The sequence below is a fragment of the Acipenser ruthenus genome, chromosome 21 (genome assembly GCF_902713425.1).
Source record: "Acipenser ruthenus chromosome 21, fAciRut3.2 maternal haplotype, whole genome shotgun sequence".
In the NCBI taxonomy this organism is placed as follows: domain Eukaryota; kingdom Metazoa; phylum Chordata; class Actinopteri; order Acipenseriformes; family Acipenseridae; genus Acipenser; species Acipenser ruthenus.
In genome coordinates, this window is record NC_081209.1 from 19,521,344 (window position 1) to 19,593,122 (window position 71,779).

General features: G+C 38.3%; 5 protein-coding genes across 8 annotated transcripts; 3 read left to right on the forward strand and 2 right to left on the reverse strand.

Moving 5' to 3' along the window:
* Nucleotides 1–7,025: 7,025 nt before the first annotated feature.
* Nucleotides 7,026–14,881, forward strand: LOC117429353 (superkiller complex protein 8). Its single transcript, XM_034901704.2, has 11 exons — nt 7,026–7,186; nt 8,010–8,069; nt 8,516–8,543; nt 8,755–8,860; nt 9,323–9,495; nt 10,058–10,206; nt 10,437–10,530; nt 11,402–11,495; nt 12,112–12,204; nt 12,902–12,980; nt 14,431–14,881. The coding sequence occupies exons 2-11, from the start codon at nt 8,058–8,060 to the stop codon at nt 14,518–14,520; spliced, it is 918 nt and encodes a 305-aa protein (XP_034757595.1). The 5' UTR covers nt 7,026–7,186; nt 8,010–8,057; the 3' UTR covers nt 14,521–14,881.
* A 769-nt stretch (nt 14,882–15,650) lies between these two features.
* LOC117964254 (solute carrier family 25 member 44-like) lies at nt 15,651–21,416 on the reverse strand. Of its 4 annotated transcripts, none has more exons than XM_034907180.2 (4): nt 21,184–21,344; nt 19,464–20,136; nt 18,314–18,441; nt 15,651–17,504 (listed from the first exon to the last, which is right to left on the reverse strand). In XM_034907180.2, the coding sequence occupies exons 2-4, from the start codon at nt 20,092–20,094 to the stop codon at nt 17,313–17,315; spliced, it is 951 nt and encodes a 316-aa protein (XP_034763071.2). In that variant the 5' UTR covers nt 20,095–20,136; nt 21,184–21,344; the 3' UTR covers nt 15,651–17,312. The 4 variants fall into 4 exon arrangements, 3 of the variants coding, with proteins under 3 accessions (XP_034763071.2, XP_058850910.1, XP_034763072.1); XM_058994927.1 differs by lacking the exon at nt 21,184–21,344 and adding an exon at nt 21,057–21,157; XR_009308029.1 differs by having other exon boundaries at nt 17,371–17,504; nt 18,314–18,436; nt 21,184–21,415.
* Nucleotides 21,417–21,682: 266 nt separating this feature from the next.
* On the forward strand, nt 21,683–38,538 carry LOC117428368 (iron-responsive element-binding protein 2-like). The gene is made up of 22 exons (XM_034047261.3): nt 21,683–21,840; nt 24,397–24,492; nt 24,605–24,770; nt 25,800–25,937; nt 26,274–26,495; nt 26,674–26,743; nt 27,282–27,465; nt 27,816–27,955; nt 28,043–28,214; nt 28,433–28,533; nt 29,232–29,348; nt 30,108–30,267; nt 30,577–30,712; nt 31,110–31,194; nt 33,364–33,520; nt 33,969–34,093; nt 34,185–34,289; nt 34,903–35,045; nt 35,148–35,295; nt 35,769–35,891; nt 36,206–36,391; nt 36,778–38,538. Exons 1-22 carry the CDS (start codon nt 21,816–21,818, stop codon nt 36,901–36,903), a joined length of 2,925 nt encoding a protein of 974 aa, XP_033903152.3. The 5' UTR covers nt 21,683–21,815; the 3' UTR covers nt 36,904–38,538.
* Nucleotides 38,539–40,276: 1,738 nt separating this feature from the next.
* LOC117427670 (proteasome subunit alpha type-4) lies at nt 40,277–48,374 on the forward strand. The gene is made up of 9 exons (XM_034045859.3): nt 40,277–40,419; nt 41,774–41,797; nt 42,411–42,453; nt 42,824–42,986; nt 44,438–44,515; nt 45,265–45,353; nt 45,624–45,754; nt 46,996–47,119; nt 47,968–48,374. Exons 2-9 carry the CDS (start codon nt 41,795–41,797, stop codon nt 48,120–48,122), a joined length of 786 nt encoding a protein of 261 aa, XP_033901750.1. The 5' UTR covers nt 40,277–40,419; nt 41,774–41,794; the 3' UTR covers nt 48,123–48,374.
* Nucleotides 48,375–53,756: 5,382 nt separating this feature from the next.
* Nucleotides 53,757–58,161, reverse strand: LOC117429758 (ornithine decarboxylase antizyme 2-like). The gene is given in 6 exon segments (XM_034049592.3): nt 53,757–55,851; nt 56,629–56,714; nt 57,460–57,632; nt 57,847–57,927; nt 57,929–57,998; nt 58,094–58,161. Coding segments are annotated over 6 exon segments (609 nt in total). The 3' UTR covers nt 53,757–55,720.
* Nucleotides 58,162–71,779: the final 13,618 nt, after the last annotated feature.

A 71,779-nucleotide genomic window follows, 5' to 3' on the forward strand; every position in this document is an offset into this window, starting at 1 on the left:
AATATGTGTTACAGTTAAAGCGATCGCTTAGAATTAGTTGGTCGATTGGCACATGATAATCTCAAAGCGGCACCGCAGAAGCAGCAGCAAAGCTACTATAAAAATGCAAGAATCAAGAACTTTCGGCCTGGAGACAAAGTGTTGTTGTTGCTTCCTTCATCGGAATCTAAGTTGTTTGCTAAATAGCAGGGTCCATTTGAGGTTATTCGAGCGATTGGAAAAGTCAATTATGAGATCCGACAGCCTGGGTGTCGGAAAGAAAATCAAATTTATCATGTTAATCTCCTCAAACTGTGGAAAGAACGGGAGGTCCATTTTATATCTCCCGCACAGGAGGGAGAGGACTTTGGACCCTCAATTGAGCCAGTGTCAGCAATTGAGGTCCCGATGGGGGAACAATTAACTCCTGATCAGCGCAAAGAGGTAAGCAATCTAATTAATATGTTCACTGATGTGTTTTCTAAGGTGCCTGGAAGAACGCATTTGATTGAACGTGCTATTATCACTCCGCCAGGTCTAAGAGTCAGACAGAGACCGTATCGCATTCCAGAGAGTCGGAGAGATTCTGTTCGGAGAGAGGTGGAGTGTATGTTGAAACTTGGGGTAATTGAACCTTCCCGAAGCGAGTGGTGTAGCCCAATTGTACCAATAGACAAGCCAGATGGGTCACTACGGTTATGTATAGACTTTAGGAGGGTGAATGCTATATCTAAGTTTGATGCATATCCCATGCCTCGAGTAGATGAACTCTTAGACAAGCTGGGGCGAGCCCGGTTTATTTCAACCTTGGATCTGACAAAAGGGTACTGGCAGATTCCATTAACTAAAGCCTCTCATGAGAAAACAGCATTTTCAACCCCAGAAGGTCTTTTTCAATTTTGGACTATGCCGTTCGGACTTCATGGAGCTCCTGCTACCTTCCAGAGACTGATGGACAGGGTAATACAACCTCATCAAGAGTATGCAGCTGCGTATATCGACGATGTAGTCATTTATAGTTCTTCCTGGAGAGAACATTTGAATAGATTAGAAGCCATCTTACAGTCTCTGAGGAGGGCGGGGCTCACGGCGAACATGGCAAGTGCGCTATTGGAAAAGAAGAAACTAAATATTTAGGTTTCATAATGGGTAAGGGTAGAGTGAAACCGCTGGTTTCAAAAGTCCAGGCTCTGTTGGATTCACCGGTACCTACCACGAAAACCCAGGTGAGATCATTGTTAGGGTTGGCCGGTTATTACCGCCGCTTTATTCCACACTTTTCCACTATAGCCGCCCCTCTCACTGATCTCACTAAAAAGAACGCTCCAAATAAAATTAAGTGGATTGCAGAGTGTCAGACGGCCTTTGACTCTATTAAAACTAATTTGAGTCAGGCCCCAGCATTAGTAAGCCCGGATTTCAGCCGAGAGTTCATCCTTCAGACAGATGCATCGCAGACTGGTCTGGGGGCGGGAGGGAGGGAAGAAGGGAAAAAGGAGGGGTTAGAGGTTTCCGAGTGTTCCTTCGGCTCCACTCTGAGGGGTGGGATATGTGATGAGTCAAAGAGGTTTCGGTCAGTAATTCAGCCTCCCGACAGTTGAAGGCATCAAACCAACTCGGGACTTCCCTTACCAAGATCTCGTGACCATGACGAAAGTCATCTTTATGAGGGGCGGCACCTTGGTGAGGGGCGGAAGTACGAGTATGTAAATTCCAGCCACTGGAGTCAAGTGAGGTTCAAGGACACTTGTTAGTTTGGAATTGGTGTTCCACTGACTACCGGGGCGGGGCTTTGCATACTAAAGGGAACGTGCTACTGTGTCCGGGGTTGGTCCCACAAAGTATAGGCGGAGGAAAGGCTGGAGGGAGAGAAGCAGTGCCGGGTTCTCTTTGTTTTTATTATCACGGACGGAAGCTTTACTAACGTTGTTCTTTTTGTTCTGATCCCTTTTTTTGTTCAGCATATCAAGAAGACGACTAAGAAGCTTCCGTTCCTTTCGTTTTGTTTCTCCAGCACTCCCTCCCTCACATCCTTCTTTTGTTTGTTTATTTTTGCGTGTAAATATTAATAAAGTAAAATTTTTATTTTACACGTAAATTACTGTCTGGAAATTCCATTATTACTCACACGCCTCACAGGCACGCAAATTGATTTTAAAACACTGGTTAGTGCTCCTTTAAGTACAATTTCAGGGTACAATATTTACAGCCAGCATTTAAAAGGTCCATGTAAAATATAGCATAATGTTGTCCATTGTACATATGTTGTAAAGAAAGTCACAGCAGAAAGCAGCATACTGGAGTTCTGGTAGGCAGGCTTGATCCGTCTTATCCTGAGGCAAGAGTCAGAATAGTGACCTTAACTCTAGGCCAAGGTGAGTCCATTACCTACAGAACACCCAATGCCTTCTCACTTGGCTAATTTAATGGAACAATATATGATTAGGTTTGTATGTTTTTCTTCCATTTTGTTTGTGGTTTACTCAACAGACCAACCAGCAGCCCCTGAGGGGGTGCCCAAACCTTGACCTTATCCGTTCCAGTAACAACATCTACAAATAAAGATGCCAATATTCACCCTTCCCCTCCCCTGCCAGCTCCGTTCTCATTTATCAAAGCTGACCTTGTGGGTTTTGGAAGGCGAGGGAAGGTTACAGGGCTGGTGACCCCTTCCTTGTGCATGGAGTGACTCAGACTGGCTTCTACAGCACTGCTGCTGTCTTTAGAACTGAGAGCTCCTGTGGCAGTCTTGCATGACTTTCCATTAGCGTGCATCAGGGGTCTTTTGGAGTCTGTGAAATTAGGTCTAAAAAACTGTCTATGCATTGAGAAATATTGTAATAGGGTGCCTCAGTATTGAAGAGAAATGTTAATATGAGGCCAACACAAGTTCTGCTTATACCATTTTTAAATGCCTGTAGTTGTAGGTATAACGGTGCAATTTAAAGTGTGTATGTACCAGGTAAATTTAGCAAAAATATCGAAATACTAAAAGAAACTCAATGCCAAACGTCTTGAAGTCTTTCTCAATGTAATTCAAGACTTCTATTCAAAACATTTGTAATGAATTGGCATCCCAGCCCACTGAATTGAATGGAAAGGGCTGGATGCGAATCTCATGCCAACTGGTTCAAACACTGCAGTCAAGAGGAAAGTACAGGTCTTGTTCTGCTATCAGTATTATTAAATCATCAACTGGAGACCCATTACATGTGTGTGTTTGAATTTATTACATTTATTTGAGTTGATTAGATATGGAAATCACTTTTAAACCTCTAATATTGCATGCCTAAAACCACAAAATGTAATTCTAATGACCAGCTTCAGCTGACGCAAACTGTAATTATTCTGTTCTGATTTCCCCTATGTGACCTGCTGTAACTAATGCCATTTACTCTGCAACAATGTCCAATACGTGCAAAAACAGCATGTTACTCTTAATGGGACCAAGAGATCATTCACACTTTATCAAGCGGGGGTGGAGTCCACATCACCCCGTGAATCAAAACTCATTTCTACATTGAGAGACTTCTAGTTGAACCATTTGTCACTGAATGTATTACATTTCTTTCAGTAGTACATTTGGAATAATAATTATTCTATACAAAATAGTGTGTCGCCTTTCAGGTTGCTGCTCATGGTTCTGGACATACAACTACCATGTGTCAGAAATGGTTACACGTGTGGGGTAATTTCTTACTACTGACTTTATTGTATTTTATAACTGCTCTTATCTGTAATGTGAGATTTTGTAATGTGAGATTTTGTAACAACTGTAAATCCTGGATTAGGGCATCTGCTAATAATAATAATAATAATAATAATAATAATAATAATAATAATAATAATAATAATAATAATAATAATCTAGACTCTACCTAACACCTGCACGTTTACGTGCTGGTTTATTGACAGATTTCTGAATGCTTGTCATCTGTACAGTCTGCTGGTGTCAGTTGTCATTATAGTATAAATCTGTGTGTGAAGGATTAGATAGGAGGCCACACTGTAATATTCAGGGCACTCTATCCCATTGTTACACTGGTGCATAATCTCCATCTCAAGAGCACTCTGATCCCCACATCCTATTCCCTAATTCACGTAGGAATGTGCCTCTTTCTCTTTCCAGGTTTCTTACTGGATGACATGTATCATTGGCAACACTTTCTGTGCTTTGGGGAAAGAACCAACATCATTTAATCACAGCTGTAAATGTCAAACACAGATCACAGTCCACTGCCTGAAAGATTACAGAAATGTCACTTCTTTGGGGTCGTCTTCCACAGCCAGTAGTGTAAGACTGTGTTTATGTAAAGCCTCGATTGGCCCCAGCATGGATAACCTCCTTTGTATGAAGGCTGCAAGGCCATTTGCTAACCGTGTTATTGTTTTGGAAAGCTCCTCTTTTCTTTTGTTACACATCATAGTCTTATTAATACAAACTAGGTTGGCTTTCACCATTGATCCTAGGCTTACTTTGTGTTTAAAGTACTTAAGGGCTTGGTACCCTCTTACTATGGAAGGACTTGCTTGTATTTTACTGTAATGAATCTGCTCTTAGAGGATGATGAGTTAATAATAGTGACACCAGCATAAGACACATACTTACCTCTTGATGACAGAGCACGCTCTTAGTTGTATGGTAAGATCTTTGTCTTTGGACTATTGGCAGCCAGGGAGATACTGATTTAACAAGGCAGAGGTTTTAATTGTTCTGGATGGATACTTGACCATCAGGGAAGTTAAGAGAAGAAATCTGCAGGTAAATCTGTTCTCCAGAGTGACCCAAAGAGTCAGTCCTTGTGAAACTTCAGTCTTGGACATGAAAGTACTTACCAATCAAAGTCTGTCAGATCTACCCATTGTGACTGAAACTATCTTCTAACACAGAGATGCAGCTTCTATATATTCCGAAACACATCTTGAAGTCTCACATAATAAACCGTGCGAGGGGCAAGTCAAATACAACAAATAAAGTATTTAAGTCAGGAAAACAAATGTGAAAATACTCTTTTAAAGAACCTTATGGCAATTGCTATTACGAGGAGAGGTGGAGGGTAGGTGAACATTTCAGAGGACATCCATGAAAATGGGATTAGAAATAGAAGCAGATCCTCCACAAGCAACACATTTATTATTACTCAAGGCTGAGGTTATAGGGTCAGCTCCCTAGACCTTTTTTAGATTTCTCTTAACCAAGATGTGCCCTTCCACCTTCCAAATATCTTCAATAACAATACAATGATTCTGCTGGGTACACGAGTACTGTATATGGGGAGGTTACAGTCTTCTGAGTAGATACACTCTAAGAAAAGGGTCAAAATGCACTATATAAGTGTATCTGTGTGTGTGTATATATACAATAAATATATTTCAAAAATATATATTTAAAACATATAGTGAAATATTAAAAAATGTTTAAATTAAATGTCCATAAAACAAGAGAATACTTCAAAGCATGCTTCCATACATTTTTATAACATTTTTATTTATATTATGATATTTTCTAACATAGCGTAACATTGCTGTTACACATCCATTCTACCGAGAATTAAGCAAATCCAACAGAGTTAAATCAACCAATTTTTATTCACCCAACCCATACAGCTGCAAAGCATAACACAGGTCAGGGAATTCAACACACAGTTGGGAAAGACAGGGGGACACACCAAACGGTAACACATCACACTTAACCCAGACAGGACAGGACAGTGGTACACACAAGGGGAACAGAACAGTCCATCTGTCCTTCAGAGTCGCTAGAAAGTCCACTCGTTCTGTCCCAGCATGCCCCGCTCCGGACATATGCTAATTAGGTCCCCGATTCCTTGTACTGTGAGGTAATGTAATTTATAAAGTTGTTTTGTGTCAAGACAATAATGACTTGTGTGTGGTAATATGTGTTGTAAAGGATAAATACTAATTAATAATAAATCAAAACTGCAATATACGAGTGTTCCTTTGCTTTCCTATGTTAGTCAAATACAATGTCTGGTAAGGAATTAAATTTAGACCCGAGATAATATTTTAGGCGTTGTTAAAATGCACTAAAGAAAATGTGTATGTTACAGAAACAGTGTGGGCAGGCCACGGCATGCAAAGTAGCCTTTTTTTCTAGAATGTATTGCAATACATTTTGATGAAATCCAAAATGTATTTTAGTATTCTGCCATCTATAAAATGTATCTTGTGTTCTTGTATGGAATGTACTGCAATATATTTTGAATGTTTTCTGAAATGTATGAGAATATATTTAAAGATATATTACACTATACAGCATATATCTGGGAAAGAGATGACAATATCTTACCATGTATTTTAAATATATTTCTATTGCTTTGACATGTACTGCAATATATTATTTTCCCGTATGGGAAACACATGCTTTGATATTTAGAGTTAATTCATTTAAAAAGTCTGTTTTTTGTCACTACTCTGATTTCGGATTAAATCGTTCAGGAGCAGGCGATAGGTTGTGCTTTAAATTAATAGACCCTTTGTGACGTTTCTTTATCAAATCTACCGTTTCCTTTTTTTTCTGGAATTCTAGTGACAGTGATCAGCAGAGGTTACACTTCTTGTCTTATTGGCCTATAACAAGCACTAATTGTAGCACAAGAGCAGCTACAATGGAATATACCAATCGGTCATTTGTTTTTTGGATTTTAATTTAACTTAAACATGGCCAACAAATTGGTTTCTGACTGCAAGACTGCAACGGTGCAGCTGAGTTAGAAACCATTATTTGGGGCATATTGCAATAAATAAATAAATAAATAAATAAAGTTTTGCATTTGTCAGGAATACATTCGCCAATATTTTGCAATTGTGGTATGCATATATATGTGGTAATCTATGACTAAGGGGTGTTTCTGTACATGTTATGTTGCACATTAAGACCAAGGGATTACAATAGATGGAATATCTGTGACAATATCCCAGGCTTTCCACAATCATAGGCGCCTGTATATACAGGTACTTTATTTCCCTACAGTCTATTCATAGTATATTTCTAGCTGTTCTCGACTGGCTGCCTTCCTGAAGTCAAACCGATTCCATCTCAACTTACCCGGAAACGGTTACGGGAGGACTGCTTATCCCACAATTCTTTGCGCAGAGTAGTCATGGCTGCGTGCTGTTGCTGAACAAAACATTGTGGATTTTCATCGGTTAATAAAAATAATTAAATAAAAGACACCCCGGAAAGGTGAGAGCTTTTATGATTTTTCTTTAGAAGACCATGCATTACTAAATACATTGACCAAGTACGTTTCTATAGTTGTGCAATAGTTTGTAACAACTGTCCATTTTGTGTTAACTAATAAAGTTAACTAAGTAATTGAGGGGCTTATCGTTTTCCTTTAAACGTGTTGATGAATATGAACGGCGTGCATTTAATTTCGTCCACACAGACAAGTATATACCGGTACAGTTATGTGTTGAGGTTTTGTTTATCTGCTCGAGCTACTTGCTTCCTTGTCATGTTAAAATGGTGTGTGTTCGGTTTCTCTTCTCTTCTGCAGTCTTGCATGTTTGCACGTCGAAGACTTTAAATTTAATATTTTACTTCACCGTTGTTCGTGCTTGTTTGCATAGTGAAAACGTATTGCCTAGTCTGAGTTTCCTGGTGATAAATTATATACATCATGTTGGTAGCGCAGCTCGTGTTCAGGTGTCACTTTTTATATTTAATTAAAATTAACAATAGATATATTTTATAACAGATGCATTAAACGTTAGCATATCCTTGATTGTATTGAAATGCTATAAAAAATAGTTAAGTTTTATACTGCTCTATGATCTTGTCTAAAGCTTTCCAGAGACATTTCAGAACAGTTTATTTAACCTCTTGTGCGTGCCAAGCTTGGATGCTGGGGAGGTGTGTAACGCCTAAACCTTTCACCAATGAGAAACCCTGATTTTACCGTTTACAGTGCAGAGCTGAAAACGGCGCTTCTTTAAAGAAAGACCCAGCACTGGAATGTAATCTCATTGATATTAAACTGATTGATCTTTTCTCTTAATTCCAGGCAACAGTAAATTCTGAACCATTCATAATTTTGCAAAAAGAATAGAAAATGAGCACACAGGTAAGTTTTTTTTTTTTTTTACCATTAAATCATTTTATTTTAACTCTTTATTTGAGTGACTGGTGCCTGTTCAAAGGGGTAATGCCAGGTGAGTGGCTATAGCACTGTCATCTGTGAGGTACAGTTCCAACAGAAGCATATGAGAGCTATTGTCTGTAATAGTAGTATAACAATAATATTATTCTGAGCCAGCTAAAAAAAAAACGGCATCCAAAGTAATTTAAGCTTGTGAATTAGAATGGTGCCTTGTCTAGTCACATGTTAAGTCACCTTTGTGGAATTAGGTCTTGGATATAATAGAGACCTTGAAACATCACCTGAGTGAACTGTCCTATACACTGTACTGATATGTGCTTTTGATATCTTTTAATTTCACTTCTCAAGCCTAATTTATAATAAAGTATGTTACAATATTCATATCTACTTTTTTATCTTTTGAATTTTAGTACAGCATACTTTTCAAGCAAGAACATGGTAAGTGTTTTTAAATGGTCCATTATTCTCAGTTTACTTACTGTTTACATACCATTCTATCAGGTATACCATGTTCCTTACTTTATACCCCAGGCAATGCTTCGTTAGTGTTCCCTAAAACATCCCATTCTAGTTAGATATGTGTCACACAATAGGTTTACCAGCTGTGCCTGCAATGTATTGACAGTTTCTCCTAAATGTTCCCTTGTAGCTCATGATGATGCTATTTGGACTGCGGCATGGGGGAGGAGTGAGAAAGATGGCTCCGATACTATAGTGACAGGGTCATTGGATGACACTGTAAAAGTCTGGAAGTGGTAAGTTATATCCTATCCAAGGATTTTTATCAGCTAGCTTGGTACAGGTCCTGTTTTCTAATGTCCAGATACACTGATTTGTTTGAGGTCATCTGTAATATATTTTTTTCTAACAGTTTATGCAAATATTGAAGACATTTCTTTTTTTTCTATAATCCCCCAAGGATGAGAACTGTGGAAACATTATTAGAAACAGTTGATCAAAATTCGTGTACCTTGACAGGAAGCATTTTTAGATTATAAAAATACAGCCTTTTCACTGAATTTCCTTGCCAATAAATGCTTTACCATTGAGACATCATCCTGCTCCTCCATTTAAATGCTGCATGATTGTGGATGGTTCTACACACTGATATGCGGGGATGGAGGTGGCTCAGTTGGTAGTTTTGCCTGTTTTCCATAACCTTGAGCATCATATGTAAAGCAGTCCATAGTGAGCAATGTCTTTTTTTAATTTTCCAGGACAGATGAGAAGCTGGAGTTACAGTGGTCTCTGGAAGGTCATCAGCTTGGGGTGGTGTCGGTGGATATAAGCCACAATGGTGCCATTGCAGCCTCCAGTTCTTTAGATGCCCACATACGTCTCTGGGATTTGGATTCTGGCAAACAGATAAAGTCAATGGATGCAGGACCAGGTACCGGGATTGAACTTCAACAGATTACCCCTTATACAGTGTGAATTTAGTATGGATATTCATTGGGAGAAGCTTTTCAGATTAACAGAGTATTGTCATCCTTACTATTCTGTATATTGTACCTATCCTGTTAAAACCCACTCCCTATTCAAGACATCAAACATTCATTTTAAGTAGCGTGCCTTGATAACAAATTATTGCTACTTCAATAAATTAACATCTTTTTTCTTTTGATCAAACTGTGATTCAGGTCAAACATTTTAATGCATTTTGATTTGATTGCTTTGTTTCAAAACATCTCCAGTAACATCTTGTCCTGTTCACAGAGCCACATGCAAATAAAATCCAATAACCATACCTCTCTAATGAGGTACTTACCTGAGGTTGGTTTTATATCGAAGCAACGAGAAATGTGGTTGTGTTTTTCAAGAAGTCCTCTTTTCTTACATTTTCATTAAGGATAAATGACATATTTAACATATGATCTGGAATTCTGATCTGGTTAACAAAGCAGGCTCAGAATCCCCCTAAATGTCATAACTGTCCTGTTTTCTTGTCCCAGTGGATGCTTGGACCGTGGCCTTTTCTCCAGATTCCAAGTACGTGGCTACAGGAAGCCATCTGGGGAAAGTTAACATCTTTGGCGTGGAGAGCGGGAAGAAGGAATTTTCTTTGGACACTCGAGGGAAATTCATCCTTAGTATTGCATATGTGAGAAAGAATTGTCTACTTATGAACATGTATTTTTTAGGGCCTAGGTTGTGGTTTTAGATCTATAAGACAATTTAGAAGATGTGTTGGAATTTGTTTTTCTTTCTGGAAGGGTTGACTTTTTCAGCGCCTCTTAGAATAATGCTGCAGTTACAGTACAGCATGTGTCTTTATGAGGGTATAACAGTAAAACACCCGTAACATGCGTTTTAAATCTTTCCTTGTTACAGAGCCCAGATGGGAAGTATCTGGCCAGTGGAGCTATAGATGGAATCATTAATATTTTTGATATTGCTACTGGAAAACTTCTCCACACGTTGGAAGGTAAACTATGTGTTCAGTGTTTAATAACTATTAAACACTCAGGAATGCTGGATTTAAATCTGAAGACATTGAAAAAGATTTCTAGTCTAAACGTTCATGTATTAAGTTTCTTTGAGTGTTTCTACATCTCAAACAATATACACAATGAAATGCATATTGATAGCAGCTGTAAAACCAAACTTCAGTATAATAATTGAATCAAGGGTAAAATATTGAAATCTGTTTTTTTATTCAAGGGTATGTTACAGATTGTTGATGAAATGTATCAAAGTCCTATATACCTGGGGGCTTCCAAGTGGCGCATCTGGTAAAGGCACTCCAAGTGGAGTGCAGGATGCGCCCTATAGCCTGGAGGTCGCCAGTTCGAGTCCAGGCTATTCTATTGCCGACCGTAGACGGGAGCTTCCAGGGGGCGGCGCACAATTGGCCGAGCACCGCCCAGGGTGTGGGGGGGGTTTAGGTCGGCCAGGGTGTCCTTGGCTCACCGTGCACCAGCAACCCCTGTAGTCTGGCCGCGCACCTGCGGGCTTGCCTGTAAGCTGCCCAGAGCTGCGTTGTCCTCCGACGCTATAGCTCTGAGGTGGCTGCATGGTGAGTCTGCAGTGTGAAAAAAAACGGTCGGCTGACGGCACACGCTTCGGAGGACAGCGTATGCTCGTCTTCGCCGTTCCCGAGTCAGCACGGGGGTGGTAGCGGTGAGCTGAGCATAAAAAATAATTGGATATGCCGAATTGGGATAAAATAATTGGCATGTACTAAATTTAAAAAAAAATCCTATATACCTAATCTGAACAGGGTCCAGGCCCAGCTGGTTTATATTGCATGAATTTAACTTTGGAGCAGTAATTGTATTTTTTCTTTTCCCATTCAGGTCACGCTATGCCGATTCGATCCCTGACATTCTCGCCAGATTCTCAGCTTTTAGTAACGGCTTCGGATGATGGCTACATCAAGATATATGATGTGTAAGTTAAGTGTGGCTTTCTGTTCTGGTTTATAAAGACTGTTGCGTTTTGACAAGCACCTTCACTCAGATAGGAGCGGTCATAAGGAAACAAGCTGGCTGATACTGCATCAGCGCTCGGAGAATATCACGGACATTTGCAGAGCTTTTTTGAGATGTTATAGTAATAAAATAATGACTTGGATCGCATTATTGAGGAGTTTGGTGATAAAACGAGTGATCAGGAGATGATTGATCGGTATGTATGACTATTATTATTATTATTATTATTATTATTTATTTCTTAGCATATGTGAAAGCGATAGCAAGGGTGGGGCAGGGCTGGAGATGCCTAGTGAGTGCTTTGTTGATATGCAGGGCCTTTTAAACCCGTTTGACTGTGGGGAAAAAAAATACTTTTAAACAGCGCGTCTAAAATTAACTGCGAGTGTGAAAATAAATTGGACCTGACGCGCCTGACACGCACTTAATAAATGGACTGCAAAGGGTTAAAGATTCTCATCAGATCTGCTGTAGATGGTCTGACATCTTCAGTAATATCCAGGGCTTATTTATTGTGTTTATGTTTGCAGGCACATATCAGGTTTTATGCATTTCATACTTTTCTCTTGCTACAGACAACATGCAAACCTTGCTGGGACTTTGAGTGGCCATGGATCTTGGGTATTAAATGTTGCATTTGGTCCAGATGACACCCACTTTGTTTCAAGGTAAACAGTTTGATAATTTAGAGTTTGTTAATATATATATTTTTACTGGTTACTGGTAGCTGTCACTCCACACAAACATATATACATGTGCAAACTCTGTTCTGGGTTACATCTTGGTTCAAAGAGTAAGCAGCTTCAGATATCCTTTGATCTTTGCAATAATTCAGAGTGGTTCTTATTGCAGTCACTCTCATGCTGTGCTTTTCATCTGAGCTCAGGAGCGACTCTTCACTTCTAGTAGCCTGCGATAAACACATAATGTAGGCTAAATCAACCAATGTGTTTTTATAGAAGGAAGAGCCAGCGCCATCTAGTGATCGCCACTGCATCGCATTCCCTTTAGTTTTGCTGGCGATACACTGCTGCTGGCTGTCTGATTTAAGACATTGGGGTTGATCTAACACATGTCTGACAGGCAACTAGAACTAAAGAACAGCTCCACAGCTCAGTTAAAACACCATAAAGGATTTATCAAAGCAATATATATATATATATATATATATATATATATATATATATATATATATATATATATATATTTGAGCAAAAGCAAAGAAACACTGATTGCAACATCACAAAAATCCAAGGAAACACTAAAAAAAAAAAGTTGAAGTTTATATACACTTATTGGGCTAAGGACTTTGTACAAATAGCTGTAAGTGTCACAATGTGATGGGTTTGGTTCTGTTTTTTGTAGCTCTTCTGACAAGAGTGTCAAAGTGTGGGATACTGGCTCAAGAGCATGCGTGCACACATTCTTTGATCATCAAGATCAGGTAAGAATAGATTGCAGAACTGTAATATAGTCATATGTAAAATGTGATTCGTAGTTCCAAGTGTGTGGGTTTACTACCACACAAAAAAAAAACGGACTCATAAAATATATTGTAAAAAAAAAAAAAAAAAAAAAAAAAAAGCCTGCCAGAGCCTGTCAATGAGTTATATTGACAACCTTCAAGTTCAGCCAGTATATGTGTGTGTGTGTGTGTGTATATATATATATATATATATATATATATATATATATATATATATATAATATAAATAAAAATAATATATTGTTTTGCAGTCTGAGATTTAAAACCCACTTGTCCAGTGCATGGGAGGGTCATTAGGTATCTTCCACCATCAGAGATTGAGTTCTGTCAAGCTGCAATCCTAGCTGGGGCTGACAGAGTCCCAATTGAAATGCATTTGATCTCGATCTGCTGCTGATGGAAATAGCCTGCTTTCAAGGCAGTCCCAGTAACACATGGAAACGTGGCATTAGTGTTTGGCTTGTACTGGGCTACGAAAACAGCCTTGGCTTGTAGGATTCGGCACTGCTGTGTTGATTCCTAAAATGTGAAGTTGCCTGTGATTTTGAATTCCCTGGTACTTTTAATTGTTCACATTCTTTATCATTTTATGTGTGGCAGTGTTTCATGAGAGAATTTAGGTTCTAGGAGTTGCACTGTGCAATTAAAGTATACAGAGCTTACAAAATAATTCCAGTAAATCATACAATGTGTATCACTTTGCAGATCTCACTTTTCTGTATCATGCACACATGGTGTTAAAGGTGTATTACAGTTGCTACTTTTTTCATAGCATTTGTAAACAGTAAAGCTGTCTTTTTTTCCTGAGCACATTTCTTTAAATACATTTTTCTCCCAAAAAAAATGTAACCGTAAACATTTTTGCCATTTCTTTTCTGTGCAAGAACTCAAACTCTCAGAAGCTAAACACATTTGAGTACCAATCGCTGCTTTTCCTGTGACAACTTACGTTATGAGATCTCTCGAGGTTCACATGAAGTGTAGCACGGACAGATAATACTTCAGTAACAGCTTCAGATAAATTACTGTAATGATAATGCACCTTCATCATAATATGTGTGTTTTTCGATATAGGAAAATCTAAGACCCACGAAACAATGGCAATATAAATTGGCTAAGATTTACTAGATATTTTTTGTTGGCACTATGTAAACTGTTACAGTAATACATGTGGGGATAGAAAACCCATTGGTGTACAAGACTTAAATTGTGGAAAGAAATGTTCTTAACCCAGAGCATAAGAATGCACTAACAGCAATGCTTTCTGATATCAGTCTACATCATATGAATTCAATCACTAAAATGATTTCTGTCAAAACTGCCTGCCAGCATTAGTAGTTAAAGAAAATGAATCCAACTGCTTTTTTTTTTTTTTTTTCCCTATACAAATTTCCATTACTTATTCCAGGTGTGGAGCGTTAAATACAATGGAAATGGTTCCAAGGTCGTGTCTGCTGGAGATGATCGGGAAATCCACATATACGACTGTCCAGTTTAATTGTGGCTTAAGAGACTGGAAGAGTGAACAAACTGCCCCTGTAGTATGGAAGACATTCCCAATGGCTCTGTACCCGATACATCGTAGAACAGCCTGTGTTGGCATAGGATCCAGATACTTTTATTTTATTCTAATCAAAACAGCTGTATAAACACATCCAGAAGTTCACTGTGGATACAATTGGGAGGAACAATTCTTTTATTAAAAAAAGAAGCATTTATTCTGCTTATCTTGTTGTACATATAATTGGTCTCCTTGGTAAGGGAACCATTTGCTCCAAATGAAATCCAAAACGATAGCATCTTTATTTCCACATCATTGGAAGGGATTACAGAAATAAAATGTACTTATTTTTAATGTGGCTACGTTTTTGTTTATTTATTTTTTGTATTGGTTTGTTGGTGATTTCTAAATGGAAATGCTTTTCTTTATAAAAATGCCATGAAGATAGGGTAGGAGATGCACTAAGTGCTGGGGGTTACTTCTCTTTGCAGTGTAACTGCTTCCCTGGAAAGAGAATCTGCTGCAGATCGCTAGAGGCTACCATTAACAGGTATGCTTTGGGTTTTTAATGAATATATTCTATATTGTAAAGCCATAAATATTTGTGAGCCTTTTATACATTTTTCATGTATGAAAAAAAAAAAAATTGCACCAATATCAAATTCCACTAACAATACATACTTTGTATATTGCAACAGGTGGCCAACATTTATGGAGCAAAAATGGAGCTTTATAAGGTGTGATTCGCCATATATTTGTGGCTTTACAGTATACGCACTAAAATGTCTCAAGTTAAAGCTTTAATAGGGCTCAATATTTCAATTAAACCTCTTAATGCAGTACAGTAAGTCATGTAATGTGGACAATGTCAATCTGTGATGTATTGTGTATCAAACCACGCAATTCTGCCCAACGTGGCCCTTCTGTGGAAAACACTTTTGCTGTACCACACACTCCTATCATAGAGTGACACAGGTGGAAAATATAATGGTAGTACTTCTGTTTATACACCAGCTTTATAATTTGTGGGAATATTCAGACTTTTATTTTTCATCAATTGCCACCTGCCATTTAAACCGCCCAAGTTTTGCACTTTTTTATATTGCACAAAAAACAGGAATGCAACATTCATTTGACTAACATTTTTATTACCATGTAATTATGACAAATGTATTTCACATTACAATACATGCTTTCACCAAACCCCCTAATAAACATTAGAGTAGTTAATTAAACAAACTGCAAATAAAACAAATTAAACCCTATCTGTGGACCATTAGAAGTATTCACAAATGACATTGAAAATGTGCTGTAAAAAGTGCTTAGTCTCTAAATTATGGAAAGTAAGGGAGTCCATTGACAATTTCCTATTTGGTATATATCACACAATAATAATATTTAAACAGGTTCCTTAAAAGTAACAAGAATTACATTTAGAATCTCATTGGTATCTATTGCCCCACCTAGTGACCAACATAAGTACTGCTAAAACACAAAAAAATGCTGACCCGTAACAGTTTTTATATGTGTGTGCATATATATATATATATAATATTATTATTTTTTCTCCTGAATGCTAAATCGTGCATTGCTGTTTAAGGGGTTCAGATAAAGCTACTGCTACCGATACAGAACATTGTTTTTATTCTAGAGGTGATGCTACAGTATCTGAATGGACTGTGAAGGTTGTGATTTGGAGTGCTTCTGCTCGAAGGGGGCGTATTTAAATGGCTGGATTCACAGACCTCAATCAGCACTAACCTTGGACAGCCTGATGATACTGTGGTCAATGTAGTCTGAGATCTGTGCTAGTCAGGGTCTATGAAACCAGCTCATGTTATATTAAGACTTGAGCAACATGTAAAGAATATAAATGCACAATAGTGCAACTAGCATGGCAAATTGCACCGATGTGCGCTGGTGAATGATTATGCTCCTCTATTAGGAGTCAGCAGGGGGGGTTTGGGGGAAGCCTTTGTTATCAACATGTTACTGTGCCTGTTCATTCCCTCACAATTGTGGATTCATATACACATGTTCAGATCAAACATACAAGCCATTTAAGTTATATGAATAACAAGCTTTCAAAGAAACACTTAAATTGTACACTATACACACTGCAGCTCATACACATAATTAAACCATTTAAAATGGTTTTAACACATCTGGTGGGTTTTCTTTTTACTGATTTTCCTCCCAGTATTAAAATGCAGCTTTTAAACAAAAAAAAAAAACTAGTTTGATGTTAATTTGGGGGTAATGTGTTTTTTTTTTACTTTCAACTTTCCCTCTACTTTTGCGATGCTGGGGGGAGGGGAGGGAGTATGTACAATAGATTGCTTAATTATACAAATAGATGTAATTATGGGTTGTAGGAATCAATAACTGGTAAGGAATACACATACACATAGAACTATTTTCAGTTCTATTTATCCATTTGGAGTGTCCAATTTACCAAACAAAAGCTTAATAATAATGTATTGAAATATACTTTGATTGTGAGATCCTTTCAAAAAAAAATATATATATATACAAAAAAAACTTTTAAAAGTGTCTGGTCCATTAACCCCAGTATTCTGGATGCAATGCAACAGGGTTAAAACTATTCCAGTTACATACATAACATATATTTTTCATGTCAGCCTCTCTTAAAAATAATTAAAACATGTCTCTACTATTTCTATTACAAGGCAACAAAGTTAAAAGGCCAGCATACATAAAAAGGGTGTTTGTGCACAGAGAACATGGAATCGGTTTTGCTTTCTTTCTGCCTTTCCTCCTCTTGCAGTCTACCAATGTCTGGAATCCACAAGCTCCGGTCGGAGGCTCATTTTCTTCAGGGTTTCATACCCGACCGCCATGACAATGGCTGTAGGTGTGGAGGAGATGATCCGGGCTGACAGCCCCTTAGTCATGCCCCACATTCCTTCTTCTGCTATGAGCTGCTTGAATGTCTCAATCACAGATGATCTGCCTTCAACCTGACAAACACACGTACTTATTAGCGATATAATCTAATCAAAAGATGTTCTGTATTTAGGAAGGTTATTACCTTACCAGCCCATGATGACAAATGTCAGTTCTTTAATTGTTTCAACGGGTTGCAGTGGCTTTGCTATGTAATGCAATCATTTTCAGTGTATTCTTTGGTGTAGATTTGCAAGCTAAGGAAAATCGCAGCAAATGAAACGGGTGTCAATCATACCTAATTATTTTCTACTGTTGTCTTTGGATACCAGTATCTTCATCCTACTCAATTGCGGCACGTCATCAGCACAACTGGTCAGAAACTGGTCAGTGGTAAAACCTGTTGTATAATAGGTTTCATGGTGTTCCCATGAAGAACGCCAGTCAGATACGTAGTCTAAAAGGTGAGTTATCTATTACAGTACTTTGTAAGGCCTGAAGAAATCCTTTTTGAGTTTAATCACATATGGATAAGCAATTCTCTAGCCTATTTTAAAATGTGAGCGACATACAGTGAAGCAGACAGCCTTTATATAACCTGAGAATGTCCTTAGCAAGTTTCATTTTCTGTTTTCATCGGCACTCCTTCCCGGGGAATAGGAAAAGATGATGGCTATGATGAATGTATTTCCTTGGAAAACCGCAGGAACCAAGTTAACCTCTGCAACTACTATTTTAATAGATGTCATAACTTATTTCTGGTTTACACATTTAACATCAAACGCAATATGAACCAAGTTTGTACAATGCCTAGCTTTGTAACTGTACAGTACATCTTTACAGCATGTCATGTTGTGTCACTATTCCTACAGTAAGTGATTACCTGCACTCTGGCTCTCACTACGTCCATAGGGTTTGTGATTGTAGACGCTGTCGTGGCTGCCATAGGACCAGCCATGGCTTGAAGGAGGAGGTGTGGGCAGTTAGCGGGTGCCAAGTTGGACAGCTGCTCTGTGAACAGAACACACAAGTGTTAAACCAGGAGTGGAATGACCCTCCAGGACTGTGAGTGGACACCCCGGTCTTAAACTGTAATGCAGGAAAGTCATAGGCTGAGAAATGCTGTTTAACTCAATTCCATATCCCAGGCAAATGGTTGACATGCCTGTACTGTATATAGATATAGGTCACACTTTCGATTTTTAACTTGAGAACCATGTATTTATTTGTGGTGAAACTTGGTAAGGACATTCTTCAGCAAAAGATAAGAGAGAATCTGGGCGATAGCAGGCATTTCCGGTCCGTCTGCTCCTCACATTTCCACTTTTACTAACAGCGAGAGAACGGCTTATCTGATTGTGATAAAACCTAGTAAGGAGGTTCAGTTACTTGTCACCCTCTCCATATGTTTACATATGGTAAATGTAGGTCAAGATACTGACAGCTCTAATCTACAACTGGTGTGGGGCTATATGTTACCAACATGTCCACAAAAACATATTGAATACCAAATAATGTATACCCTATTATTATAAACGTAATCACATAAGATTACCTTCTTTTTCATTTTGTATACAGTAGAAACATGTTTGTTTACTTACATTATGTTGTAGGGTTTAGCGATATGAAGACACATTTTCTATTGAGGGAAGACAGATCTAAGGACACCAGTAGGACACACTACAGTACCCTCCAACAAATACAAGGTAGTTTTTTTTTGTTTTCACAACATGCATTAACACACTAAATGACCAGCATGACTGTGTAGATGTCATAAGTGGAAGCTCTGATCAAACAATAATTATTTAAACACATATTACATTTTATTGTACAACGAAACACCATAACGTAATCACACCTTCAATACTACCACCACTACTGTAAAATATTTAAAAGGCAATGTGTCTTTAAATGTCACTGATAACATTTATTGAACACTTTGTCCACACAAATGAGAATTGTATTAAGTGTTTAAAGTTCGGGGTGTATTGTATTTTAAGAGATGCTATTGCCAACAAAAAGGATGACCTTACCTGCATAGAAGTGGTAGAAAGGCCACCACACAGCACTATTGGGGATGTATGTTAACAGCGAGGCCACATACCCTCTGTAGAATCCCCTAAAGCCGTCGGTTGTGAAAATCTGAATGATAATGTGCCTCGTCTGTCCGAATGTCATTTTGTGCTCTGCAGGTCGTACCCCTTTGGCGTTCACCTTAAATCGGCCCATGTCGCCTCCCTGTCCCTGCATCATGAGGTGCTGCGAGACCACATCAATAGGAACTGTGATGCTCTGAGCCACGAGGGACGCAGACCCGCCTGCCACGAGAGATTTCACAGTATTGTTCGAGGTGTAAGTGGACACATACTTCCTAACCAGTTCATAGGTGGTGATGTAACCCTGTCCGGATATCAACGTGAGCGTGTTGACCAGGAATCCCCTGTAAAGTCCGCGGACCCCCTCGGACCTCAAGATTTTAAAGAAGGCATCGAAGGTCCCGGTGTAAAGACTCTTCCCTTTCTGCACCTGAAGCCGGGTCCGGATCAGCGTGGCCGGGTACACACCCGCCCGGATGGTCATAGTCATAAACACCCCGAAGGAGTAGAACTTCTTCTTGTCCAGGTCTTCCCATTCTATGATTTGCACGTTGCGCTTCTCCTGCATTCTTGGCCCCAACAGCTCTTGACATCAGATTCGTGTTTCGAACTGCCAGAGGGAAACAAGCAAGACAAATCAAACCTTTCTGTAGAGATCAAAAGGTGTATAAAACACCCTGAAAATATGTCCCACAAAGAATAATAAACAAACACTTTCATTTCCTACAATAATAATAATTGTATTGTCTTCTATGACAATGATATTATAAAACAGCATACACAAACACAGTAGAAAATTGATCAAGTTTGGTGTTTTTTTCCCTAGTGGCAGTATGAATGGTTGGTGACTGAGATGGTTCTCCTTTTTCTCTATTGCTACATTACTGGCTGCCATCTTGCTTGCAGTACTGTACATGCTTTCCGGATTTTAAAAAGAAAAAAAAATCATGGGATAGTGTGACCTTTGAACTCTGTTGACCACATCTACTTCATGATAAAGTGAAGCCGGCATTAGTACATTAACTTTGTAATAATAGTCTAGTAGGGCTGACGCCGGACAACAGAACCTGACCCGTTTGATCTAATGAATAAGTAATTGACAGGATAATTACATTTGCTGCTGCTGTCTCAGTTGGGCCCTAATAAATAGTTTAATAATATTATGACCATCTTCCGTACTGTTCATTAATGTAATGATTACATATCCGATTTTAGCAAATGATAATAGAACTGTTTTAACACAGGCAGGTCTAGTACACGAGCAGCGTGCTGTAGTGTGCAGGTCCCCAACTCACCCCGCAAATACCAATATTATTATTGAGGATTGACGTTCATAAATCTGGCAAGCACACCGCCGTATCAATGAGAATATACCGTCATGCAGTTACAAAACGATGTCCTTGCTTACATTAAGTTCATTCATATCCCATCCCCCCCATCGATTCTTCTACTGTTTTAACTCATAAACACCGACTGTACACCATAGTTATACAACAAGCAAAGAACAAAACACAATTTGACTTAACTAACCTATCGATTTGTATCGTTATTATATTGAACAAGTGTGCCTGCCTACAGTTTCCGCGCCGTGTCATAGTGACGTGCTTACAAAATGTTACCTCAGAAAAAGGAAAACAAAGTGAAATGCTACATTTACCGTATTCAGTATCTTCATGAATCCATTTGCATGGCTATTTATTTTAAAATATACCACATCAATGTTTGAAAGCACTGGCCTACAAAATTATCACAGAACCCCAACCATACACAGACTTGTACGAGGGCCCGCCCAGTAGTCATGCTGCTGTCAGTCAGCCAATAGGAGCGCAAGGATGCCATGACACCCACCGGGGTGAAAGGTCAAAATTACCAAACATGTATAATCATTCTGAATTTAAAGTATAAGACACCGAAAAAAATTAGCTCAATCCAAATATGTCTGTGATAATGTTAAAAAATATTTATACAGTCAGAGTTAAATGTTGGTCAGTGCAAAAAGTGTGAAGTGTTTTGGTTCTGTAACCAAGCTATTTTCCTGTTCACGTTTTTATCTAACCTTAGAATAATGTATAACATTGTGACAATTGGTGGTTGTATTACTGTATATTCCAACGTGTTTGTAAGCGTTTTCTCAGTATGTCCTGTTTATGTGATTGGAAGCGAACGCTGTTCCGCTGCAGAGCGGACGGTGGCGGATGAGCTGTGAGCACGGAGTGCGGTGATTGGTCGGGAGGCAGGGAGGTGTTGCTATGGAGGAGAGAGGAGTGCGTGTCTGTTTCAGATTCCGTCATGGCGCTCGCTGTAGAAGCTTCAGGTAAGGGGCCTCAGCGAAATAAAATAACAAAAACAACAATGACACAGTTGTCTACTAAAGCCCGGTGACAGCGGTTGACACGCGATTTGGGTTAGGATATATTTCTGTAATGATTGGTCATCAAATTGGTTAGACGACCTTTTTCTTTTTTTGGTTGTTATGAAAAAATAATTTGAATTCCGTCTTTTTTCATTTTCAGAACATCCTTGACAAACCGGAAAATGATTCTTTTTGGGGGGGGGGGGGGGTGAGGGGTGAGGGGTGAGGGGGGAGGTAGTGGAATCTGTTGTTTTTTGCTTTTGATTAAAAAGCATTCGTTTAAAATGAACACACATTTCCCTGTTTCACTGTTTAGCTGCTCCTACTGTCTAATGCAATTCAAAGGTAACTGAGGGTGTATAACTAACTGTATTCCAGGCCATAATCTTTCTTGCAAAAAGTACTGGTGTTGACAGCTCAGCCTGGCTGTTTTTTTTTTAAATTTCTGTGTGTGTATTCTTTTGTGGTGTGACAACCTATTTTATTTTAGGGTGTAATTGAGAATGCTCTCTCTTACGTCTGTATCTTTAGTTTTTCGGTATAGTTTTAACCTTAACCCCACGTGTACGTTCTTCTGCAAATACATCAGTATTGCAAAACATATTTTAACCAGTTGAGCGTATGTTGAATTGTACAGGACGAGCCGTTTCTAACTTATCTAAGGACTCTCTTCTCAATTGTCTTTGTTAGCTCTGATGTGTTATGATGAAACGGTACACAACACGAATATAATTGCAGTTTCAAAGTGTAGCGTTGTCTATATTGTTGTTATCTTTCCATAGCACACACTGGTGGTATGCAATGTGTTAGATAACAAAGATAAAGCAAGGGTGGATCTCCACTCTTTAGAGACCATTTTAGGCGTTCACAGAAACTTAAATTGTGGTGTTACATAATCCTCCACCCAATCATAGCACAGTACTGCAACTTGCAGCTGTAGATGATGTACATTTAAGTTATATACATATGTATGTACTATACTGATGCATGAAACGACGAATTTTTTTTTTTTTTTAATCACTTTCATTTTCAACCCACTTGCTGTGGTGCAAGAGTGCCATGCGATGTCAGTATCACATCATCTTTATAGTGTGCAGTACAACTTCTTTATATTTTGCAGTTACAGCAGAAATATAGAACAGTGGGGAAAAACAAATAAGAGAATGCATATTTAATTTAAGAAAACTATAAGTCTTATGATAATTTATTTTTAGTACAATATAATATAATTGAACAGTATTAAAGTTTTATATATATATGAGGAGCAGTGCTCAAGATAATGCTTTGGGTCATTGAGTTTACCTGCTGTAAAGTGAGACTTTAGCCTCTCCAGCGGTGTCCGCTGTGACGTGGATGGCATTCCTCCTCCTGTTCCTGCTGCAGGTCTGTGCTGCATTCAGAGTTTTGTTTTTGTGCGCCGCCGCAGGTCCTGCCACCTTTTCATCACCTGGTTGACTGTCCTTCTGGTAACACCCACAGCATTGACTTTCTCCACTTTAGAGGACCATATGGCCTCTTTAGTAGCATAACTGATGTTGGCTGAGGCTTTTCCAAAGAACTCAATTTCATGCTGAGTGACCTCAGCCGTAAGGACTTTCTCTGACCTATGTTTTTGGTTGGTTTGGTTTTCGTGCTCCACGACTCTCATACAGCACCGACTGCTCTCCTAACTCACCGCTGGGCTCTAAGTGCGATGGCTGAATAGCCCGATGCACAGGCAACTCTCATTGCGGCTCATTATTTGTGCGTTTGAGTAATTTGCATTGCTCTTTGAGTAAGTAGCGGGGTTCTGAAAAATACAGCGTTGCACGTCCCCAGGTGTTGCTACAACTGTTGAAATACCGTACCTCATTGTTGACATCCTGACAACTTTTAATACTTAAAACTTTAAAGCAGTGGTGGGCAACTTAACCTAATCAGAGGGCCGCAGGTCCGGCCCTCATACAACTCCAAGGGCCTCAAGACCCCCTTTACTGCAATTACAAGCCAAAATTATACATTTTCATTTAAGCAATGCGATAGTTTGCCAAAGTCACCACATCACTTTGTGGCACTTTTAAGCACTTGCTGTTGTGAAGCAAGGCCACTCTTAAATTCAACCGTACGTTTTTTTTTTTTTTTTTTTTTTTTTTTTTTTTTTTAAGCAAATAGTGGTAAGTAAAAGCGTAACTCATTGCTTTAATATAAACTGACCTTACGTAACCCATGATGACTGAGAAAAGGCTTTAATATTTAACTGTAAAGACCTGGAATATCTATTAGTGATCCCAAGAGATCCAGCATTTTTTAGACTTGACCTTGCTATAAATATACAATTGACCTAATGAACCAAACAATCGTAACTTACCTGTTCAGTCCTGAACACATCCTATTATTCAGCCCTTGGTTGATGTGGAGGGATGTTGAAAGACCTGCATGCGTTTTGTGAATTAGCTCCCCACCGACAGACTTCTACCGACTTTTTTGTGAAAGTATTATTTAATTAAGTAAAATTCTGTTTGCTGTTTTTTGTTTCAGAGCACCCTTTCCAAGATTTAATTGAAATACTCAAAAGTGAAAAGAATGAAGACAAGAAGTTTTTTAGTCCTCAGAAGCTTAACGACCCCAGATACGGTAGGTACAGTAAACAAAAGAAAAGCTATCAATCCTGCTGCTTTCTTTTAAGAAATTATAAAGTAGATTAAGGCTTTACAGTGTATTTATTCATGTCATTTTTTTCTGGCAGAGTCCTTGCCTTTTTCAATCCGTGTGCTGCTTGAAGCAGCCATCCGGAAGTGTGATGGTTTCTATGTGAAGAAAGAGGATGTCTTGAACATTCTCAACTGGAGGCAACAGCAGAACAATGCAGAAGTGCCCTTCTCTCCTGCTCGTATTCTCCTTCAGGATTTCACGTGAGTATTGCTGCATAATAATAGATCTGAACTGGGGGGATGCGGCCCCCTGAGGCCCCCACCGGCACCAGCCTTGCACTCGGTGCATTGGAATATGAGAGTTCCATTCAGCTTGGAATTCTGTATTCCAATGTAAGGATATTCCTGGCACATACTTTATAAAGAAACATACACCATGTCAGGCCACCTACTTGTGTATTTCAATAAATGATACGTACAGACAGGATACAAATAAGGCAGCGGGTGCAGCAGTGGAAACATTTAAAGGATTTACCTCTTTTGATAGACACTGTGATACCCCAGCATTCCTGATAATGCATTATTGTAGTCACGTGAAACTCTTGTTAGACTTTATCCATTCAGAAGGGGCTTTTGTTATACAGTCGGCGCCACCTAATTGGGATAGTGATAATCAGGATTTCTGCTTAAATGGGATACAACTCTGGGAGACGGTTCTTCCCAATGCTGTTTATGTCATTTAATTGGGATGTGACTTTGTTGAATTGGGATACAGTATTTTTAAATGATGAATGGAGATCGCCTTTCAGAGCAGGCTGCTGTTGCAAAGAAAGTTGGCGTGTGAACATTGCAGGTGCGATTTAATTTTGTTTAGGAATAATAAAAAAACACTTTGTCGTATTTCAAATGATGTGTTTAACATTTAATCGTGATGTGATTTCATTGTTTTTCATTTCATTAAGAATCAATAAAGTGTGCCTAAGGTCGTCTCACTGCCTCTTGTTTAATTGGGTCAGCCATTTATTCTGGATATTTTTTCTTCTCCCGAGACGTCCCGATAAAACGGCGCCGGCTGTAGTCTGGTCATATCTCGGAAACCAGTAATACATAATTCATAAACTGCGTTTTATTTTTCCACATGTTTTTTTGTATTTAATATTTACAAACTATGCTGTGTCATTTCCCCGTTCACTGTTCCATCAGGGAAGTTTAGTTCATAATGCTTGCTGTTTCTAGGGCGTGTTACGCACAGTTTAAAATGTGGGTGATGATTTTTTTCTTTTGTTTTAGGGGTATTCCAGCACTGGTGGATTTTGCTGCCATGAGAGATGCAGTGATGAAACTCGGAGGGGATCCTTATCAGGTTAACCCTCTGTGCCCAACTGATCTCATTGTAGACCATTCATTGCAAATCGACTTCAGTAAATGGTAATGTAATTGTTTTTTGTGCTTAATATAGTTCTAATGTTTTTCATCATCTATTCTGTGCTCTGCTGCTTTTAATAAATACCTTGTATTCAGTGCTATTCTCTGTACAATCCTCAAAAGTAATATTTTACATATGAAGAAATGTTTTCAGCTTATCCATGCACAATTTTCTTTTTGGAAAATCGAGACATAATCACAGCATGAAAGGATGTTCCCTGCATTCTGTGCAAGCAACAAGGAATTGGCAGGACATTTGCATACTGGCCTCCTGTACTGACCACCTTGTATGTCCTGTGCTGTGTTGTTATGTCTGTTAAATATTTTGCTCTATTACAGTGCAATTCAGAATGCCCCAAACCCTGGAGGAGGTGAGAAGCAGGGATCAGCTGCCAAGTATTCTCCTGCCAAATCACAGCCGCGCAGCTCCCAGTGTGGAGGACATGGGGGCTGTAAAGGATCATGCAGTGATGAGCCGAGCACGGATACGCCAGGAAGGGCTGCTGTCCAGATTGAAAACTCACCAATACTCTGCCCTTTCCATCTTCAGCCTGTGTCTGAGTATGATCACTATTTCCTACATTTACATTGGCATTACTTTAATAGCTTTTCATGAATCCTATTTTTTTTCTTTTTTCTAAATTGTTGGTTTATTATAGGCCAGGCATTTACACTGTAGACACTAATTTTATGTGTTTCAGTAGATTTGTATTTAATTCCATTTTTTTCTTGATCAAAGGCCAGAAACAGCATTAAAGAGCCAAGATGCTGAATTCAACAGGAATAAAGAAAGGCTTCAGTTTTTTAAGGTATATTTATAACTCATTTACATGGTATTTTTGCTTTGCACCCTCATTGTGACTATTTACAGTACAGGGAAAGCGTGCACAATTTCAGGGTTCTTAAGTTTCCACCATTCGATGTGGAACATTTAATGCCATTTACAATTAAGTGATTTTTTTTTTTCTCTGTGGTGCCTTTTTTGTGTATAAAACTGCCTTATGCTTGCTAGAAATTGTTGATCTTGTGAAGAGGTTTACCTCCAAAATCTCCAAAAGTGACATAATGGCCTGACACTGCAGTCAACCAGTGCACAGACATTCGGAGTGTTCTCATAATTGCTTGCCATCATTTTTGTATAAAATCAGCTGTTTATTCGATTATACTTAAATCCAAACTGTGAGGATAGGTTTGCTAAGTGTAATGCACCAGAAATAAAAATAGGAGCAGTTTTATTTAAAATTATGTAATTTATACATAAGTTCTACTTAAAACACCTTTAGTACAATGTAGTACAGTTAATTTCTGTGCTGGTAAATAATGTTTCACTTTCATTCTTTCCCACAGTGGTGCTCTAAAGTCTTTAAAAATGTGACGGTGATACCCCCTGAGACTGGGGTTGTGCACCAGGTGAATCTAGAATACTTGTCCCACATTGTGCGTGATGATGGTGGTTTTTTATACCCTGATAGTGTGGTGGGTACAGACTCGCATACCACTATGGTTAACGGCCTTGGAATATTAGGATGGGGTAAGTATCATTTAAAACATTTTTTATCTGATTGAATATATGTAAGAATAAAGTTCTAGACTTGAGTTGCCAACTTCAGATTAATTTAAAGTGTTTTCCCACATTCCTGGCATATTCCCCATTTACCAGATTCATAACTTTGCCTGTATTTTACTTCTCGCTTACAAATCCTGGCTCCTATATTCCTGGCAGTGTGTTTGGGCATTGACAATAAAGACTTTTTGCAAGGGCACATTCCCTCGAGCATTATCCTGAGTGCAGAGACCAGAATTTTAGTGTTGACCCTTGGTACAAGCCCTCATGTAATAATAAGCAAGTGCTTGCTATTAATAATTTTTCCTCTGTTTTAGGGGTTGGAGGTATTGAATCAGAAGCTGTTATGCTTGGCCAGCCTGTCTCTTTGACATTGCCCCAAGTGGTTGGGTGCAAGCTTGTTGGATCCATAAGCACACTAGCCACATCAATAGATATTGTTTTAGGCATTACTAAGGTAGGCAGATTTTTGTGATATTAGATCTTAGTTCTTTTCATTTTTGTATTTTTTTCTGGTCTTCATACATTTTTTTTCTGTTTCCAGCACCTTAGACAAGCAGGAGTTGCTGGTAAATTTGTGGAGTTCTTTGGGCCAGGGGTTTCGCAGCTGTCTGCCGGAGACAGGACTACAATCGCCAACATGTGCCCTGAGTACAGTGCCACTGTGAGCTTTTTCCCGGTCGATGATGTTACACTTAAGCACCTAAAACAGACAAGTAAGAAACCAGTCATTCAATTAACAAAATCTAAATATGTTTTTGTAGACCCATTGTCGATACTTTTAGTGGCGATATCTCTTAGACCAGTTCAGGTGTCCCCAGGGATGCATGCTTTTAACAGACTTCATTGAAAGCCATTAACCTTTTTTTGCCCATTTTAGATTGAGTGAGAAATTTGTACTGCAGTTAATTTTATTGTATCAATTTTGTTTTAGACTTTGATGAAGAAAAACTTGATATAATAGAAGCCTATCTTAAAGCTGTGAAATTGTTCAGAAGTTACCAGAATCCATCAGAAGATCCGGAATATTCACAGGTGAGGGTTTTGGTTTTTAGAAGGAAATTGGTTTTATTTGGATTTATCGCCCAATAGATTAAGGAAGATATGCCCTGGTTGTGAGTTTGCATAGTAAATGCAAAGAAGTATGTCTGTGTAATCTTGGTTCAGTTGGTTTTGAAATAGAACATGTAGCTCTGTGGATTTAAATTATTGTTCATGTTACTAATGCCCTTGTCATTTGTAAACTAAGTGCTGTTTAAGGAGCCTAAATCTCACTGCTGGCTTTGTGTCATTGAATGCAAACTGTGTGGGCCTGGTGATTCCCTAAAGACCAGCATACATGATGAAATATGTTCTGAAGTCTTTTTCCAGAATCATTCCTGTTATACAGTCCAAAAAATGAAGGGGCATTTTAATATTGAATTGAGTTAGTGTCTCTGGAATAATGGATTGTACATATCTGTGTAAGGCTTAGGCAGTGTAGTAAAACATTGTGAAAGCATGGTAAAGTGCATAGAGGGATGGTAAAGCATATTAAGAAACATGAGGGAATTTTGTATGCTACAAACTATACCTCCGTTTTACAATTCCAGGTTCAAAGAACAAATCTATTGTGGATCTATTTACTTCTTATTAACAGCAATAACCATGTTTAAGACTTGAAGGTGTGTTGTTGTCTTGAGAAAATGCCAGGAATCAATGAATGGACTCGATTCTCTTTTCCGTTGCATTAGGTTATAGAAATAAATCTAAGCTCAATCATTCCGCATGTGAGTGGTCCTAAGAGACCCCAGGACAGGGTAGCAGTGACTGACACGAAGAAGGATTTTCAGAAGTGTTTAAAGGAAAAGGTAAGCGGAGCTGGGTTTATATTGTACTGGTACAGTGGCATTTGGAAGTGCTTTACTTCAGTGCTGCACTTCCCGTTGAAGGAATGCATCCAGCACTGGTGAGTTGCTTCTGGGAGTTTGAGTCCTTGTAGGAAAAACAATTCCGAATGTTACTTTTTTTAAAACAATCACTCTTTCTCACAGAAGCTGGACTCATTGACTCGCATTTGAGTATCAATCACCGATTTACCTTTGCCTGACGTGTTTTTATTATTATTATTATTATTATTATTATTATTATTTAGTAATTTTAGCAGATGTTTTTATCCAAAGCGACTTACAGAGACTAGGGGGTTAACTATGCATCACAACTGCTGCTGCAGAGTCACTTGCAATAGGAACTTGGATTTAAGTCTCATCCGAAGGACGGAGTACAAGGAGGTTAAGTGATTTGTTCAGGGTCACACACAGTGAGCCCGTGGTGAGCTGGGATTGAACTGGGAACCTCCTGGTAATAAACCCCTTTATTTAACCACTGGACCACCAAGCCTCCTCCTTCATGAGTCCTTACCAAGTTGACTGGGAGTGTTGCATTGAATTATCTGCAAGGAGCCTTCGATTTAAATATTCTTCACTAACAGCTTAAAGTAAATTACCATTAAAAAATGTAATTCACCTTTAACATAATGTTAATGATCTAAAACTCTTGATCTGTATTAATGCACCCCAAGACATATTTTACTAATGTATTTAATCGACTAATTCTGCATTTATTTTCAGATTGGTTTCAAGGGGTTTCACATTCCTGCTGAAAAACAAAATGAAGTTATTCCTTTCATGCACAAAGGAACCGAGTATAAACTTGCCCATGGTTCTGTTGTAATAGCTGCAGTGATCAGCTGTACAAACAATTGCAATCCATCTGTCATGCTGGCTGCAGGTGAGAGTCAATGGTTTAAGTATTACCTGTTGACATACAGTAGGATACTATTCTAGAATTCTCTTTGCCAAGTTGAAAGAGTCTCATGCAGTACAAATTATTGGTTTGGCAAAGCTGCTGTTGCTTTCCTTTAAAAATGTCTGGGTTATTTAAAGCACCTTGACCTCCAGCTTAATATGTCTGCATTTACATTCTACTTGTATGTAGAAGCAGCATTCTGAAGATCACATTATTACACTGGGAGTGCTTTGTTTTATCTACAGGTACCTGTTTTGAAGGGGCTCACAGTTGTTCTTGTGTTTGTTTCAGGTCTATTGGCTAAAAAGGCAGTGGAGGCAGGCCTGGTTGTTCAGCCTTACATCAGGACAAGTCTGTCGCCTGGCAGTGGAATGGTTACACACTACATTAGTGCCAGTGGTGTTTTACCTTACCTCAATCAGCTCGGGTAGGTATTGGCTTTTGCTACAGAGACTGCAGGGAGTAATGTGCTGTGGAATCCAAATGCCTAGTTTAGTGGTTCTTCAGAGTTTACCCCTAAAAATATTGGGGCTGTTCTTGTTTTATGTATCCTCCTGTATTGGGGGTGTATAGTGGAGGTATGGTGTCTGTGTGAATGCTACACTGAGAACCATTCTTCAAACTTGGTACTGGCATTCATACATTCTTGAGGATATTGTAATTTCACTGACATGCTTTTGAAAGAATTCAGACTTCTGTTAAGTTCCTTTTTTGGTGGGGATAAGATTTTTGCTGAGCACCTTGTTTTTTTTAATGAATTATGTTTTGGATCTTACCTTGTGTACCTATAGTACTGTTTTTCTCATAATTTCCTTTTTTCGCAGGTTCGAGGTTATTGGTTATGGGTGTGAAACCTGCGTTGGAAACACTGCTCCTCTTCCAGAGACTGTTGTAGATGCTATTAAACAGGTTAAGCTTTTAAGCATATTTTAAACTTATTGTTCAGGTAGCAAATGGGCAAGAACACTAAACAAAGTCATCTTGTACAAGATACACAGAATGCATTTTCTTAACTGGTTATCTTTGTGTCAGTGGTTTTTCATTCGCTTGAAGATATTCAGATACAGTGCACTCTGTTTATAGAATCACATCCGTCCTGGGTGTTTTGATTCTTATAAGTGGCTGATTCTTAAAAGTGGACCGATATGATTACTGTGGTGCAGAATCAAACTTAGTATGAGAATGATAAGAGCTTGTTCCCTGGCTGCAGTGTAATGGGTTGACCACTAGGTGTCACGAGTTCCCGCATGTATGCACGCCCACGAAAAATCCACAGCTGCATTTCCTTAACGAATTATGGATAACAGTCAGTTGGTTAACTGCTTGTTAAAGTTAATGACACCTCGATAAAAATGGCTTAGCCGATTAGCTTTGTGATGGAGGTATAGAGGTGTAAGGAAGCAGAAGTAACAAAAAGAAACCAAACCTCGAGTAAGAGATCTAGTGTTTGTTCCACACGAAGTACTGTTTAGTTAGTGCTCCAGCTGAGAGCTAGGTTTATTTTGTTTGTTTAATTAGTGGTTGTTTCGCCACCGCAGTGTAAGAAAAATAAAACCAACACCGGTTTAAAACTGTAAATCAAGACTACAGCCTGATCATTTACACTGCCCTCGGCCACTCTGTTGCATTACAGTTAGCACAAGCGTGCCATCAGCAGTTTAAATACAATATACAGATGTCAGTAGTGCTCAATCACTGAGGACAGTACATCAAAACAAGTCCTCGTGGGTAAGCAGCTTGTTATATGATTGCGATTATGTGTACTCAAGGCTGCAGAATCCTATTTTACTACAGTATACTTGAGAAGCGATTATCTCGTGAGGGTGCCTAGTTTAACTGCTGTCCGGTGTTACGTGTAATGGCCTTTGAACTAAAATGACATTACAGTACAGTATTTTACTGTCAGGACTACCACTGCATTTAAGCATCTGTGGCTTACTTATTTTCTGTTGTGATGCAAATCTTAGTTTTTCATTAAACGGAGATGCAAAGCTCTGCAGTCCCCCGTCCACTCCGTCCCTGTCCGTCCCCCCCCCCCCCCCACCTCCTCCTCACCGCGCCGCAATCCCACTCCCTCTACATGCATATCGCACAATAACACTGCTGTACTCGGTATGTATTCAATGAATGTGTATTCACTTTATTGAAACAAATTTTCACTAGCAAGAGAACACAAAAAACATACCTGCACAATGCAGTGGCGCAGTCACTGTCTGATTACAAACAATGCAGTGTTTCCTGCATCATTGCACTATCCATGCTGCCTACGTGCCTAATCATGCCAGATGTGATCAAATTCCAATTGAAAAACCGCTTTTATTGGCTGTACACGTCATTGCACTTGATCAAGTACCGTATCACATGTAGTCAGTTTACCCCGAAATGATTCTTATAAGCGGATTGCTTGATTCTTACAAGCGGAGTATATTACTTTGGTTAGTATAGGAATGATTTTGTCCCAGTGGTTTTAATCACTGTATGCAGTTGATTCTTATATCAGTGATTCTTAGAAACGGAGTGCATTGTATGTCAGATACAACACTTGATGCACTGACTGTCACTTCCAGGTATATGTGCTGTAGTTAACATGGACTGGGAGCAGCTAGAACAATGGCAGCAGTGTGGAGTAGTGGTTAGGGCACTGGACTCTTGACCGGAGGGTTGTGGGTTCAATCCCCAGTGGGGGACACTGCTGTTGTACCCTTGAGCAAGGTACTTTACCTAGATTGCTCCAGTAAAAACCCAACTGTATAAATGGGCAATTCTATGTAAAAATAATGTGATAACTGTATAATGTGAAATAATGTATAATGTGATATCTTGTAACAATATCTTGTAAGTCGCCCTGGATAAGGGCGTCTGCTAAGAAATGAAGAATAAATGAAGAATAATGGGATGAGTTTGAACTACAGCACAGTGAGTGATTAGGACCCAGAAAGCAGCAGAAGCCTTCCATCTGTAGTGTTGCATTTAAAATATCTGCACGTTATTTCAATAATGCAGTACTGTTTTAATATCCCTCTTTATCGGTTATGTCTTCTTCTAATACAAAACCTGGTTCTTGTGCTTTCCTTGCAGGGTGATTTAGTAGCATGTGGAGTGTTGTCTGGCAACCGGAACTTTGAGGGGCGTCTGTGTGACTGTGTGCGTGCCAACTACCTCGCCTCACCGCCACTAGTGGTAGCTTACGCCATAGCTGGCACTGTTAGTATAGACTTTGAAACTGAACCTTTGGGTAAGTGCTGTTATGTTAAGCATTTGTTTGAATAATTGTGCTAATGCTAAATATTTAGTTTTTTAAAACAAACACACTTTTTATGCAGAAACTTATTTTAAAACATTTCTGACGATTTTAATTGATTCATTTTCCAGTTAAACTAAAACTGTGGCACTGTACTGGTTAAAGAGAACACAGCAAACTGGATTTGTTAGTTGTTAGCCAAATCCACAGTAGCCAATTGCTCGGTTTCCCCTCATAAAACCATTCGCTTTAAAAATCAACATAGTATTTATAACATAAAAACCAAAAATACTGGAATTGGAAATTCAGTGTTTCAGTTGCATTTGTGTGACTAGTCTGCATCAACTTTTTTAAACCGTAATGTGGCATTGTGTTAGTGTCGGGCACACTGTGGAACGAATGGTTGCAAAATCATTCAGGTGTTTTTTCTTTTTTCTTTCAGGTGTAGATTCAGAAGGCAGAGCAATGTATTTGCGTGATATCTGGCCCACCCGTGACGAGCTACAGCAGGCTGAGGAGCAGACTGTCATCCCGTCCATGTTTAGTCAACTGAAAGACAGAATAGAGGTCAGTGATAGACAAAGCTGTCTGGGTCTTTATCATATCTAACACGTTAGAGTTGTGGAAACTGACCTTTGCATTTGTATTTCATTTACAGAAAGAAAACAAACGATGGAATAGTCTTGAAGCCCCAGAATCTGTTTTGTTCCCATGGGACCCCAAATCTACATATATTAGGTGTCCTTCGTTTTTTCATAAGCTTGTAAGTGTTGTTATTATAATGACTATGCTGCAAGCATGCAAACCATAAACAGTAGCATTAAGCCCAGTGTAATATGCTTTAATTTTAAATTAGCTGGAACACAATATCATGTGCCATGTTACAGTAAAAAAAAAAAATCGCTTGAATAAAATTAACCCGGAACCCAATGAAATAATTTGTTAAAGAAAGGAGAGAACACTCCCTGTACAATAGTGTGTTTTATATATTTATTTCTTTTTTTCAGACTTCATTTATCTTCGTCATTTGTAAAGAATGTTCTATGAACGAATACAAACATTTTAATTTTTGCCACTGAGTACATTTTGTTTGTTTGAATATGTGAATGAATTTTTGTCCCAGCACTAATTAATATATGATAAAGATAGTCTTCAAGAAGTGCAACATCATTATTACAGTTGTGTAGCCTTGAAGATTTCTGTGTAGTTTCTAATATTTATGCAATGTATTTTGTTTTGCCTGTCTCTATTGTATATGATTGTATTGAGGTTTATACCTGGTGTGCTTTATTTAAATTCTTCTGTAAGCCTCATGTCATCATTCTTAATATAACATTATGAAATGGCTAAAATTCTATGAACAAACATTTTTTCAGACCAAAGAGCCAGTGTGCCCTCAGTCCATCGAGAATGCCCATGTCTTGCTGTTTTTGGGAGATGTGGTTACAACGGATCACATTTCACCTGCTGGAAGTATTGCCCGGGTCAGTGCTGCTGCTAAATACCTGATAAGCAAACGGTAAGGATTCTGAAGAAAACAGATGGATGGATGTTTTATACATTATCTTGTAGGCTTGATCAAGACTTTGGCAATAACACTTTGTCGAATGATCTCTTTCAGACTCACACCTCGAGAATTCAACTCGTACGGAGCTCGCAGGGGAAACGATGCAGTGATGACACGGGGTACATTTGCCAGCATCAAGTTGCTCAATCGGTTTATTGGAAAAACAGCACCGAAAACTGTGCACATACCATCAGGGCAAACTGTAAGTGTGCTTGCACGCTAACACTTTAACACTTAATGTGTTGGGAGTGTTTTTTTTTGTTCGCCTTGCCTCCCAGGAAGTTTGTTACTGCTTTACTTCCTTTTCATTTCACCCCATGTCTTCTCCAGGTGAAATGACCCAGGAAGTGCACTGCTAACGCACCCTGTTTTACCTACAGATACTTTTAACTATAACCATTAGGCTCACCTCACCTCACAGATCCATTTCAGTTTATTGGTACACTGCTGCACTTTACTTTGTGTCAACACCTTTAGTCATGCAAATTATAATTGGTTAAGTGGATTGAGTCTTCTGTAATGGGAAGACATGAGGGGGTTGCCTGATGATGATATCATCCACACTAGTTAACCAGAATCACAGTGTCTATGGGAAACTGCTAACTTTTGTGAGTGGTGCCCCCTGTAATAAGTGATTTTTAAAGTAATCCTATGTGATTTCCCTCTTTGTTGTAGCTGGACGTGTATGAGGCAGCAGACAGGTATCAGAGGGAGGGGATCCAGCTGATTATTCTGGCAGGAAAGAAGTACGGCTCTGGAAACTCTCGAGATTGGGCTGCCAAAGGACCTTATCTACTGGTAAGTTGTTCAAGCTCATTGCAAGGCTAGTGCTTTCACATCTGCAAGGCAATAGGATTGTTCTTAAAGACAGAGAGAGAGAAAACGGCTTAATTTAGTAGTAATTTTGTATTAAATAATTTCATACAAAATCATTTTAAATTGATTTTGGAAGATATTTTCTTAGTCCAAATCACAACTCCTGATTTGTATGCAATGTTTATTAAACATCTTTGTCCCTGATGAAGGAATTTTACAAAGGAATGCATTGTTTGGCTGCTTGTCCCTGTCAGCAGCTTTGTTTCTCTGAGTTTAATGGTTTGTATTACTTTCAGGGTGTAAAGGCTGTGATTGCAGAGAGCTTTGAAAAGATGCACAAGAACCATCTGGTTGGGATTGGGATTGCTCCTCTTCAGTTCCTTCCAGGAGAAAACGCTGACACATTGGGACTTTCTGGCAAGGAGAAGTACTCTTTAACAATCCCTGAAGACCTGTCACCACGACATGAACTGACTGTAAAGGTATGTAACCCCAAATTCTATTAAATGCCAGGCCTTTAAACACTTTTTGAAGAACAGAGGTAAAACTGAATTGAACTGTATTGACGTTCTTCCTGAGTATAAACTCAGCTGCTCTAGTTGATTATAAGTGTATTTGTCAGATTTTAATCCTGCCCGTTAACTTTAACCTAAATACATCTTATAGTGTGCGTGGGATGCTATAAAGAGGTTTCATGCTGCAATGAATTGAGAGTACAGCACTTCCTTTGTCGAAAGAGCCTCTGTATTGAGCCATTAAAACATTCTAGGTTATGAACTCAAACATTTTCTCGCGGCTTTGTTGGTGGGTAGTTTGTAACATATAATTAACAATTGTGTGTTCTAAACTTTTTCTTTATTTGTTTCAGACAAGCACAGGAAAGACTTTCAAGGTTTTTGCTCTTTTTGAAAATGAAATGGACATTGCATTTTTTAAGCATGGAGGGATCCTTAAGTATGTAGCGCGCAACATCTTGTTACAACAGTCGCCTTGATGTTAAGTACCACAGCCTTGAACAACGACAAGCATTGTGTTGTCACTACTGAGTTAATAGTGAAGTATTATGCAAGTCATCACATATTCTTGCCCTCTGTATAAAGAAATATAGTGAGGAATATAAATAAAACTGCCGTTGTTCAGCAGTCGATTCTGGGTGCTGTGCTCACAGTAAAACCTGGAATGGCTCAAACTGTTCTGCAATGGGAGTTTTATTGCCACTCCTGCTAGGTAATCTTAACAAGCATAACTAAGTGTCATACTGTTGTGCTGGAAAGCAAATGTAAGCACGTACGACTGCCATTAACACAACGGAAAGGAGAAAATGTTATTGGCCAATGAGAAATGACCCTGCTCATGTCTTTTTTCAGTAGTGTACTCTTTATGATTGGTCTTACAATTTGTATGGATGCTTTTTTTGCACTTAACCAATTTTGTGTTTGTTTCTAAATGTACACTTCTTGCCATTGAAGAAAATTGACTGGCTTCTGTATAATTAACAGAATGGGCTGAATAGACTAACTGCTCAAAAAGAGTGTGTCCAATCATCTGTATTTGAGGGTGTATAAATTGATTCTATTGGTGCATTAAAGTTTTTTAAAGTCTTGCAAGTGACCTAAATGGTAGGCATAGAGCTGTAGTTTCATGTTTAGAATTGATGGCACTTATTAAACGAAAGAACCTGGTAACAATTTAACATGCTGTCCTCTAATAAAAAGTGAGACTGATTTCAGTTGCTACTGAAGAGTTAAACAATCTAGTATGAGACCTACTTATTATTACTGTAGGTTCAGAGTTGTAGCCTCGCAGAGCTTGATATTAAAAGTATCCCATTTGTTTCCTTGTTGCCTTCCCACATTTTTTTTTAATATGACAACCTCTTTTAGAATAAAGTATTTTGTTTTAATCCGCTGATTTAAAGAAATAATAATAATTTGAGATTCTGAAACTTTGAAAATATGAATGACTGTACTGCAATAATCACAGTGCTATGTTTGTTATATTGAAGGCAATGGACTTATTCAGATAGTTTAACAAACTTTATTTGGAAAAATATGGTTGATTTGGTCAAACCTATATTCTGCCAGGATAAACCACAAGCCTTTTACCGTACTATGGAGCCCCCCTGGATTGCATCAACCACTTATTTTTAGGGATAATCTCGGGCTAACCATGGATCGGTGGTTGAGGCAATCTTGTGCTTTTAAAATCCAGCTGTGCTCTTCTGGAAGGATACAGGTTGATCATTTCTAGCATTAAGAAACAAACGGTATTAATGGTAAACATGAATAACAGCAACCTTTATCCGAGACGTCAGCTTTATTATCTTGTGCATAGATCTTCAGTAACCTGTGGTCAATATGGGTACCACACATAATACACATTTGCTTCTGTAGACTGCAATGCCCAATTTTATATAATAAAATGGCGATTAAACTATCATGATTTGACACCCCCCCCCCCCCCCATGTAATCATGTTAATGAAATAAACCCACCCGACCTCAAAGAGGGTAAAGCAGGACCTCACAAACTACAATTCCTTAATGCAATGGAATATTGAATTCATGTATTTTGAATCTGATTTGTTTATTTGTTTTATTTTACCTGTCCCAATAAAAAAATTGCCTGGCAGAGTCTGTGTTTCAGTTGTGTGCTGTGTGTCTGTTCACCACTGTCTGTGGAAGGTTAGGAGTTTGTGAGGCTGAAATAACTTCATAGACTTCTTGGACAAATGAAGGAGGCTCAGCATTTAGCTTCTTTTTCACAAATGATATTGTAAGTTTCAGTACCAACAGTGCTTTATAAAGTGTTTGAAAACTATTCAAGCAGTTAAAAATGCAAGTACAGTATCTATTTTGGCATAACAACAGTGAACCTAGATCTTTGTGTCTCTGGTCTTGTACTATGAGTATAGCATGTTTTTATTATTACAGTAACTTCAACTTAAGATTTATTTTTGGACAGATTCCCAGAACATTAATGTCTGCAGTGGAAGTGCATTAGCCAACCAAAAGTACATAATATGTTTAGTATGGTAACAAATTGTATTTAAAAAATATTAAAGATCTGTAACTAATACCAATGTTACTCATATTGTAAATACATTTTTAATAAAGAAAAAATGAAAACGCAGTGGACTTTTACTATGGCTTGTATTTCTATACACAACGTTTTATTTGCATGTGTTTTGTCAAGTACTGTATACATTGTTTTAAATTGTAATGCTGAAGCCGTATATATGTAAAACCAACACTCTGTGTAGAAGACAATCCAGTATTGCTGTGGTGTACCTTTGACATTTGGGATATAAACTATTTGTCTTGGTGTATAAAAAGTTAGTTGGTAAACCCAAAAGTAACTTTTTTGAAATTCATTGAAAATATGGATCCTTAGATACTTCAGTCAGTCGACATAGTGAATAATTGCCTTGAATTTTCACAAATCTTCTCCAAACTTTTATCATAGCCTCACATCAACCAGGTTACATTTACATATTAACTGTTGATTTGTATACAAATAAACAACAGCATGAGGACCCTGTGTGTGTGAGCGTGTGCGCGCACTGGCTGAAGAGCCTGGCCCCCCAAATAGCAGATACTTACAAATAAACACAAAAATAACATTTCATACACATTTTTCATGTCATTGAAATATAAAACAAGAACACGTTTGTTTGATTTATCTAACTTCTGTGTACTGTTGGTTACTTTAATAACAATCAGACATTAAAACATTTAAATAACAGGTTCTTAAGATAAGTCTTTCTAAATAAACCCAATACCAGCAATAGTGTGCTGAGATTACTGCAGATATATTGAATTATTAAGCTTTAACTTATTTTGAAAAATCATTAAATGATTCAATCTCTGTATATTACAGTTTAATAATGACTGAGATCTGGCTTTCTAAGCACTGCTACATGTTAGCCATTAGGGGATAAGATGTTGCTCATTGCTTTATAAACAAACATGTAAGAGTGCTGCAAACCGATAGTGCCCTCAGTATAAATCCCAGTGTGATGAGTAACAAGAGGTGGATTGCACGATCCACAGCTGTTTTTTAAGAAAAAAAAAAAGAGAATGAAGTAAATCTATAGATTATGGTGTAATAATCAATTTCTGGGATAAAAGTACAAGAAATCACCATTTTCTTTGTGTGCCTGGAAAAGCTTCAGGGAAATTGGGGTTGGGAATCTGCAGCAAAAGTTTATTATTTCATAGTGATCCAGAATGCCAGTTTCTTTATTCCAGCAAATTGTGTAGATACAGAAGCACTTCCCAACTATATGTGTCGCACTGTATGCTTTACAATGAAGTAAACACAATCTGGTGGGAAATGGTGGTGACGTTGTTTTGACTTCCACAGCAATAATTCTGTAGTAAATCCATCACTGCGTTAGGTGGCGCTATCACAGATCATTGTTCTTGGTAAGGGAAAGGTGTTCTTCTTGTCGACCGAACCCGTGGATCTGTTCAGTTCACTACCCGGCAACGCTAGAAGAGGATTATTAAGGTATAAAATGTGCAGAATTAGCCTGCTTTCATAAGCTTGATAATTTATTTAACTGTACATTAGAAATGGTATTTAATGTATACATGCAAGCAAGCGTAACTCATTGCTAAAACGCGTTTTAGTTTGTAATTTATTAGCATCTTTTGGCCTATTGGTATAGGTGAAGTAAAGTTGCTGCTTCATCGTGCCTTCTTGTGTCTCTGTCAATAGTATTACTTTGTGGTTTCCGTTATTCATATGCCGGTTTATAGAAAAACAGACTTTATTTGAGACCGTCTTAAAACGGTGCTGCAGATAATGGTGTGCTATAGTACGGTTGCGTGTTTGAAAAATCACTTTGTCATGATCTGGGTGAAAGGAGTTACTTTCGCTTTGTGCGTTTGTGCTGTAATGTATACAGAAGGATCCGAACTTTCATTTTTATGGTTATGATTTAAATCTAAATGTTTGTACTTTTTAATGGAACTGCAATTTACCGAGTTTCGTGTGGAATTTTAAGCTGTGATTAAAGTTAAGATTTTTACTATAAACCTCTGTGACGCTCAAATTAAAGTTTTTTTTTTTTTTTTTTAAATAGCTCTGTGTGTTAATGTTTCAGAGGTAGGGCCTTGCAGCTTACACAGTACACACACTATTCATAAACACGTCTTGATTAATAAAGTCGAATGTAAAGTGTTTAATAACCATCGCACAAGAAACTGACCTTTCACACATTCTTGTTGTCACAATAGACATACTGCAGTTGACTGTCCGTGTCATTGCCCTTAGTTGTTGCATTTTAACAGCTCAGAATCGCAGTTTGTGCAAATAAATGATGCTTTGAGTCTATCATTTACACATGTCGTAAAGTAAATGTTAGTGTTGGATTTCCCTGTGTATCTGTACATCAAAATGTCAGCAGATATTTAACTAGGACTTGACAGAACTGACACACACACACATTTTCTAATCTGTTTTATCTTGCTAGATATTTTAAGAAAACAAATAAAGATCATAATATTTATTAAATTCTACAGCATGGCTGTGAGTCAAAATTAGTAGCCTAATGTTTGTTCTGATGCTATTTGGATTATAGAACTGATAAAAAAAATATATACTTTTAAACATCAAATTGTAAATAATGAAGTGTATCCACAATTCAAGTATTTATACACCAAGTCCAGAACCACGGGTAACTTGAATTGCACTGTACAGCATGTGAACTGTCAATATAAGATGTGAGCACTTTGTCTAACTGACAGGTGAACAGATGGTCGTTCATGGAACGGTTATTGCATCTCAGTGGACCAAAGCTATAGCCTGTAGGATTTCATATTATTTAACATTTCTAACATGCACTTTTAATGTTTTACAGGCTTAAAAAAAGGTTTTCAAAATGGTAAGTACCTTATATATAAAATGACAGGTATTACTTAGCAGCAGTTACACTAAAGGAATGAAAATGTCATCTCTTTCCCATAACTGTGACCTAAGCTTATTAGATGCAGTTATAGAAGAGAGATGCCATTTTCTGAATACCAAAAGAATCAAAAGATGATTCTGGTCTGCAGCCAGGATCTTAATGCTTAATGTTGTTGTTGTTAATAATAATAATAATAACAATAATAATAGTAATAACAACAGCAATAATAATTATTACAAGAACAAAACATGGTTCCCTCCATTCTGAGAAGTTTAACAAATGACATCTACTGAACATTTGCTCCATTCATTTACATGCAGGCAAAATGGCATAAACAGTTACTTTATCAGTCCAGAAATTGTACAACAGCCTGTGTTGAAACCTGCGTCATGTGCAATAGTTATAAACTTTGGCAATGCATGTTTTCCGACAAGTTGAACAATTCAGAAATTAACTATATAGCTTTTGCTGTATGCTTGGACAGCAAATAAATGTCATGTTTTTAAATGACATTTCTAGTCTGTGCAATGTAGATCCTGTATTTATCATTAATTAATTTTTGAATTGGTATGATATTTGTGTTTTTCAGTCTCGGAGATATGATTCTAGAACAACGATCTTCTCACCTGAAGGCAAGTTTTATTTTATGTACAGTATTAATGTGGGAGGTGTAAGCCCACATTAATACCACTTGATTAGGCAATGTAAAGAAATCTTAATGATTATGTCATTACAAATCATAATTTTCTGTTTTTGTTTAAAAGAAAAAAAGTTTGCAAATCAGCAGTGAGAGAATTGAATGGCACACACTAAATTTAACATGGTGATTTCCCATTGGAATTGCTGTTTGTCTCTAAACTGAAAGCCTCTATAGTGGAGCAAGTCTCTCAAGTCTTTTCAATAAATGAATACTTGTGTCTTGCACATTTCCTGCTGGTCCTCTGGTTACATGCTGAAAGTTGGATGTGCTGCATGACTGACACACTGGAATGTGTTTTGCAGGTCGCCTGTATCAAGTGGAATATGCCATGGAAGCCATCGGGCACGCGGGCACCTGCCTCGGGATCTTGGCAAACGATGGGGTTTTGCTGGCAGCAGAGAGACGGAACATTCACAAACTGCTTGATGAAGTTTTCTTCTCCGAAAAAATCTATAAACTTAACGAGTGAGTTTATGCTATTTTCAATTTTTTGTAATTCAGCATATATGCAGTATACTACAGGAACCTTTTTTTTAAAAAAAAAAGTCAGAATTCACTAGAGATTTGTCAGTGGCAATAAAAAAGTGAAGGGGTAAGTTTTCCATGGCCCTCTAGTAACATCGATTATATGACATGTCTTTGTCTTTCCTTTTAAGAACCTAAACCTAAAATAATGCTGTGCTGCTTCTGCTCTGTCTGACTTAAACGGCTTCTTTTGTCTTGCTGGAGACAATTCGTGACGTTTAAAGCCAGACTGTATGGTGCTGTATTCTCACAGTATAACTATATTTTGAAATGAGTTGCTGTAAATTAGTGCTAGGACACACATTTATATTCGAATAAACATAAATAAATGACCATATTCGTAGTTCAAATAACAGAATTCATAAACGACTGTATCAAAATGATATCGCCAGGGCATAATTTGTCTGAAATGAATTCTACTGTACAGAAGAGTGTTTTGCTCCTTTCCTTAACCCTTTGCGGTCCATTTATTAATCGCGCGTCAGGCACGCCAGGAATAATTAATTTTCACACGCGCAGTTAATTTTATACGCGCTGTTTAAAAGTATTTTTTTTCAGTCAAACGGGTTTAAATGGCCCTGCATATCAACAAAGCACACACTAGGCATCTCCAGCCCCTCCCCAGCCTTTTGTTTGCTATAGCGTTCAGCTGTGTAAGAAATAAATAATAATAATAATAATAGTCGTACATACCGATCGATCATCTCCAGATCACTCGTTTTATCACCAAACTCCTCAATAATGCGATCAAAGTCATTATTTTATTACTATAACATCTGAAAAAAGCTCTGCAAATATCCATGATAGTCTCAGTGCGCTGACGCACTTAGCCAGCTTGTTTATTATGGACGCCCATTATCTGATACCTGATACCATGTATGACTATTCATGAAATACGCCTTTTTTTTTTTTTTTTTTTTTTTTCCCGACTTGTCTCGGCTCCTGTCGCTACCACTCGGCAATTGAATGGTTTTCTCGGCTTTTTCCGGAGAAAAAACGACTAAACACCCGTTTATTGCGTTGCTATAATGATGTCGGACCCAGTCCGACAAAGGACCTGTGAGGAATAATTGCAATGTCGGACCCAGTCCGACAATGGACCGCAAAGGGTTAATAATGCATCATTTGATGGGGTGCCAGGTTTATTTTACTGTCAGATTTTTTCACTGTGATTAAATTTATAATCTTCCATACATTTCACCTGTGTTTTTTTAGTATCCTACATCAGTGGGTTTAAAAATAGACATCTAGAACTCTAGCTTCATTGTTCCTTTAACAGCACCTGGATGGATGGCTTTGGTTTGCAGTAAGTTAATAGCCCAGTCTCATTCATTACCAATGGTGTGCGCATGAAGGAAAGTCTGTTGATATATTGTGTTCCTCTCTTGCAGTGATATGGCTTGCAGTGTTGCTGGGATAACCTCAGACGCCAACGTCTTGACAAACGAGCTGCGGCTCATTGCTCAGAGGTAAGCTATTGAGGTTCAAGTGGGGGTGTTCTGAAAGAGCAAATACATTCAGATTCCTTATCTTACAGTAGGTAGCTTGGGCTTTCCCTTACTGTGTGCCAACCTCACCCTGGTTAAAAAACACCAAGAACAAAAAGATGGCATGGAGATGTTGTATAACTAGAGCCATCTATTTCCCATGTTAGAAACGCCCAAATCGGATCTGGAATTGGTATCAAATGCCAATAACTTAAGTTAGAACAGTAATATTAGGATGTTATTATAGTAATATTAGTATTTATGTAAGTATATTAAACCAGATGATAACTGTGCTTTCAACCAGGGATAAACATCTGTTTCTAATTGGGTGTACTGTTTGAGCAGTGTACAGTTTATCTACGTCGTTTACCAATCATTGAAATCCTTACCCAACCATTTTTAAGGGTGGCTCAGGTAGTTTTACTGTTTCTAGTACCTAGATTTTGTTGCTCTGAATTCTGCATAGTAAATAAGTTTACTTATTACTGCAGTGGGTTTACATGTGGAAGCCCTTGTACCTTCTGAGACTTTTTATAAAGAAGTGCATTTAAAATGAAGAAATAATCTGCACAGTAAGAGCACCAGTGAACATGGTACTGAAGCTGGCAAAGCATTCTTCTGGAATGTCTGGTCACATTTCTTTGTCTCCTAGATGAGTTATGCATTTAATAAATGCATCATTTCAAAGAAGTATTGCTTGCTGACTTATTCATGTGCTTTTTAATTTTCAGGTATTTATTACAGTACCAGGAGCCAATCCCTTGTGAACAGTTGGTTACAGCTCTCTGCGACATCAAACAGGCTTACACACAGTTTGGAGGTAAGAACAAATAGTCCCAGTCAGTTTTCATTATTCCTTTGTCTAAGGCAATCTCTAAAAAGAAACCTAAGACATTAACACTCTTCAGTAACATTGTAAGCACTGTGTTTGTTTTTTGTTTTTTTGTAACGGCACAAAACTGAGACCATTGTGACAACAGTACATGCTTGCTAAAACAGATGTATTCATAGAGATATTTCTGTTCTGTTTTTTAGTTCTGTAATAAGTCAAATGCATTCATTATTTTTAATGCTGATGTTTAATTTGCAGGAAAGCGTCCTTTTGGTGTGTCCCTGCTTTACATGGGCTGGGATAAGCATTACGGCTTCCAGCTCTACCAGAGTGACCCCAGTGGTAATTATGGAGGCTGGAAGGCTACGTGCATTGGAAATAACAGTGCTGTAAGTGATTGCAATTCAGAAACGTGTGTGGTTATGGTGATGGATTGGAGATCACCTTTCATTTATGCATGCAGACTATTTGCATTAAATTTCTCCTTGATCAACAACATACAGGGCAATTCTCTGTAGGGCAATAGAAATTAACAGGTTTAGGCAGCAAACAAGATTTGAGGATTACCAACTTTGGGTCATGAAGGGAGTTGTGTTAACAGCAGAATGTGGAGTTTTCATTTGGTCGACATGCAGAGTAAATGGTATCCACATTAAAGGGATGTTCAGATCGCCTCAAAAGGGGCTGACAGAGTGACTTTAACTGGCATTTATATTGCACTGATCTGAGGGAAGAAGTTTACACTTCATATATTATATTGCTGAGACTAATATTAGACTAGTCAAGCAATCACAGCTGCTTGAGATGTGTACGATGGACACATTGAACATGTTCTTATTCATTCATGTAAAGAAATGATCAAAGATATCACACAAAGGAAACTAATCCATAAATGACATCTGATAAGTAACAACGCGCATTCTGCTGTACATTGATTTTCTCCTTTCTTTCATAGGTAATTTCATGGGGTGCCAAGTTTATTTTATTCGCTATGTATTTACTATAATTTGGGATGAATTACTTTTTCAGCTTATTCAAAATGAAGGAATCTAAAGAGTATTGGAACATGATACACCCATGTTCCTTCCAGAACTTGCATATTATGTGTTTGCAAAATAGTTCATACATGTGATGATTAGATGAACCTGCTAATGAAATCCATGGGAAAACATCAGAATTTATGATTGTTTTAAGCTATGGACAAACTGTAACTTTGGGCTGGGGTAGTGATTTATTTACCCACGCAGGGTGTAGTTTTGTAATTTCAACAGTAGATGGCATCAGAATCCTTTCAAATGAAAAAATATATATATATATATACATGTATATCAACTGTTGGCTGACATTTCAGTGGCGGCTGTAGTTAAATCTTAAATCTGATGCCATTCTTGTATTTCATGTTTTGATCGCTAATCAATTAGAATGTGGGAGATTATACAAAGAGGAACAACAACACTTGCTACCTGTAGCACAGACTTTCATGACTGGTTTAAATGTATTGTGCCTGTGGGATCTTTAGATGTAATATAAAACAAAACAGTCAGTTTCAGTGAAAACGTGTTTCTAGTTTTATTAAGAGGATTTGTGTAGTGGAAGGACAGGTGTTAAAAGAAGCCCATTGTTCTTGCAGGCTGCAGTGTCCATGCTGAAACAAGACTTCAAAGAAGGAGAGATGACATTGGAGTCCGCCCTCGCGCTGGCAGTCAAGGTGTTAAACAAGACCATGGATGTCAGCAAGCTGTCTGCTGAGAAGGGTAAGGCGTGAAAGAGCACCACAGGCTAAGCAGGGTACAAAAGCCAGTGTCTTAAAGTAGATCAGCATTGATTTCTTTAATAATATCCTCTTTCATGTTAAAGGGCCTAGTTCATAGAAGCATGTGTTTGCACTGTTACATTTCTGGCCTGAAGGTTACATCTTCAAAAGTGTTTGCTGAAATTTGATAATAAAAGTAGCATGGACATTTGTTACAGTACGTTGCCCCAGATAAAGTAAACGTAGATCCCAGTGACCCATTCCAAACACAAAATGAAAGATCTGCCCAGCAACCTACAGTGAATCGCATATGTTGGCTTTTAATTGAGGCTTTGCGGACTGTAAAAATAATGTTACGGATATATAAGTATTTACCTACAGGCATTACTGGGTTAAACAATGTAACGCTTCTTATTTTTAAAAGTACTTACTTGAGGTGGGTTTTCATGGTCAAACTGGATCCTATTTCTTAGATCCAGCTTTGACCGTGAAAACAGATCTTCCCAGTCAATTGAAATTGTTTGAAGAATTTTGAACATGTGGAACATGTCTTTGAAGAAATGTCACATTGGTTGATAGGCTTGGAGTGACACATTGAGCTTGTTGTTGACGCAGCTTGTGCTGTATTAATATTTTAAATGCATTGCTCATTAAATACATTGGATCCAACTTTGATCCAATTTATTTGACCATGAAAACAGTGCTTCCCATAAATCGAACCAACTTGAATGGAAACCCAGAATCTCGAGTAGTGTTATTTTTCTGTGGCCGTACTTCTTGGATCCCAGTAGGATCCTGAGTGCTTGTTCAGTGGTCATTGATGCAGCTTTGTGACTGTGTCTGTTCCAGTTGAAATTGCGACACTGACCAGAGAAAACGGCAAGACCAAAATCAAAGTGCTGAAGCTGAAAGAAGTAGAAGAGCTGATCAAACGCCACGAGGAGGAAGAGGCGAAAGCAGAGCGCGCGAAGAAAGACAAGGAGCAGAAAGAGAAGGACAAATAAACATTTCTGACCATCATTGACGCATTTCTTTGAAAATACCACTGATTCCTTGTTTGTATTCTTACCAGTAAAACAAAGATTCTGAAGAAAGATAACTCAATACACATACTTTGCAGTTTCCTCTTATTACACCAAACGTTTTTTATTGGTCACATTCTGATTTTTTTATTTTTATTGACTGCTTTAATTAAAGTAGCTCCTGTATATCCTACATAGTCAAAATCTGAAATAAATAAGTACCAGTTTTTGTGATCCAAATGCTCTTCTTCACGCATGAATGACGGTAAGTTTAATACTGTAGTTTGCATTGCATTCGTCTTATTTGAGGAGCCCTGCTAGAATGCCGTCATCGAGTTTAAACACGGTTATTTTAAAGTACAGTGTTTTTTTTGTTTGTTTGTTTGTGTATTACTATCATCAGAAACTTAAGATATAGGTCCCAATTTTGAGGCAGACTTCCAGAACAGTAAAAAACTAGCATGAAACTTGTTCGCTCCATACTTCACCATTCACTAATTTGGTTAATTCACTGAGGCCTTCTTGACAGTAAATTGTCTCACAAGGACTTTGGAAACCTTGCAGGAAAATCAATCAATCAATCCATCTTTATTTTATATAGTACCTTTCATAGTGGACCAACATCTAACGTCATGCGCCATAAACCGATTGCAGCTGGTTCAAAATGCCGGTGCTAGGATCCTTACCAGATGTAAAAAACATGCTCACATTACCCCCTGTCTTGCCCAGCTGCACTGGCTACCTGTAAAGTTCAAGATCGTTGTAAACGATGCACATTACACTGAAGCAATTCTGTCCCTATTTAATTACTAAATATCTCTACGTATATTTGTCATGCCACTGATGGGTTTTCTCTACATACAGGACTGACCTAGTTTGTAGTTGTAGATACTGGAGACAAGGGTTGTTAATTGAGTTTTAAGTGTTACGTTTTTTTGCCTAAACGTTTAGCTGTAAAAACCCATTTGCATGGCAGATGTAGATGTTGACTAGAGTACATTGCAAGATCATTTTCTTATTCAGCATTCATCATTTCCATATACAAATAAATGCTGTACACACGTACTGTAGTCTTCTACACGTACACCTTGTAATTACAGGGCTTCTGAAGATGAGTTTTCTGATCTTGCAAACAATCTAGATGTATTAAAGATTGACATTTAGGAATGAAACTGAATCTAAAATGCCTTAATGCTGATCCATTTTGTCATGACACAGATACCTGGAATGTGTTATTTTTATCCTTAGGGGGGATATATGTTACTGATGCACTTTTTATGTCACAATTAAAGTTTCATGGTTGAAGACTAAGGATCATATGATCAAATTACAGCTTTTTCGATCTAATTTACAGTACAGACCTGTTTTTGCTGAGTTCACCAGGCAGCATTTTTCCTCTACAAATTTAACAAGAAACCTTTACCATTAAAAGTTTTCTTCCAAGTACAATTACATGCTCTAATACCAAACTAGGTAAAAACAAATTGCCTGTTTACGGAGAAAGAGCTGAAATTAATTTATATAACAGCAATCAACACGGATCAGCCATTAATACCAGGTGTTTTTTTTTTGTTTTTTTTTAATCTTTCATACACGCAATGCTTGCACACACATCCCGAAATCTGCTGGAAAATACAGTAATCGCTTACATCCATTTATTGAGCTTAGAAAGTAATAAGGTTAAAAACAGATTAATGACCAAAAACCTTACACATCTGATATACAAATTATTATACGTAGGGCCTTACAGAATTTACGGTCCATTTTTGTAAATTTCACAGTCAACGTTTAAAAAAATCTTAAATGTGACAGTTTCAGCTATTTAAATCTTAAATTTCACGGTGGCGTAACAAAGTATGAATATGAAGTTAAAAACGGCAAAATATAAACATTAAAAGCCCTGAAGTTAACAAAAGCATGTGACTAACAAAGTAGAAACGCAAAGAAAATGAAACTGACATCCAGAGGATCGTTCTGTGATTGGTGCGTTTCTGTTATTGTTATTATTAAAAAAAAAAAAAAAAACTGTTCTGGTTTTAAATGGCATTGTATGCAACAGTAACTCAACAACTATTCTGAAATGCTGTTTCTCTTCATTCCCTGTCTCTGCAGTGTAAATACCAGTCCATGTTTAGACACAGCACACTCTGCATTCACAGAGTTTGTTAGAATTGACAGACCGCACCGAGCTAGGGACGGGTAGCTGGACAACATATCCAGAGACTATTTGTTTATTTATTTTCTCCTGCGGTGCTTTTAAAGTTTTTTTCTGCTCACACTACTACTTGGTATATATTTGCTTCCAAGTTATTTTACATGATCCACTACAATAATGATTGTAGCTCTTTTTGATTTATTTTGGACACTCATTTTAAAATGTAGGTCTAATTTGACTCGCCTGACGGGACTACCAGTTGAGATCAGGTCATACTAAACCCGCCCCGGATGCCCGTGTCTACCAATCAGTGAGTAGAGCCCAGTTATTGGCTGTTGTCGTGTCAATCAATAAATCCTGTCCAGTTTATATGATGAGCTTACTTTTTTAAAATGAAACTAGCTAACAATCGCATCAAGAACCTGTAACAGTACATATAACTTCATTGGATTTTAGAGCAGGGTAAAAGCACACAAAACAGGCCAGATTTCACAGTGCGGAATGAATTTCACGGTCCGTGTTTAGTTTTTCACGGCTGTGAAATGGGTAGGGCCCTAATTATATGAATAAGCAGACCATGCAACACACACAAGATTGGGGGGGGTGATATTTGTAACGTTTAGTCTGAAAGTTGTAAATGAACTGGATTGTGTGGCTGCTGTCTCTCTAGAAATGAGGCGATGTATCTCAAGTGATATATTGTGAAGAGAAGATTTATTTTTTATTTTATTTTTGTTTGTTTTATTTTATGTTAAATTTCCGTTGGTTCTGTTGTGCAAATCTTTACTGCTGGGTGTTTTATTTTTTTCTTTCTTGACCTTTTTCCTGGTGGTAGCCATTGACATGTTGCACGAGCCCCTTCTATAAAGCACAAGTTTTACTGGCTCAAGAGTTAGCCCATTTTGAGTGATATGTTCGACATTACTTTAAATATGGGGGGGAGGGGTCGAGAAGGCTATTTAAATATGGGGAAGGGGTCGAGAAGGCTATTTAAATATGGGGGAGGGGTCGAGAAGGCTATTTAAATATGGGGGAGGGGTCGAGAAGGCTATTTAAATATGGGGGAGGGGTCGAGAAGGCTATTTCTGAAATGTGGTTTGGTTTAATAAATATGTATACCAGCAATTGTGTACAAGAACAAGACAGACAATAAAATCAAAGTGCTTCTTCCTAAAAATGCCCATGATCTCAAGGCTTTAATAGATCAACATACGAAAACCATTATTTCTGTTCATTTTTGCCTAGTGAAGTGCTTCAGCGGGACTGGCACAAGTCACCGCATCCTGTGATTTCTCTGCTAGCACTGTAAAGGAGCTGGCAGCTAGGATTCTACAGGCTCAGGTCATGCAGGGTCCATTCTAATACAGAGAAAAATGATAAAAATCAGAGCAACAGAACTTAGAACTAGAGTCAGAATGATTGGAAACGTCAGTAATTCAAAACAAAGTGACAATTAAAGCTACTTGCCCTTTAATATAACCATAGCAATGGCAGCGAATTCCACCAGTCTGCTTTTAAATATCTGTGCGCTTCAGAGGGGATTTGCTTATCTCAAGTGCAGCCACATCTAAAAGCAGAGGGTTAAGCTGCTAGACATCAATGGGGAATAAGGTATTTAGATCCCTCTTCTGTGTTACAGCCTGCTTCCAAAAATAGAACAGGAAAATCATCCAGCAACCGAGATTGGGCCAATGCCAAGAGTGTCGCTTAGATTTCCATTGGCTGCTGTGTGCGCTGATCTGCACGGAGATCAGACTAAGGAGCAAAGCTGGGTATTAAATGCCCTTTAGCTCTCAGTGAGCTGGATTGACCCTGCTAATTAGTAGGCATGATATATCAGTATGTCCTGTTTCGTCCATAACCACAGATTATTCCTCCTGCATTCTCGATCCATCTCCAACACTCCATACACCCTTAGTAAACCAAGTGATTGTCATACACTTCATTATCATTGAGGCAATGATAATATACTATTATTAGAGCCGTACCCATTTCACAGCCCTGAAAAGCGTGACACGGACCGTGAAATTCATCCTGCACCATGAAATCCGGTCTGTTTTGTGTACTTTTACCTTGCACTAAAATCCAGTTAAATTATATGTACCGTTACAGGTTCCTGATGCCATTATTAGCTTGTTTCAATTTAAAAAAGAAAGTTCATCATTAACTGGACAGGATTTATTGATTGACACTTGACAACAGCCAATAACTGGGCTCTACTCACTGATTGGTAGACACAAGCATCCGGGGCGGGGGGACCAAATTTCACATGACACCGGCACACTCGCTCTCTATCACATAAAATAAATATGTCAGTAATTTCAGACTTCATATTTAGATTTTTTAGCCTCTGGATATATTGTCCAGTTACAGACTCGTCCCTAGCTCGATTCTGTCTGTCAATTCCAACAGACTCCGTGGATGCAGAGAGAGCTGTGTCTAAACACGGACAGGTATTTACACTGCAGAGACAGGGAATGAAGAAAAATAGCATTTCAGAATAGTCTTTAAGTTACTGTTGCATACAACGACGTTTAAAACCAGAACCGTTTTTTTAATAATAACAATAACAGAAACACAACAATCATAGAGCGATCCTCTGGATCTCAGTTTCAGTTTTGCGTTTCTAGTTTGTTAGTCACATGCTTTTGTTAACTTCAGGGCTTTAAATGTTTATTTTTATATAGTTTTTCACTACATGTTGGTACTTTGTTACACCACCATGACATTTAAGATTTAAATAGCTGAAATAGTGAAATATACAATGAAATGTACCTTGAATTTGGCAGGGCCCTAACTATTAACTGATTCTCACCCAAAATTAGGTTCACCCAAGAATGAAAATATTGAACATTCATGACTTTATATTCAGTAGATATATTTATGTAAATAACATAGTTTTAGTGTAATGTTTTAACTTCCACCAGCTTCACATGGGGTGCCTTCACAAAGTATAAAGCAGCTGAGGTAGTTTTTCAACTCCAATATTTCACTTTTGTTTTTTAAATAAACACTGATAACTTCCCAGGCACGTTTATATAAAATAAAAACTGACAATAAAGGGCCATGTGGCAGTGAGGACTTGAAAGTGCTGGAAAAGTAGTCAGCAGGCTGCATGATTTCTTATCGCTTTCCTGTTTTAGTGGTATTACAGCCACAGTACTGTATCAAGTGGACATTTTTGCCCGCCTTCACTGGTTAAGTGCACAATATGATATGTATCACACAATACGTTATCTTCGTGATGGGTTCATTTGTATGATGTGTAACAGTCACACAGTTGAAAATGAAGTGGAGACAGCTTACTGTACCTTGAAAAGTGGAGTGGCAGAACAAACAGTAAAATGGTTTCCTGGTAGGTGCTCTAGCATCCTGTGGTTTTTGTTGTGTTGGATATTAGTACCTTTGCTCATTCCTGTGGTGTTACGTATTGCAATTTTTGTACAAATTAACTGAAAACATTTCAAGTAACATTTTATTGAAACATTTCTAGTGGCAAAGCTTAATTGTTTATATATACACTTGCAACAGCCAAAAAAATAAGATACATATGCAGAAAACTTTAGAAGTAAAACTTAATAAACTTTATTTGTAATTATAGTTTTGAAATTCTAATATACATAAAGAGCACATGGTGTAAATCTGTAAACAGTGAATTAAAATAACAACTATAATAATAAATCCAAAACAGAAAAATAAAACTCTGGGTAGTTGATGATAAACTATTCTTAAATGTTTATCTGTCACTGTTTAATAAAAGCTGAAGAAACAGATGACCTAAAGCAAGCCCACACACGTGCAAACCAAGCCTCATCTAGTAACCTACATCCAGACATTATACATTTGCACACTAAATTGATAGTTACATGCTTGTTATTGATGCTCGTCTGAGTTAAGGATAAGAGTGCTGGGGAATGTAGTAATATTGCAGTTTTGTTTTCTTCGGCCAGTTATGATATATACTCCAGATGGGCACGCTTGAGTACACAGAAACTAAATGAGCTTGTGTGCACGCAAAATGAATCCTGTGAAGTCTAAGACATAAAGTGCATGACCTTAGAGGCTAAAATACATTCAGATGGTAGGAAATTGTAGGATCCCTATAGAATCTGCATTGAAGTATGTACAGGTTTATGGGGACTGTCTTTCTGTGGCATACCTGCCGCGATCGACTCTTCAGCTGTGAATGTGAGAAAATATGTGGCTTGGATACAAAAACCACTCTAGCTTTGTCATTTGTTATCAGTAATGGCAATGCTAAAATATCAAGTGCATGTTACAAAGAAAACAGAAAGTAGAAAAAATGCCCTTTTGGTTTTGTAGCTTCCTTCATTGTATCATTGATCCCCAGCCTCAAGCTTACAGTTTGTTATTCTACTACAAGGTACTGTACCTCGGACACCATTGTAAATCAGACTAAAAATGGTATTGTACTGCATGCCCCTCCCCAGCAGGTGTTACTATTGTACTGGAATCATCAATTAAAGGCAAACCTCAGATCCTATGAAAACGTACTATACAAAATACACTTAGAGTGCCACCGAGTTTATCATTAAACAGAAAAAAGGACAGCGGCTAGTTCATTTGAATAAGGCTGTTCACGTGAATACATTATAAAGTCTTGATCACTTCATTGGAATTGAACAGTAAGTAGTGGCAATTTGTTTATATCAATGTACTGTTTAAAGATGCAGTTTGCCAATACCACTGGGTACGAAAATGCACTGCCTAATTTAGAACATAAGAGAGTTATGATTAAATGAGAAGAGGCCATGTGGTTCATCCAGTTCCTAGTAGCTGGTTGAGCTTCATTTTGTCAGGTCAGGATCCCAATGATTCTACTTACACACTTCCATGTTGCAGTAATGCAAACATGTAGTTTTACTTTTTGGTAAGAGAACATTTGTTTTAAGGATTTTCGGGGGAATAGAGCAGGGATTTTTTTTTCTTCTGTGTCTGTTTCTAGGGTAAATGCAGGTAGCTGACATTGCAGTGATCACACCTCAAAGTCAACTGTATGGTACTGTTATCAAAAGTGCCCCCTCCCCTTCTCCCTTTTTCTGGTTAAGACTCCAACTCCTATGACATTGAGCATGGATGAGCAGGGATAGACAGCCCTTCCAGTCCACGTCTTTATTCAGACCCTGGCAGTAATTATTACACTGAACCCCCCTGATCACTGCATTATAACAATTAAACCTGTAACGGGTCAGCATTGCCTGCCCCCGAGATAGAGGTCCTTCAACACAAGCCCGGTTTAGAGAGTGAGGTGTGCATCTCCATGTCAGCTTCAGATGCTTTTGAGTTGTTGTCTGTTCTGAACCCAAGATTTGCCTTTAACTGTGCATTCTTTCAATGCAGTTTCTACACAGCATTAAAGATTTCTGTAAAGAAATTGGAGAGCTAAGTGTTTTGTAGGAGGTGTTCATTCTTCATCTGAGTTGTTGTGATCCAGGGGGTACACCATGAAAAGGATGTCAGGCCTGGGGGGGACTGAGGGATGGCCTGGTTTCACAATCTCAAAGCCCAGATAGTGGAAGGTCCTGGAGAGTGACACTGAGACACAAGAAGACAGTCAGCCACCAGACTGCAAATACTTTTACAACAGGTATTTACAGGACATATCATGTGCTAATGGAGAACCAATAGCACAACACAGCTCACTTCAGTTCAGCGATTTGTTCTTGAATGAAGAATGTGTGCTTTATAGTCCATCCATAACTATTAAATAAGCAAAGGTGCTAAATTCAGAAATACTAAAAGAAATGTAATTAATTAAATGACAACATTTTGACTAGAACTCTCTGTTGAAATGCGTTTAGATTTACATACTTGTATCACATGGAGTTTTATAGTTGGTATGAATACATACTCTCCATAGCGCATTCAATTTGTCTAATAGTTTAGCATTACATGATCATCTCATCTTCTTATGCGTCACAAAAAGTAGCCATTCAGGACCGTCACATGTCTACATACATACATACCTTATTGCTACTGGCATATCAGGCACATGAGGATCATATTGTGATATTAGTGTCGATACACCTAAAAAGCAGCCAAATAAACTTTATGGAGTTCTTACACCAGAAAGTTTATTTTGAATTTCAGTACATCCTGAAGTATAACAAAGTTTGTTGTTTTGATGATACCATTTATAAGCATCAGCTGAATATGTATATAAAAAAACGACTTTTTTACTTCCCGTATGTGGACCAGCATGGTTTTTCCTTTTCTTCAATACATCTCGTATAATCTCTTCAATCCCTTTGACATTTAAAACATCACTTTCTCTCTTTCTCAAATTTCAACAGATAATAAAACATGACTTACTTCGATCCTCCCTGGCTTTGTAAAAGCAAACAAAGACATAATTCACTTTGAGATTCTCTTCAGCAAACTCCAGCAACACTGCCAACCTGTCAATAAATTGAGAGCCACAAACAGAGTTCAAACATACTGGATTATATAAATCAAGTGTTTTTAAATAATATGCAAAATGACAGCTGCTCTACAAATCCTCCATTAGCTCCTCCGCTAGTGTCACTAGAAATCCATCATCACCAATGCGTTTGTTTGTAAGTGGTTTGTTTCACTCTTCTGCATAAATAAACCAATTTGTACATGGCTGTCGAATATGTATAGGCTATAAGATAGCAGCACTGCAGAACCACAAAGTGGTGGGGCTCAGCTGTTAAAGACATAAGGATATGTTATCCAAGTTTCAGGATCTGGAGCCAAAAAAAAAAAAAAAAACAGGTTCCAGGCAATCCTGTTCCAAGTATACAGAAACATAACTGGGTAGTTTTAAAAGAGTAGCTTGGAATGTCTTTCGAATTGATTGTTTACAGTTGCTTTTCTTGATTCTGTTTGCAGTCATTCCAAGTGGTTCCGAGTTCTATTTCTCCAATATTGCATGGCATTGAACAGACTTCCTCACTGCATTCAATTCACGTGCCTGTGTGACCATGCAATTCTGCTACCACCTAATCTCTCAAGCAGAACTGAAAGGTCAAATTGTCCCATAACTTGAATGAAATGAGGAAATCAGTTTAATACCAGGTAAAAGCAAATAGAGAGGAAAACTCAGAATGATGATAGAAATGGAAGAAGTCAGTGTAAATGACTTTTGAAGCTCCTTCCTGTTTCAGTAACAGGACTCACCCCTCCTTGCTGCCCTCAGGGAGCCCCCCTTCTGGGATCTCTATAAAGAGGCTGTCGTTGGCCAGCACAGTGTCCCAAGAGGAAGAGCGCTGCTCCGTCAGCTTGTACTGAAAGCGGATGATGTGGGGCTTCTCGTTCAGAGGGAGGTCTTGTGTAACTGTGAGCTTCTCGTCCTGAGGACAGTTTGATTAATAAAATTGAGCTTTTCATTTTTTCAGCTGTTTTAGAGAAGGTTAGAAATGTAGTGAACTGTTAAAGAACTATTTAACCTTAGAGAATGTTAACACAAACACTCCTGTCCTTAAATTCTTGTGAATAGGGAGGAATAAATATCAATGTTTTGCAGTGAAGTTCACTGCACTTGTCTACTAGTATGGGGTGTATTACCTTGTGAAGGAGCACTGTGAGAGAGTGATCCCTGCCAGTCCCTCGCCCACTCGGGATCTTCACTAGTGGGTGAGGGGCATCAGGAGCACCACAGAGGCCCGGGAGCCTGGTTCCTGGTGCACTGCAGCTGGGGGGTCAACAAAGAGCTACCACTGCAGAGAGAGAGAGAGAGAGAGAGAGAGATCTCAATATGCAGCACCACTCAGCCAACACGTTATTATCTGCATTTACTCAGCATTCAACCTACACTGGAGATTCAGGAATTTGCTGGGTCCCCATCATACACCTCAGCCCTCTGCTTGACCAGACCCCCATGGTTGTTGAGTGCAGTGGGCTGATGCGCAGGCTGCTTTAGTCATAGAAGTGATGTCACTGCTAGAAACTATGACAGGCAAAGCCACGAGGCTCTGACAAAACAAGTGGGCTTGAAAACATACTAGCCTGTCACTTTCTGTCCAATTTATTGGGTTTTTTTTCTGTTCTATCAAGGTTTTCCCCATCTGCGTCCAACTCAATAGCCTCGGCTCAGCCACAAAGTTTACTTTAGAACACACAGTGAAAAATTCTAGATGGCATGAGCAAAACAAAGATGGCTTTGTGGTGTCATTTCATTCCATTTCTAAAGTTGTGGGCAAGTGACAAATGCTGGGTTTTAATACTTTGATTAAAATGTACTTTAAATAAAAGGCTGTGTGTATAACTATTAAGTAAATTATGCAACACAGTTGACAATTGAGTTTGACATTCACTAAATCCCTGTTGCCAGGAGTAAAACAGGTGGATAATAATATGGTATGGTATAAATAGATTAGGTGATGATGGGTTACTGTATGTATGTTTGGCCTATTACTTCTATCCATAGTACATTTTTATTTGCATATTGTTTGAGAGAGAGAGAACACAAAGTTGACCCCACTATACAAAAAACATTGCATGTAAAATAGTGATTTTTCAGTTTTTTGTATGTCTCCTAGTTTGGTACTGCAGCTTTAAGAAATCTGGAGTTGAGCCAGAGATTACATCACAGATAATCACATGCTCCTATGCAATCTGTAAACAGGTCTCCAAATAACTTGTAGCCGAGATCACACATAGATTGGATTAGGTTACAGAAAGGCGATCCTGTCCAGTAATGCTATCCTGCAGACAGGACCCATGGATGAACTTCTGAAAACCCCAAAACCCTGTCCCTTTGAGGGGCGATGTTAGGAGATTGGACATCGATTTACTGGTGTTCCATACAGAACTTGGGCCGTTCTGGAATGCATACTTTTCACTAAGCAACAATCGTCATGTCTAATCTCTGCCATTCTGTTAATTTATTTTAGATTTTATTTTTTGACGTGCGCCACATTCATACCAATTTCATATAGAAACCATAATTCACTGCATATCTGGTCCTAGTTCAGTCACACTTGATATCAGCTTTAAAAAGAACACACTCTGATTTTACAGCATGGTATTATATATTCATGCAATAGCTGTGTTAGAAATGTAATTTGCAACTAGTTTTTTTTTTTTTTTTTGTTATACAGACTTTGCTTAGCTTGCTTAGGTAATGATCTTTTAGTCTGATAACGTGCAATGGCATGTACTTCGTTACTGAGAGAGCAGAGGCACATCCCTCTAGAACACGGAACTAGGCTGTAGCACCCAACAGAACTGCACCCTTACGCTGTACACACAGCTGTCAAGCTCTCACCCGACTGATCTGCTTGGGAACTGGGCGCCGGAAGAGGAGTCAATTCTCACCCCTGGGCCAAACAGTCTTGTGATTAGAGTCAGTCTGAGGACCACCTGCTCCACAGACCCACACCCACGTATCACATGCACGGCACACTAATTGTGGGGCAGATATTAAGAGCACAGGAGACGTGGCAGGAAATGTCTGCAGCGCCTTCTGTATCATTTGTAGATGTGGATTTACTGTGTGGTTTACAGTACAAGAGCAACATTTGCACTGAACTCTTGAATGTGTTGGAGAATGGTGTGCATTACAGTACATACTATTCACACCCTTTTAGATGCACTGCGCCTTTAGCAACGGTTTCCATAATAAACTGCTGACATCGGAGAGCCAGTTGTTTAATAATATGTACTGACCCCTCTGCTGTGTTCATTATTTCTTCAAAATAATGGAAGACATTTTAGTAATAGAAGAAAAATACAGATAGACTTTGAACAAAATATACAGGGCGATTTATAATTTGTGCAACATTATTATTTTACCTTGTTTTCAATTCTGCTTAAATGTTGATATTATTGAACAATCCCAAAATGGTGTGTCACAGAGTGTCTCTGTCATAAGCCTTTTTCCTTCGCAGATCATCCTACATGTATCCTTCAGTCTTTACAGTGCTCCAACAATGTTGCGCGAATTGGGAATCTATTTGTAGATTTGAAGATACATCAAAAATCTATATTTTTAAATAGCTTCTGTGTCCAGTAGATGCTGGGAGTCATGAACTGCATCGTAAACATTTGTTGCTACAGGTCAAGTTCATTTAAGTTAACAGTGAGTTGAAGAGCTTTCACATTCATAAAGTTGTAAAGTCACACGTGGCATCAGTATCATATTTTTCTACATTTAAAAACGTCTCTCTCGTATAGTACAAAAAAGATCACAGGCGCTATCCATAACTTTTTATTCTTTACTATTTATTGCATGTGCATGCTTGAAGGTTAGGCTTCAGCTCCCAACTTGAATAATAAAACTGTTTAGCAAAGAGATTTGTATTATTCTTTGAATAATAATAGATTTTTTGATTGGTTAGAGCTCAGAAATTGAGCTTGGCATGATTTGGGTGGCAGAACTCCAAGGATCACCAGCTGTGCTTGTGTAAGTGGTGTTGGGATGCAAGAGCTCAGCAAACTCCATACCATACAGGAGTATGGGCAGTGCCACTGGAAGAGTCCTAATGTTCACAATGGAAGACCAAGAGCGGTTAGTTGGCAGTGCAGTGGGGAGAAGCAAATATTTTAATTTGAATGGTTTAAATACTTCAGCTTTAAGGTACTGGTTGCATCTGCCACTGCAAACTGAACCAATTTTGAAAGATACTCAACCTGGTGGGAATACATGTATCCCAGACTGCAATTGCAACTGGAAATCAGAGGCAACTTCACTCCTACTTCATACTGTTTAAAGCGAGTAGAATGAGCCGGTTACATAACCACCTTTGAAATAAGGGTCAGCACATGCCCACAGCGCACTCCGAATTCAGTAGAAGGGCTGCTGCTGGTTAGGGATACAGGGTTCACAAGCAGCTGCGTGATCCGAGTAGAGCCCAGTACAGCAGTGAGGAATCTGTTAGGAGAACTGTACCTATTTAAAACAATGATTCTTTGCATTGTCTGTCACTGTACACACAAAATGAGTCACCACATTAGTTTCTGAACTACACAATCATGTTTTGTTATTACACTATTTGTGCATCTTCTACCTACTGTAGTTTCCTTCAGGCGGAAGTCTGAACGGTGACACCAGTTTTCTGTAATCATGATAGCTCTGCAAAGAGTCATTAATATTATGGTCCACTTTAAATAAGGGAAGTTCCACTTAATTGCTTTTTTTCACTTGTGTTGCTTTATGTAGGAGATGTCACCATCTTGCTAAAGGGTGGTCTCTCCTCCCAAATAACTTCTCATGTCTCTCTGTGGAATTCATAGTATTGTCAGACAGGTTCGGTGTTTAAACATCACCCTTGTTGAGTTTTGTTTTACTAACAGTACATTAATTCTGTTTCAGTTATACCCTGAACTATATTAACTTATCATATGTGTACTATAGATCACCTCCTGTGCTTTCTCCTGTATCACAATGCAGGCCTTCTTGTCCATGTTTAAATTCCTTAGCGGTAGTTTTATCTACATGCAGCAGCGTAGCTGACATATTCGTTCTCTGTTATGGCATAACACAAATAGGCGCTGTGTTATTCTGACAATATTTTGACTGTTTCAGCAGGTCGTAATGAGACCTTCAAATAAGCAAGCCTGCTGTGTCCCTTAAATACATGTTAACTCTGGAAAACCTGGCCAGACAAAGACACGTGATACAGGACAGCGCGTACTCAACCTCTATCAAATATCAGTCAGATCTTCCCCCTTAAAATACACAATACAAGTGCTGAGTGACGCAAGAACGACTCCCAGGGGAGCAATCCTGGTCTGTATCTAGGCATGGTTACAAATCCCATTAAATTAAAACGACCCTTAGTTTTGCAAATTAGTATTCGCGACATAGTGTGTTTGCTTGTATTATTATTATACAATTCTTACAGTAAGACCAATGTATCACAAAGGTCGTTTTACAGACTAATAATGTAGCAAACTAGATTCTCAACAATTTAGTTATTTTATTGAATTTATTCATTCTTTGAAAAAAAAAAATTGACACCGAGTCCTCTGTTGCAAGTGTCCTGGTAAGATGACCAGAAACAGAGTACTAATTTCACATTCCTAAAAATAACATCACTCTAAAAGACAATCTCACCATATATTAATTCGGGGATAAGATAAGAAACATTTACGCTTCGACAATTCTTGGAACCTACTCATTCAAATAAATGTAATCTTCGTCGTTATTCTTCGTTTAGCTGATACATTTGGGTTATTTCGCTGATGTTCGATCATATCCCGGATAATCTCCTGTCTATTCCATGCCATATGTAGCGCTGTAACTAAATGCTGATCGGCCAACCCAGGACCTTCTCCAAGGCACTTGATAAATAAGTGCAAGACTAGATGGGAAACTATACTTGTGTATATTTACCTGTAGCAACAACTCTACTATCGTTTTACACACAAAGTACCCAGTGTAATATGCTTCTACAATCAAGTGACATCCCATTTAAATAAGCCAGTAACTGGCAGCGATTGGTTATTCTGATTACAAATCTGGCTGCTTTGTTCATTACAGTCGATACATTTTTTTTTTTTTTTTTTTTTTTTTTTAATTGTTCAGCAGAGGCATGTAAAACAAACTACCGCCATAATCAAACAACGGAAAAATACAACTCTTTATAACACGATTTCTACTTTCATAACAGTTTCAGGCCTTAATTAATTGTGCAATATAAGCGATTGTTGTTGGTCGTGAGGGGCACAACAATATTGTCTTTACTGAGGAGTAAATAAATTCTGCAACGAAAGAAAAAAAAATGCACTGGACTGAATAATTCGAGTGCATTAAGAAATTAAAATTACTGCATCTCCACACCAATTAATTGTGTGCTTTGCACAACACTGCAACCCACAGATACAAGTCTAATCATTAATTATTAACATACAAAATACTTTTGGTTTCTAATTCGTGGTCAATTAAAACGGCTTTCCAGCAAGTTCTTTAAAGTGGGCGTGTAAAGTTAAACTTGATGGTTATTGCGGAAATTAGTCTATATACAGATACGACACGACAGATACAGTTGTAATTTCTGCATAGAAAAGGTGTGTACTAATTATTGGCTTCAAGTATTTCTTATTCTCGTATAACTGTCATGAAATGACAAAATAAATACACCACAGGATTAAACTAAAGTTTTTTTTGCAAGACGTTCACAAAATGTTTATAATGTCGATATGCATACATGTGTACAGTTATGCAATTAATATATAAATATGGAAACAAGTCAAACACAAACCATTGCACCACTGCGTGTACTGTGTATTCTGCAAAGCACATAATACGAATCAGAGCTTAGCAGGAAAGCAAACGAATACTGTCGTAAACAGAAACACTATGCCTACCTTTCTTGTATATTTATCATGTTCAGCTCCAAGCAAGCGTAATAAAACTGTATCCTTTCTGTCTTCCAAAGTAGTGACTATTTAATAGCAGCTCAACAGAGTAGTTCACCATCCGTATAATAACGCAATTATAAAACTACAGTTTGCCCAGTTCTTGAGCGCTTGTTTTTCTCTATGTGTAGATGACGAGTTTCACCTCAGTTACACAGGGCTCGCTGCTCAATAACAATGCAGCTGAGGCGTCAGCTCCGGGTATTTAAACACCACGAGCCACGGAATCATGGGTAAAAGCAGGAAACATCGCCCGAGTTAAAGGAAAGCATTTCATATTTCCACGGGCTAATCGTCTTTTGGGGCTTAAATATATAGGAAATGTCTATAATACAGTATTATATATGTATGTTTTCCTATACAATTCATATCACAGACGCTTTGTTTTTTAGATGAACAGACACGAAAATAATGTATTTATTATATACATTAGTCTTACATTCCCAACATCAACAAAATACTAATACTAAAACGCGTTTATAATCTGCTACATAATATTTATGTTTAATTCGTAGATTTTGATAAAATAGCAGGCAGCAAAAAGATCATAACATGCAAGGACTATGCAAGAAAGATGCACAGATAAGCCTATGTAACACAATTCTTGTTCCTGGGTAGTAAGTGTTATTTCCTAATTGCTTATGCCTCAAAAGTATAGAAAATGGCTATTATTCCCCACAAACTTTGCTTTTGTGACCAGGACAGTGATATTTTGAAATTTACCTATTTCCAATGAGAAAACGGGCGAATTTGTGTCTTTTCGTTCACATAGTCAGAAAAAAACAACATATGAATCCAAATTAACATGTATTTATACTAAAGTAATACAAAAATGACTACAAAAGATTTAGAAGTGAGTAGTTTTTCGAGATTTACGATTATACTGTAAATCACTTTCACGAATCAGCCCCCAAAGTCTCCCATCATGTTCTCGTTGGCAGCGTCGTTCAAAGTCCAGTATATCCTGGTGGAAGCGCTCGCCTTGCTCCTCCGAGTACGCTCCCATGTTCTCCTTGAATTTATCAAGATGAGCATCAAGGATATGGACTTTGAGGGACATCCTACAGCCCATTGTGCCGTAGTTCTTCACCAGAGTCTCAACCAGCTCCACATAGTTTTCGGCCTTGTGATTGCCCAGGAAGCCCCGAACCACTGCGACAAAGCTGTTCCAAGCCGCTTTCTCCTTACTAGTGAGCTTCTTGGGGAATTCATTGCACTCCAGGATCTTCTTTATCTGTGGTCCGACGAAGACACCGGCTTTGACCTTTGCCTCAGACAGCTTAGGGAAGAAATCTTGAAGGTACTTGAAGGCTGCCGACTCCTTATCTAGAGCTCTGACAAATTGTTTCATAAGGCCCAATTTGATGTGCAGTGGTGGCATCAGCACCTTCCGGGGGTCCACCAGTGGCTCCCACTTGACGTTGTTCCTCCCCACAGAGAACTCGGTCCGCTGTGGCCAGTCCCGCCTGTGGTAGTGCGCCTTGGTGTCCCTGCTGTCCCAAAGGCAAAGATAGCAGGGAAACTTGGTAAAACCGCCTTGGAGACCCATCAGGAATGCCACCATTTTGAAGTCTCCTATGACCTTGATGCCATCTCAGAAAAATGCAGATATGTATCCACTTAGGCAGCTGGAACTAAACTGAACTGGTGGGCTTAAGGCCCCTGTATTTATACTACTATTTATATTACTGGAAAGTTCTAGAAAGTTCTAGAAGTTACTCCACGTTTACTCAGCACTGAATCTATCTGGAATGTTCTGGAAAATAGGTAAATTTCAAAATATCACTGTCCTGGTCACAAAAGCAAAGTTTGTGGGGAATAATAGCCATTTTCTATACTTTTGAGGCATAAGCAATTAGGAAATAACACTTACTACCCAGGAACAAAAAAAAATAAATTGTTACACGGTGTAAGCAAAGGCTTCACGCATACACCATGTGCACAAAACGGCAATATCCTTGCAGTTATGTTTTCTAACCTTTCCTTTCTTATCCTTGTATTATACTTGCATTAGCTGAACTCATGTTTGAAGGTAAGTGCATGTGTACATTTAACACAGTGCTATGTGTGTTTGCATTCTAGAAGTCTTAAACAGGTTGTATTGTTAATTTATGCACAAAACATTGTATACATTATATTTGAAGACAAGGCACTTAGTGGTTATTTAAACAAATCTAGACTGGAGCATCGCCTCTCCCACGCATTTTTTTTCCAAGAATTGAAGTACTGAGAGATGATTTATTGATTTTTGTTTGATTAAACAGAAAACAGTGTTGCCGAATTTCAAGTGGTAGTTTAAAAATGGCAATAAATCATGTAACATATATTAAAATGTATTTAGATTTGTTCAAGGTTACCTCCCACCTCTCACTAAGGCAGTTGATTTCACTGCTGCCAGTAGCTGCACAATATATATATATATATATATATATATATATATATATATATATATATATATATATATATATATATATACAGACGTGCTCAAATTTGTTGGTACCCTTACAGCTCATTGAAATAATGCATCATTCCTCCTGAAAAGTGATGAAATTAAAAGCTATTTTATCATGTATACTTGCATGCCTTTGGTATGTCATAGAATAAAGCAAAGAAGCTGTGAAAAGAGATGAATTATTGCTTATTCTACAAAGATATTCTAAAATGGCCTGGACACATTTGTTGGTACCCCTTAGAAAAGATAATAAATAATTGGTTTATAGTGATATTTCAAACTAATTAGTTTCTTTAATTAGTATCACACATGTCTCCAATCTTGTAATCAGTCATTCAGCCTATTTAAATGGAGAAAAGTAGTCACTGTGCTGTTTGGTATCATTGTGTGCACCACACTGAACATGAACCAGAGAAAGCAAAGGAGAGAGTTGTCTGAGGAGATCAGAAAGAAAATAATAGACAAGCATGGTAAAGGTAAATGCTACAAGACCATCTCCAAGCAGCTTGATGTTCCTGTGACAACAGTTGCAAATATTATTAAGAAGTTTAAGGTCCATGGAACTGTAGCCAACCTCCCTGGGCGCGGCCGCAAGAGGAAAATCGACCCCAGATTGAACAGAAGGATAGTGCGAATGGTAGAAAAAGAACCAAGGATAACTGCCAAAGAGATACAAGCTGAACTCCAAGGTGAAGGTACGTCAGTTTCTGATCGCACCATCCGTCGCTTTTTGAGCGAAAGTGGGCTCCATGGAAGAAGACCCAGGAGGACTCCACTTTTGACAGAAAAACATAAAAAAGCCAGACTGGAATTTGCTAAAATGCATATTGACAAGCCACAATCCTTCTGGGAGAATGTCCTTTGGACAGATGAGTCAAAACTGGAGCTTTTTGGCAAGTCACATCAGCTCTATGTTCACAGACTAAAAAATGAAGCTTTCAAAGAAAAGAACACCATACCTACAGTGAAACATGGAGGAGGCTCGGTTATGTTTTGGGGCTGCTTTGCTGCGCCTGGCACAGGGTGCCTTGAATCTGTGCAGGGCACAATGAAATCTCAAGACTATCAAGGCATTCTGGAGCGAAACGTACTGCCCAGTGTCAGAAAGCTCTGTCTCAGTCGCAGGTCATGGGTCCTCCAACAGGATAATGACCCAAAACACACAGCTAAAAGCACCCAAGAATGGATAAGAACAAAACATTGGACTATTCTAAAGTGGCCTTCTATGAGTCCTGATCTGAATCCTATCGAACATCTATGGAAAGAGCTGAAACTTGCAGTCTGGAGAAGGCACCCATCAAACCTGAGATAGCTGGAGCAGTTCGCTCAGGAAGATTGGGCCAAACTACCTGTTAACAGGTGCAGAAGTCTCACTGAGAGCTACAGAAAACGTTTGATTGCAGTGATTGCCTCTTAGGTTAGCGGTCCCATCATTTTTGTCCATGCCATTTTCATTTGTTTTATTATTTACAATATTATGTTGAATAAAAAATCAAAAGCAAAGTCTGATTTCTATTAAATATGGAATAAACAATGGTGGATGCCAATTACTTTTGTCAGTTTCAAGTTATTTCAGAGAAAACTGTGCATTCTTTGTTTTTTCTGGAGGGGTACCAACAAATTTGAGCACGTCTGTATATATATATATATATATATATATATATATATATATATATATACCAGGTTTATTACTGACAGTAGAGATCATATTGATCATATTGATCATAGGAACCCCCCCAATAGGTATTCTGCTAGTTCTAGTCTCTCTGTTTTTGATCCCTTTATCTTTATACAATAATTAATTAGCAAAATACATTTCTGAAACAGCACTATATTTAGAATGGAAAATTATGCATGTAGCTTTTTATTATTTTATTTGGTAAATAACAATAAAGATGCAAAGTGGAAGCGTGTGCCATGCAAATTATTGAATTTGTTTTTAATATCCAGGGACATTTTAGCCTCTGCTGCAATATTCCACAGAGGCCTAAATGCCTGGCAGTAGATGTTCATAACATGTTATGTAACTCAGTGGAAATATGGAACACTGTGTGACATACATTGCCTTGTGTTTATATAGCATTAGAAAGCTCATATTACAATTAAGATGTTTGCAACTATAATTTTACAATAGTAATAGTAAATTGCTGCATAGAAACCTTTCAGGTGTATGAAACAATAATGACACATTCTATTAAATCTTACAGTCTGTATAATGTTGGGTTGTAATGTATGTGGTAGGCTGGGCATTTCTCAAGAAAGACACAGACATTGTGGCGCTCCACCACAGCTCTCAGAAGTTTGGAAGCAGCTTGAAGTGCTGGAAAGGTTCCAGTTTGAGTCGGGGAGACTGGGTCGCATGTGTTCTTTTTCTGGGCTGCTGCAGCCGCACTTGCTTGGAGCCTGATCCTGTCAGATCTCACAAGCTAAGCAAGGCCTGGTGGATTGGGGTTCTGGAAGACCTCCAAATGAGGGGCTGCAGGAAATGTCCTGGAGTATCAGTAGGGGGTGCTGTACCCTGAGCCAGCACTGGGGGCACTGTGCTGTAGCGGCTGTCCATTTTATGGGAAGTTAAACAGAGGCCTTGTCTCTGTGGGCAAACAATATAAATAAAAATGGGCCTTTTGAAAGAAAAACAATGTATCAGGTTCAAATGTGGTTTCTATTCCAAAAACTCTGAACACTGTGCGTTTGTTATTAGCATTTTTTAAGGTAAGTCTGTGTTAAGGTGCTTTCCCCTGTGCTCAAGAGCTGCTCTTCAGTTCTAGTTGCTGCCATGGATGTAAGTAATGTAGACTAGATCAGCCAAAGTAACTTTATAGAAGGAAGTTCAATCTAATGATGTCACTTTGGATCAAGTTTCCTTCTGTTTTGCTGGTGATACACTGCTATTGCAAGAGGTGCAAGGGTGCTTACTTACACAAAGACACCACACAGCCTACACACTATAAACTGTGTGTTTATGGCTACCAACTAAAAATAAAGAACAGGTCCTGAACCTCTAGTGAAAGCACCTTAAAAAAAGACTTCAATGGCTCAATCCCGTCCCCCCTCCCACGCATGATCATTCTAAAAATACAGAATGGGTTTTCTGCTGCTCAGTGTTAACGTGCAGTACATTTTCAGAAAGGGGATTATTGAATGTTGTTGCAAAAGGTTTGCAACACTGTGGTAATGTATCTGGGACATCTGTGTCTGGAAGTAATGTTATGAAGCACAAGAATAACATGGATCATAAAGGTGTTTCTGTATTTTAGTTTTTAACTAGACAGTAATCAATAAATCAGTGCTTCACTTACCAACTGTAGCCAGCCAGCAGCTTATCACTGATTTCGATGTCCCTGGCTTGTTTCAGGACTCTCCCACGATGTCTTAAAGCTGGCAGCTTCGCAGTCATCGGGTGGAAATGACTTGTATTCTCTAACGATCCCTAAAGGCTTAAGATCCTGTTCCAATGCACTTGCCCAAGGAGACCTGTCCTGCCCAGCTACTTATAGAATGCTGTTCATTAGGAATAGGATGTCCTGAAAAACCATTGCCAGGTCTAAAATAGCCTGGGAACATGTCATTTTCAAGGTAACTTTTTGGTTTAGTTACTGTCAACAACTAGGTTGATAACACTGACAGCACAAACCACTGGGAATAGGGAACTGCTGTATAGTGGCAGTTGGAAGGAAAGGGAGCTTCATTACAAGTAACTGTGAGTAGAATGTGTACAGGAAAGTTGATCCAATGACTCTTTTGGTGTCTTTTTGGAATCACCACACTCCAGCAATAACGTTGACTGTTTCTGCATTTTTAAACCCCTGCCATACAGCACAGGGTTAATATCATAACATCAATCTCTGTAGGCTTGTTTTCATATCAACAACCGTGACGTTGCCTCCAAATCCCATAAAGGCACTGTGAAGCCAGTGAATGCAATACTGAGGTTTAATAAACCCTGTGGGATAAAATACAGAATGCATATCAAAGACTGGAAAACAGGAGGCAGAGTCCAATTAAGAGACGGAGCAGGCAGCTGGGTCTTTGTTTTCACTCCAGAGCTCCGCTGCCTGTTGAAGTAAAAAAAACCTAGTTTCCATACCCGAGAGTGTAATTTGTATTTTAATTTTTTTATCTTTTTGTGTAACGATAGGGCTGCGTGATGCACTGCTGTAAGATGAGGTTAAGATCTCTGTAACCACGAATGCAGTGGCTTACTGTCTGCGTGGGTGCAGATTCACACCCAGCCACCCGCCCTGTTGCATATGCAATTACTGTTGGTTTGTATAAATAATTAGTTAGAAAGTGCCGTGTTGCCTTCCTCCCAGGATATCCTTAGAATGAAGATGTCTTAATTTAACAAATCAATTAAATGAATAAATAATTGCTCCAACCCCCTACTTATTTATTTCACTACGTCATGATAAGGCATCCTTCTGTGAGATATAATGTATATAACAGGAGCTGCAACATTGGGAACGTATAACACAATTTAACAAAGTAACGTTAAATTGTATGTTGTTTCTCTATATTGTTTACTGTAAAGAGCACACTAGTGTCAGTTGTTGCACCAGTAGTGATTGCTAATGTGCAGTTTTGTAGTTGAATTAATGACCTTTCAGCTGTGTCCTATGGTACTGGTCTCTGTGCTTAAAATATTGACATGGTTAACGTTGTCAGCTCCTTTTTGGATTGTAAACACTTCATTGAAGTCTCCCCTTGTCACATTAAAACTCTTTAAGAACATTTTCACAGGGACTCGACTGTAAACTCGGAGTGAAATACAGGCACTTCTTATTCTGGTCAGTGTTTGTCTGCCACGGATACACATCCTTTAAAAAAATAAAAAGAGGGCATTTTTCCTCTGCAGCACTGTGCATCCTGTATAATATCGCTGTATCAAGGAAATGCCATAAATTCAGTTCCCATCACTCAGCTGGGAAAACACCAGCTCTCTAATATCATCTTACACTGGACTGAATGTAAACTGAGCTTTGAGCTGCCTTTATTACACAGCAGGAGTGCAGAAGACACGGAAATCTGCTCTGTACAGATGGGCTGCAGGAAGCATTATTTGCATCCAGTTTGTAGTGTCACGTCACAATCCACAAGAGCGAAGTCTGATTTGCAAATTATAACTCCAGGGTAATCACAAAAACACAATTTATTATTTTATTATCATTTATTCATTTTTTAAATGCTGAATGAAAATGTTCCCATAAACTTCTGTGTTTTACAGTCTTATTATACACAATGGTGGCATGAGACTAATGTATAAAAACAATGAGACATAAATTTAGTAACAAATTGCGTCAGCCACATGCCCTCCATGGGATGTTAGGCAGTGTAGACTTACGGCCCTCAGAAAGCATCCAACTCAACCCTCCAAAACACCCAAGTGAGCTTTCTATTCCGATTCTTAGTTAATATATGCAGTTTTCCACCGCTGCCTCCCACCCCAAGTTAATAAAATAAAAACAAATTGAAGTTTAAAATTAATTTATAAAAAATAAACTTGTTTCACAAGTTTCAAATATCTCTTTTCCAGTGTTAATCTCATCACTTCTTCATCTGATTAAAATAAACACTGCTAGTTCTGCAATTTCTATTTCTATCTGTTATTTCACAATGTGTTATAACAAATAATATACGCCTTAACTGTATGTATAAGACTGTAATTCTCGGGTTTCTGGTGACATT

Bases quoted from the DNA above. Each gene is read 5' to 3' on its own strand.
- LOC117427670 (XM_034045859.3), top strand. The intron at 42,987-44,437 runs GTGAGTTTATGC...CCTCTCTTGCAG, and splicing joins AAAATCTATAAACTTAACGA to TGATATGGCTTGCAGTGTTG. The intron at 44,516-45,264 runs GTAAGCTATTGA...TTTAATTTTCAG, and splicing joins CTGCGGCTCATTGCTCAGAG to GTATTTATTACAGTACCAGG.
- LOC117429353 (XM_034901704.2), top strand. The intron at 10,531-11,401 runs GTAAACTATGTG...TTTCCCATTCAG, and splicing joins ACTTCTCCACACGTTGGAAG to GTCACGCTATGCCGATTCGA. The intron at 12,205-12,901 runs GTAAACAGTTTG...TGTTTTTTGTAG, and splicing joins GACACCCACTTTGTTTCAAG to CTCTTCTGACAAGAGTGTCA.
- LOC117964254 (XM_034907180.2), bottom strand. From the start codon at position 20,094: ATGCAGGAGAAGCGCAACGTGCAAATCATAGAATGGGAAGACCTGGAC. The intron at 18,442-19,463 runs GTAAGGTCATCC...TTCTGTTCACAG, and splicing joins TTTCTACCACTTCTATGCAG to AGCAGCTGTCCAACTTGGCA. The intron at 17,505-18,313 runs GTAATCACTTAC...TGTGTTTGTCAG, and splicing joins TAGTGAGAGCCAGAGTGCAG to GTTGAAGGCAGATCATCTGT.
- LOC117428368 (XM_034047261.3), top strand. From the start codon at position 21,816: ATGGCGCTCGCTGTAGAAGCTTCAG. The intron at 30,713-31,109 runs GTAGGTATTGGC...CTTTTTTCGCAG, and splicing joins CCTTACCTCAATCAGCTCGG to GTTCGAGGTTATTGGTTATG. The intron at 31,195-33,363 runs GTTAAGCTTTTA...CTTTCCTTGCAG, and splicing joins TTGTAGATGCTATTAAACAG to GGTGATTTAGTAGCATGTGG.